The following is a 72,089-nucleotide window of genomic DNA, read 5'->3' on the forward strand; positions in this document are numbered from 1 at the left end:
GCAGCAGCAGCAGCAGCAGCAGCAGCAGCAGCAGCAGCAGCAGCAGCAGCAGCAGCAGCAGCAGCAGCAGCAGCAGCAGCAGCAGCAGCAGCAGCAGCAGCAGCAGCAGCAGCAGCAGCAGCAGCAGCAGCAGCAGCAGCAGCAGCAGCAGCAGCAGCAGCAGCAGCAGCAGCAGCAGCAGCAGCAGCAGCAGCAGCAGCAGCAGCAGCAGCAGCAGCAGCAGCAGCAGCAGCAGCAGCAGCAGCAGCAGCAGCAGCAGCAGCAGCAGCAGCAGCAGCAGCAGCAGCAGCAGCAGCAGCAGCAGCAGCAGCAGCAGCAGCAGCAGCAGCAGCAGCAGCAGCAGCAGCAGCAGCAGCAGCAGCAGCAGCAGCAGCAGCAGCAGCAGCAGCAGCAGCAGCAGCAGCAGCAGCAGCAGCAGCAGCAGCAGCAGCAGCAGCAGCAGCAGCAGCAGCAGCAGCAGCAGCAGCAGCAGCAGCAGCAGCAGCAGCAGCAGCAGCAGCAGCAGCAGCAGCAGCAGCAGCAGCAGCAGCAGCAGCAGCAGCAGCAGCAGCAGCAGCAGCAGCAGCAGCAGCAGCAGCAGCAGCAGCAGCAGCAGCAGCAGCAGCAGCAGCAGCAGCAGCAGCAGCAGCAGCAGCAGCAGCAGCAGCAGCAGCAGCAGCAGCAGCAGCAGCAGCAGCAGCAGCAGCAGCAGCAGCAGCAGCAGCAGCAGCAGCAGCAGCAGCAGCAGCAGCAGCAGCAGCAGCAGCAGCAGCAGCAGCAGCAGCAGCAGCAGCAGCAGCAGCAGCAGCAGCAGCAGCAGCAGCAGCAGCAGCAGCAGCAGCAGCAGCAGCAGCAGCAGCAGCAGCAGCAGCAGCAGCAGCAGCAGCAGCAGCAGCAGCAGCAGCAGCAGCAGCAGCAGCAGCAGCAGCAGCAGCAGCAGCAGCAGCAGCAGCAGCAGCAGCAGCAGCAGCAGCAGCAGCAGCAGCAGCAGCAGCAGCAGCAGCAGCAGCAGCAGCAGCAGCAGCAGCAGCAGCAGCAGCAGCAGCAGCAGCAGCAGCAGCAGCAGCAGCAGCAGCAGCAGCAGCAGCAGCAGCAGCAGCAGCAGCAGCAGCAGCAGCAGCAGCAGCAGCAGCAGCAGCAGCAGCAGCAGCAGCAGCAGCAGCAGCAGCAGCAGCAGCAGCAGCAGCAGCAGCAGCAGCAGCAGCAGCAGCAGCAGCAGCAGCAGCAGCAGCAGCAGCAGCAGCAGCAGCAGCAGCAGCAGCAGCAGCAGCAGCAGCAGCAGCAGCAGCAGCAGCAGCAGCAGCAGCAGCAGCAGCAGCAGCAGCAGCAGCAGCAGCAGCAGCAGCAGCAGCAGCAGCAGCAGCAGCAGCAGCAGCAGCAGCAGCAGCAGCAGCAGCAGCAGCAGCAGCAGCAGCAGCAGCAGCAGCAGCAGCAGCAGCAGCAGCAGCAGCAGCAGCAGCAGCAGCAGCAGCAGCAGCAGCAGCAGCAGCAGCAGCAGCAGCAGCAGCAGCAGCAGCAGCAGCAGCAGCAGCAGCAGCAGCAGCAGCAGCAGCAGCAGCAGCAGCAGCAGCAGCAGCAGCAGCAGCAGCAGCAGCAGCAGCAGCAGCAGCAGCAGCAGCAGCAGCAGCAGCAGCAGCAGCAGCAGCAGCAGCAGCAGCAGCAGCAGCAGCAGCAGCAGCAGCAGCAGCAGCAGCAGCAGCAGCAGCAGCAGCAGCAGCAGCAGCAGCAGCAGCAGCAGCAGCAGCAGCAGCAGCAGCAGCAGCAGCAGCAGCAGCAGCAGCAGCAGCAGCAGCAGCAGCAGCAGCAGCAGCAGCAGCAGCAGCAGCAGCAGCAGCAGCAGCAGCAGCAGCAGCAGCAGCAGCAGCAGCAGCAGCAGCAGCAGCAGCAGCAGCAGCAGCAGCAGCAGCAGCAGCAGCAGCAGCAGCAGCAGCAGCAGCAGCAGCAGCAGCAGCAGCAGCAGCCGCCGCCGCCGCCGCCGCCGCCGCCGCCGCCGCCGCCGCCGCCGCCGCCGCCGCCGCCGCCGCCTGATTATACCCACTGCAGGGCGAATGCCTCTCCCATATTTCACCACTTAACCCGGTTCTGTGCTAGCTGCATCCACTTGACCCCTGTGAACTTCTTAATCTCATCCGCCCACCTAACTTTCAGTCGCCCCCTACTGCGCTTTCCTTCCCTTGGAATCCAGTTTGTTACCCTCAGCGACCATCGGTTATCCTCTCTTCGCACTGCATGTCCTGCTCATGTCCATTTCTTCTTAATATCAACTAGAATGTCGGTAACTTGAGTTATTTCTCTGACCCACTCTGCACGCTTTCTATCTCTTAATGTTACCCCTACCATTTTTCGCTCCATAGCCCTCAGGGTTGTCGTCAACTTAAGTAGAACTCTCTTGGTTAGCCTCCACGTTTCAGCCCCATAGGTCAGTACAGGCAAGATGCAGGATGCATTAATATATATGCTAATAAGTCAAAGCAACCAACAATAGTCAAACGCGGTGTATGGTGCTGGAGAGATGTGCAAAACAATTATAAGGCTTGGAATCAATAAGCAAGCGGCGTTATCCGTGGGCAATGCCAAAAAATACAGTAGCCGTTTGTTCTGTTACAACTTATGCCCACATATTGTGTGTATTTCATATAGGATTTACGTCCTAAATTTGTTTATGAATGGTGAATGATGTGATTAAGATAAAATCATGATTGATGTTCGTGCTTCTTAACGAATACATTCACCTGGTTCTAAGCATGTTTCGATTTCTTTTTCATAATTTACAATCTTTCATAAAAAAAACCTGTAAAACTGTTTTTTTTTTTTTAAACCACTCAACTGACATACATCTTTATGCAGTATACATATACCTTTCGTTTCCCACATCAGGAACACATCGCCTACCTTCTTTTCCTGAAGACCCATATTATGCATGTCCCTTCAAAGCAACGGCAATGGTACTTCGCCACATATAGAGTGATTATGAGGCAGAGTATATCAACAAAGTGCAGGTCATGAAGTCCTTTTTGAGGCAGAGTTTTTTTTTGGAAGCATCCTACAGTGTGGAGACGCTAAGCAGCCTTTTGGCGGCTCTAGTTTGACTATGAGTAAGCTGTTCACTATATTCTTGTTGGTTGAAAGTGGAGATGGGGCGTCTTCAGATGCTTCGTTGGCTGAGACATGTACTGCGCTGAGTGGCCGCACTACTCGTCAAGCAGCTGACACAACAATCCATGAGGCGCTGCAGAAAGAGAACTTTTGTGAGTAATGTAAACGACGACGTTGAAGTTCCAGTAGAGTAGGCAATGTTCTGTAATTAGTGAAAATATTTCCACTCATTTTATAGGGGGAGAAATAAAAGGCCGTTCTATGAAGCCGATCAATACCAGGGCAATGAAGTGTTTATTTTCTTTTCGAGATGGCGCAGCAAAAAAAAAATGGTTTAAGGCATGAGGCTTGAAGTGTCTTTTGGAAACCAAAATGTCACAAAAATGCCCAGTACAGTCGTTCAAACTATGAGTACACGCTTGTATCGAAGACTAGGCAGGACCTTTCAAGCGAATTTCGTTGCGCTCCGCTCAGCGTCGGCTCAGATGGGTTAGGTGCGATTGAAGTGGCATATAAAGCAAAGGAAACAGTTTCGTCCGCATTTCGGTCCGCCTCCTCTCGTCTGGTTTGCATTTGCTTAAACTCCGTACAACACTCGGCTAGAAGATTGTTTGGTGAGTTAGGACCGTAGCTATGGCTCCAACAATTCTTACCGTTCTCTCCGGGCTCGCAGCCCGACACCTATTGGAAAAAGAGGCAAGCGAAGCACTTGGATGACCTTGTATGAGTTGGGGAAAGCTCTTAAGTATTTCAAAATGCTGCAGTCGTTGCTATTCTGTTGCACACATGAGCCCCTTTTGAGGTCCATCGAGAAGAAGCAAGTTTGATGTATATAACCCCCGCCAATTATAGTGCAAAATATAGACATCCACTCAGATTTATGAGGTCGTCAGGTTGCTGTCAACATTAAGTCCACCCCTAATTATTTGCTGTGTGGGCTGTATCTTCTTGGGCCTTTTCCGACGTCGACTTCAGGAAACAAATGGATTGCTTTGGCGACTGATTATACCACTCGTAATGCTGTAACCAGAGCTATTCCTATCAGCTGCGCCTCCGACGTTGCCGACTTTCTTCTGCACGATGTCATCTTCAGTCATGGCGCTCCCCGAAAACTACTCACAGATCGTGGTAGCTGCTTATTTTCTCAAGCGGGTTATGACCTTCTCCGCTCGTGCACTACTCATCCCCAATTCACAACGGTCTACCATCCCAAACAAATGGTCTTACTGAGCGCCTTAATCGCACACTAACTGACATGCTGTCAATGTATGTGTCCGACCACCATCGTGACTGGAACGTATCTTTACCTTTCGTAACGTTCGACTATAACTATTCACGTCATGATACCACCAGATATTCTTCGTTTTATTTTTTTAGGCCGCTACCCTTTATCCCCTTCGAGGCCTTGCTGCCGCTTGACGGCTTTTCCTGCAGTCTCAACTGCTAGCTTTCTCGGGCCGACAAATATACGTTTCGTTTTAACGCATTCCATGTTTCGGGAGCATGTGTACAAAAAATCCGCAGCCAAAGTGCGAATTATCAGCCAACGACAAGCACATCTTAGAAACTCGGACACGTCGAATCCTGTACGAACCCTGTACATAGCGCGAACTTGGCGTAGCGTGGTTTAAATATTTTTTTTAGAACAGTTCAAATGCAGGGCTTATGGCACGAATACAGACAGACCGGTCTTCATCCATCTACTTTGCACTGTTCTAAGACGTGGACAACCATCTAGCCGACATCTCTAACCCTGCATTTTAGGCCTGAAGTGTTCTATTTCTGGGATATATATTGATAGTGGTGGTAAAGGTACCGGTGAGACATAAGCCTTGCATTACCTATGTCCGCCCATTCGCTGCCCGCGTCTGAACGAAAAGAAGATATGTAGCCCACAGCGCAGTCAAAGAGAGCCAGTGGGCTCTGAAGTTTGTCAATCCAACTTTTTTTTTTTTTTTTACTTTTTGTTTTTCGTCGTGAACTGCATACTATGAGCAATGAGCATTGTTCATTTTTAAAACGCAATTATAGCATTGGGATATTGAGCATAATTTGAATATCTCTGAGTCTATATATTATCATCAGTAAGGTGACAAGTTGCGAAGGTCTCTAAACTACCTCAATAAAACTGTGTCAATGCGAAAACAGTGGTATTGCCAACTTGCATCTGACCAGTTGCATTCCTTCCATTTCCAAACAACGATACATATCTTCCACGCGTTTGCTATGACTCCGGTGCCAAAAGAAGCAATAATATGTGAAATGAATGCACTTGCTTCAATTTCCGCATGGTAAACGTAGGCAGCCTGAATTATGTGCCCTTACGATGCATGCTGTAACGTTCGGCGGGAATGCGAACTCTGCCAACGCAGTCGTTGTCCTATTACCTATCATACACGTTGTCAAAATAGTGAGATTACTGTAATTATTGCAGAAATAGCCCGCTGCGTGGCCAACTAGCCATGCAGTTATACGTGTAGAGTCAGATAGATTACTTCGCCGAGCGTAATTACCGGTAATAAACGAGCCGCTCCTAACCACCGCTGCTTTATCTCCAAAATGATTGCCCTTAATTGAAGGCATTGAAGAAACGGATAGCGGGCAGCTGTTGCAGCTTCTAATCTCGATTCCATAACACAGACAACCTAAGCGTCAAATATGAGCCAGTGACCTTAGTTGCCTGCAATAGAGTGTTATTTGTAGTTTAGACAAAGTACGAGGAAGTAATGGGAGCCCCCTTTGGCCATTTCATTCGGCCGCCAACTGTTTATATTCCTTAATTCATTGCTCGTTATTTTGTGTTCTGTACGTGACTTGCCTCGTGAGCCATTTTTCATACAGTTGACAATGATGAAAAAGATACATTTCGGACACCAAAGTGTAATTTAATAGCTGACAGTGAATTATTTTTTTATGATTTACGCGATAATGATTGCTCTGCGGAGAGACTTACTGTACATTGAAATGCGGGCCTGCCTTTCAATTCAATTCAATTCAATTCAATTTTATTATATCCGTTTAGTATATTCCAGCTTATACATACAGAAGGAGGTCCCAGAGTCAGTGACTGTATCGGGACCTCCGATAAATGACAGATAACAATTAGTATACAAGACAGCAATATAGCAATAATTCACGGTAAAATAAGTTGAACGTAGACAATAAATGAGTTCATAATAAAAATAACATTATTTTGCAACAAAAAGCACACTGAGCAAGCAAGTTAAACACCAAATCAAACAGTAATAAAATATATGCATAAAAAGGCATGGCAGTACAGACTTTAAACATGTTAAACCACACAAAAATGCATACCACGTAAAGCTGATAACATAGTCATTATTCAGTATCAGTTTTCTGTTGTTAAAAAGAATTGTTTAACTTTGGATGCAAATCTGTTTTTTCTAAGAGATTTGACGATGGATGGTAACGCGTTCCAGACCATGATAGCAGAGAAATGAAAAGTTTGTTTCCCATAATTTGTTCGTACTCTAGGTAGTAATAAATTTTTATTTCTTGCTAATCGCGTTTTGTTATCATTTATTAGTGAAATCTGTGGGATAAGTGATACTAGAAGTTCGTCGTTTAGTAACTTGTAGAAGAATGTGCATAGGTTGTATTTAACGAGTTCAGCGACTGCCAGGATTCCATGATTACGAAGTAAACGCTTAGCGCTAGAATCATTGAACGTGTAAGTAATTATTCTAAGTGCCCGATTTTGAATAGTTTGTAGAGAAAATAAATGCGTGTTATAAGTGTTTCCCCAGGCTACAATGGCGTAGGTGATGTGGGAATGTATGAATGCATAATACAAAGACATCAGTGTAGAATGTGAAAAGAAAGCTCGTGCTCTGATTAGTATGCGTATGCCATATGCTAGTTTAGTTTTGACGTGGGCAATATGCAGATGAAATTTTAAATGTGAATCTAACTTCACGCCCAAGTAGATGCAGTAATCGCTTGCTGTAATTATATGGTGGCCAATTCGAATACACGGCGATGGTGCAATAGTTATCTGGCTTGAGGTGCATAAAAGGAAAGAAGTTTTTGAAGGATTAATCTGAAGCATATTAAGGTCACACCAGTTTGCAATATGAGCAAGGTCCTTGTTAAGGTTACTAACTACAGTCGATACGAATTTGTCTGAGGTGAAGATTGTAGTATCATCGGCCTTTATTTAATAAACAGCAAAAGTAATACTCTATGAAACCACGACAATGCAGCTGAATGTTCATGTGCGGCACACCACAATGCACGCCCGCTAAGCTGCAGTCGTGAAGCGTGTAGGCGTTACCTACTCTGCAACGCAAAAAGATAGCAATGATAAGAAAATAGGGAGAGCAAATTTCTTAAAGATTTGCTTTCCCGGCAGCATGAAGGCATATTTGCAGGTACTTTCCGGTGGCGTTATGTGATGCCCTCATGTCTAAGAGTATGCGCGTTTGTGGAGAGTAATGCCTGTTGCAGTTAACGCTCGTGCCAGTCGTAAACATTTTGTTTTTCAGCTGGTGCTACGCTGCCATTCTCTCGAGAATGTTCAAACCAGTTGCTTTCCCTCATTAAGATTTATACGTTAAGTCTTGCAGGAGAAAAAATGCCATTGTGCGACGCTTTCAGCATTGATATGAAACAAATAACTTATTTGTCTTAATGGGATTTATAACACTTTAGTATGCTTCTAATATAATTCCTTCTTGATGGCTATTTTTCAAATGTTGGACAAATAAGCTTCGAAAATTCATTTTAGAATGCTTTGCTTATCTTACTTAGGTTCCTATAAAGTTTAAAACTGTGGAATTCAACTCTTATTTCGATGTATTCTTCTATTACATTTCTGCTTTGCCTAGCAGTAATGGCGAGGTTAGCGATCCTAATAGAAAGCAAATAGACGTTTGCACGACGATTAAATTACGAAAAATAATATCTCCCAAGTTGTTTACTCACAGCACCTACTGTACACGTTGATGTTTAGGTTGGCCTAATTTCGTGCTTTTTAATGCGATAGTATAGAGCGTTAAATACCATGTTCAACGAAAATACGGCGTCCGACTTTGGCATTCTGAGCAAAAACATCGCGAGCATGGCGCTGGCAGCTGGTAGTTGACATGGACGAGCAGTAACTGGAGGTACCGATTGCTTGACATTACGTTCGGCAGGAGCTGCCAACTCGGGCCTCTATTTTCATATGGGATGGTGATATCCCAATCAGCGTGCCAAGACCGTTGCATTCACGTCACCCTTTGGCCACACAGGCACTTCATGCGAATTGGTAAAAGTCCATTAGTTTATCTTCAGCAACTGACCTTAAACAGCGCATACTGCCGCTTTGGCCATTGCAGCATCAGGAAAAGCGCAGACTTGGACTTCTAAATACCAATGTTGGCGTTAATCAGCAAGCAACATTATATGTGCCTATCATCCTTTGAGCAAGAGTTCACAGTAGGTTAAAGTTGCTGAATATGCGTTTTTTTATATACACTAACCTGCTTGGCTTTCCATTCTCTTCTATTTTGCTTTCTTTAATAATAAACAGCTCACCGTCAGAATCAGGGGATGGCTGAAGGGATAGCAGAACGTTGGAATAGTGCGTAATAATAATAATTGGTTCACAGGAAGGGAAAGGCGCAGTATCTGTCACAATTGCTCTGTGTAAACCTGAACAGCACCAGTGAGTAAGGGGAGGGATGGAGGTGGGAGCGAGGTCTAAATTTGTTCTCACCTAGAATAACTTCACGTCGTCGACTCCCTAATATACTCCGGACACCAGCTAGCGCCACGGCCAGCGCTCGTCAGGCTACGTAAAGTTCAGTGACGCAAGCGCCGAAGATTACCCACCAGCGTGAAAAGAAATTGAAATTCAAGTAGCTTATTTCCCTGTTCCGAACGCTATTGCCTCCGAACTTCGACACAGAGCGCAGGCCCGAAAAAGCGGTGCTGCTTTGGATCCAAGTGTGCATGGCCTCCGTCACTTCATCCCAGGGTCCTCTTTAACAGTGCCCTCTGGTCTTTTCAATCATCGATTCGAAATTTCGCCTCGAAAACAGTCTGTTCACAGCGTGAAACCGCCTCCCCTCAAAACATTCAGCCTCCGGCAGTTGTAGAAAGCGGCAAGGTCTAACGGATTGTCACATGCCGTCAAGCAGGCCCCAATGCTAGAATACAGTGTACGATGTCGGACAAGCTTGGAACGTCCAATTTTATTTATTTTTTTTTTGCTCCTTTTTCTGGGTGAAGCGGCGCTTCATTGCTCTGACTTTCGGGAAAAAGTGAAGTGACCGAAGGCTTCTTTTTCTACGTCACAGAAGATGTGGTCTAAAACAATCACTCTATCGAATTTTCTATTTCTCTCTGTATACCCTCTTTAATCGATTCGCTATAAAACAAATATTATTTTTTCTTAGATACATAAAAGCTATCGTTTCCGTACCATACGTATCAAACTAAGCTCCATCGCAGGCCCGTTTATAAAGCAATAGGTCGCTCACACCTGCTGGCTTTAAGCAACTTGACTTTTTTGGACAGGCTTCCCGTTGCTCGTTTTCTCGGGCGTCATCATAGTACAATTTGAATATTTAATTTGAATATTAATTTCAAATATACGTTCGGTAACACGTATACATTTGTATAAATCGGGGTCATAAAGCTTTGCTTAATGCATGCAAAACTGCATTATGGAGAAAGTGCTGTTAAACGTACGGCTGCAAAACTTCCTGCTTACGCTTGCAGGAACGCAAGATTTAAATAACCTGTTTTGATTAGCGGGAAAATTAATTTCGTTGCTGTGTTAAAACATTTGCGGCACTGCTCAGCGCGTGTCTTTTTTCACCGGCCTGTCAGAATGTTACTAAAAGCCTCATTCGTCGTTTCTTTTTTTCCTATTGCGAATTTTGAACATAAAATTGCGTCGTGGCAAAAAGCAAGTGGCATCCAAACGGGAGACAGGACCGCTCATCGCTACAATATGGGCATTGTGGTTCAGAATGTCTGCTGCACATTTGTGGAACACAAAGGGCGCGCAGACATTATGTGCCCTCAAAATGTTTTTTTATGAATAACCTTGAACCTTTAACGTATAGAGCCGCTGAATGACGTCACAGTAAACTATAAATTCTAGGATATTTGATGGTTCAAAGAGTGGAAATTAAGGCACCTGTATGGAGACCCAGACTACTGGCTTTCATAGTGCATCCAGTTCACTGACAGAGTATTGATTTCTGTGGAGACATTCGTTAGCTTCCTTTATCCCCCTTCACCCGCGCCTTGCAAAAAGAAAAAAAAAAGCAGAACGTTGTCTAATTAACTTCAGTGCCTTTTCTCTACTATGCCCTATCTATGAGATTGTGTGAAGAATCTGCAATGAAGACAACTCTTAAGGCAGCCCTTCTTTAGAATCCTTTTTGGCTCAAGAAAATTAACGCGTATTTTCAGTCTTATCAGATTCTCTGCCATTTCCCTACCCATTGTCTGAGGACTCCTCTAATTAAAGGCAATGTTAGAGTACGTCGAAAGCTTTAGGTTATACTCGGCTTGGATCTATTCGTGGTGACTCCTCTTCAAAAATAACGACTTTCTATAAGGCCTAATATAATTAACTTCTAATAATAAAGTCACTGTTAACAAGTTCCTTTAAAAGAGTGCATTCAGGCGGGATGTTCGCGTATGATACAAGGCGGCTTGCGTCTCCACTTCGCTCTTGCTAAATCCCGCAAAGGAAAACCGAAGGAGACAGGGCCCTAATGTTACGTCAAGTGTAATAACGATGGCACGAAGCGAGCTTCACGGTGTCGACTTACATGAGCTCAGGCCTCGGTGACTCCAAACGTGCGTACTTGGCTGCTTTAGCCCTTTGAGATACGCATGTGTCGACCTCTTTATAATTCAGGATAACTCTGAAGTTTGGACAGCTTTGAGGACCTGAACTCGACTGCTGTGGCTTCTCGTATTCACGAAAAAGGTAAGGCTAAGAAATTTTTAATGCCGCTGAACTGCGCATACCAGCATATCCTCATCTTTTCTTTCTAGTGATATATTTATACTTAGAAGAAACATTTCTCGGTTCTTTTTCCGTCATAACATATACGATTGTTAGGATTAAGGAGCAAAATTTATGGAACTCACGTTGCACTAAAAAAAAACGATATATTCAAATGGCATCTACAAAGTTGCAGTGCTGTGAATATTTGATGGTTTAGGATACCTTATGTAACTATCGGGTCTGAAGTAGTTATATATAGAATAGTTATAATGATAATGTAATTGCTCTATTTCTCACTGAAGAACTTTAGGTAACTTTTGAAACCCCAGCTCGTACAGAATTTTGTAAGAGTTTGCTCGTTGTAGGCATTATTCACCATCAGATTGTAAAATAGGCTCTCTATTGATAGCTTTATTTCATGGTCGAGAAAAAATGCATTTTGCTTTATTCGTGTTTCTATAATTGATTATTGGTAAACCATAATGATAATTTACATAGCCAGCTGTTTGTTTGCCTTTCAATCTGATATTCCGTGGACAACGCCGGACATCAAGTTTCGTGCTAATGTGGCACACAAGTCTTTCGCCCCTGCATACAGTGACGACCAATAAGATTCATGCGACATATACTTCAGAGCGTTGCTTTTATTCTCTAACATAATTATGATTATATTATAGCTTCTGGAAAGAAGCTATAGAGACATTATTGTTCGCTTCTTTATTAATTACTCTATTGCGGCAACTTCGTTTCATATAATTGCACATGTGACTTATCACTGCCCATCCACGTCACCTTTCATTTACCACCTGCAACAAAGATTCGCGTGGTTTTTCGAGGCTGCTTGGATTAAAACAAATGTCACAAGGGGTTTCGTTGTGTTCAAGTCCCATCACACTCTTCTGAAGAGCTCGCCGAGTTCGCAGCTCCTTTTTAATCGATCATGCGATGTGGCGCCATGACGTCACCCTGATCGCCAACCAATAAGCTCCTGGGCATGCCACGTGCCAAATCACACCTGCCAGAGACATGCTGTTGCTTTTCGTGCCGTGAACACGAGCTGCCGGCGGAGTTTGTGCTGTTGGGACCATTAATGCTTTTGCCCTTAAAATGTCCTCACAGGATCCGATTTAGGCAGAATAAGGAATTCATTGACTAGGATTGTACAGTTTTCTCTAACTTCTGGATGCACCTTTCTCTAGAAACCTTTTACTTGGGCGCATAACCTCCTCGCACTGTTTTCAAACGGCACACTGCAAAAAATGCAGTTCAGTTTAGCTGTCCACGTGTCCTTCCTTTTGCTCGACCAACATCACGAAGGAATTTGTGCGTGTGCGTGTGTGTGCGTGTGCGTGTGCGTGTGCGTGTGCGTGTGCGTGTGCGTGTGTGTGTGTGTGTGTGTGTGTGTGTGTGTGTGTGTGTGTGTGTGTGTGTGTGTGTGTGTGTGTGTGTGTGTGTGCGCACGCGCGTTAGCACCTCGCATTAATGGGCATAATTGGCAACAGCTTTCTGCCCCAGCCACTACAAATAAGAATAAGCGATTTTCTTCACAACTGGCCTTCAGACAAAGATTGAGTCAGCGCTAATAACGCACTGCACCGCACGAACGTCCGCAGGACGGTCACAGACATTGCGGTTAGAAGAGCCCAGATAGAACACGCGGAAGATATCCTAAAGGGCTCGTTTTATCTTCTTGTCACTGAAGAATAAATAACGGACTCGTCCCTCCGATTATTAGTTTTCTTTTCTACTCCTTAATGACCTCATTTCACTTTCTCTGTGATGAAATAGACCAATGCTCACGTTTTTAAACCCCGTGGCTTAGAAAGTGCTTTGTTTTCTCATACGGTCCTGGTTTCCTAGAACGGCGCTGCGTCGCTATGTCACTGACTGCGGAGTTCACACTTCGCAGAAACAGCTCCATTTGTTGCAAACAACTATACTTTCTATGCAATACTTGGTAAGCGTTCAATTATTAGCGCACAAAATTAAACAGCAAGAACTGAAACCTGGAACTGCATGAATGCCCAGATCATTAGAGACCGCTCCAAATTTACAACACAGAAGACAGTCATGGCGCCGTATTAGTGACCTAGTTTCGCTTCCGCAAACAAGCTAGACATAGAGACACTAAAAAACGTTCAGAATTAGCGGATGGTAAATATTTAGCAATAATCATAAATAGAAAAGACCGCGTTAATGAAGATGGACGCGATACACGTCTGGCACTAATTTTTATGGATTTGTCAGCCGGGCTCTTTCGGCTAGCCTAGGTGAAAATTGCGCTGAGACAAACGGTCGGCCCTCGCACCGCCCTCAGCGGTATCATTCTTAGTTGTTTAACCTCAAAACAATGTAGCAGAAATGTTTCTAAAGGCGGAGAAAATTCAATAAAAGATAGTCGAAATCTGAGAATATACCTAAAAAAATAATAAGTACCGAAATCAAAAGCCGGTGACAGCGAAACAATGTACACAGAATGCGGTGAAAGAAAAAAAAAAAGAAACGTCTGGAAAGATACGACGTTGCATCTCACGGCTTTTGTTGTTTTCGTTTACTGTGACACATATATTTTTACGTAAACAATTTGAAATTGTACAGCGCCTTTGTCGCACCATTCCTTTTGCGAGTACCATCTATAAACATCAGCGAAGGATGAAATGAAAGGTATGGTAAGAAACAGGGTTGACAGAGTATGAATTGATGATTGTATTCTCATGCGGCCGTCCTTTGTTTTGATGTTTTTCAAATAAATTCACTGCGAACCCCGCCGGGGTGGTGCAGTGGTTATGGCGCTCGGCTATTGTGCACAAAGATTCGGGTTCCAATCCCGGCCTCGCCGGCCGCTTTTTGGTCGCGCAGAAAAACTAGTCGCCCGTCCGCTGTGCTATGTCAGTGCACGTAATAGAACCCCAGGTGGTCGAAATTTCCTGAGTCCTCCACTACGCAGTCTCGCATAACCTGAGTCGCTTTGGGACAATAAACCGGAAAATCAAATCAAATTATTTTGAAAATGCTAATAGCGTGGAAAGGTGCTGCTATTGCATTAAGTTTGTTTTTACTGAAAACAAAAAAAAGCAAAGGAATACGGCTCTTGATGCTGGGGTGGGGGTGGCAAGAACGGACGAAACCAACGCTCTCATAATTTGTATCGTGTTACAATGCATGTGAATTAGACAGATACGTTATTTGAACGGTGTAATGAGTGGTAATGGCCTGATACGTATCCAGTGACTCATCCCGCTGGGCACTCGCGTCCGAGCTCCCCTCGCCAGCTCGGCTGACAAAACCTCGAGCATATTGGTGAGCGGCCTCCTTCTCCGGGACGCCCGAGTGAGCCAAGACCCATACCAAATCCACTAGGTTCCTATCTTTTGTCAACGCACTAAGAATTTTAAATGCAGTGGTGAAAATACGGCCTCTGCCGAAGTTGCGAAGGGCCGTTTTGAAATCATTAAGAATGGTGCTGGTTCCGTTTTGGACAATTCCTAGGGCTATTGCGGCCTCTTCTGCCTCTTCTACTTTGCCCGTGACCACCGTGGCTGCTACCCTGCGGGAGATGCTCACCGCGCTCACAGCGAAAGCGTCCTTTTCTGTAATGCTGTATTTTGCCACATACACATACACGGCACTATCATTTCCTTGATACTTTTTGTCTACCGTCTTCGCCCTGGCCCTCCTCCGACGTTCGTAGCGACCGCTTGCATGTTAATGGGGAGTGGTTTGACCCGAACGCGTTCACGCATCTCTATAGACAAGACACCTGGCTTGAAGGGTCATCGCCCCTTATACCTAAGCCTCTCAGGATACACAGCCCCACCTCAGGCTGCCTGAGCCGCTGTTCTTGCGATGTCAATTGTGGCTCAATGATCTCTTCGAGGGTGTTGTGGACCCCTAGTGACAGAAGCCGCGCGGTCAACGTGTATCTAAGGAGACCGAGAGCCGCTTTGTATGCCTGCCTCGTCAGGCAATTCAACTTTTCACTGTCGGCCTTTTTGGGTCCAAGTAGGGGGTGGCATGCACAAGCCGACTGAGTACAAAAGCCTGAACGAGCTGACATGCGTCGCGCTCTCCCATACCTTGTCACCTATTCGCCATGCGCTCAATTAGCCGTATCTTCTGCTGGATCGAGGTCGACAACCTTTCCAGTGCTACCTTGTTGCATCTGTTGGATTGTATAAACATTCCAAGCACCCGTATTGTTTCTACCTCCGGGATTTCGCTTCCGTGGATTTTTACCTGTTTTATTTTGCAACCCTTTCGTTATTACGGATGACCAAACTGTTCCGACTTCTGTAGGGAGCATTCCAGTCCTGCGCATTGGGCGTGGGCGTCCACGGCGTCCGCCGCCTCTTGTAGTACTTCTTCGTGCCAGTGCTGAGCAACGCGAAGTAAAATTTGTTCCGGTTGGTGTGCAAGGCGTGTAGACCGAGGTTTCAGGTAGCGGAAATGAAAGGTGGGACAAACTGGGCGATTCGCTCAACTCTATATTCATTTATTTCTTTCATCGAAATAACTTCGCGAAGTTAGATCACGAATTGGGCATGTCGACAACGATAGTAAAATAAGTGCAACCAGATTTTGTCTTTCAATTGCACGCCTGCGTGCCACTTGGAACATTTACTGAGAGCAAACTATTTTGAAACAGAAATAACAAAGGACGGCTGCTTAGCTGTGCAGAAAAACACATCTAACTAGGTGCTTTCTCATGCGAACATTTTCCTAAAAAGCCTATTTAGATATCCTGCTTCGAGGAATGCATGGTTACTTCGCGAGTAACAGTCGAAAACTCACGCTCCAATTACCTGCATCAAGCGTTGCATAAACCCCTTAGTGCCAGCGACAAGGTTTTACCCAAGAATTTTCCTCGGAAGATTACAGCGCAGTAGTAACGAATAAAGTTGTTAGCCAGCAGTTGTGCTCGCGTTCTTTCCGTCTCGTCCTTGTTACTGTTGCGCTGCAATATCCAGTATGCAAAACCAACTAGCCAATTGCTATGTTTTCAGCAAACTTCCTCGTCGGTAATGCCGAGCTTCTATGCATTAAAACTACAACCCCAATTGTGGAGCACAATATCTTGGCGCGTACACGCTGAAGTACAATGGCGATTACAGAGGAACTGATAAAGGAGCGTACAAAGCATAAAAGTTTCCTGTGCATTACATCAATCTCTATGTGATTTATTACATCTATCTTCTCTTGATTCGATTACATTCTGTAAAGACGCCGTGAAACCGCTTCTTTTTATCTTAACCTGCTCCCTCCAGGCTCCTTGCATGGCTACAATGATCACAAGCATTCTTCCGCTATTTTGTTAATGTTTCCCGCTCCTTTTAGGCCCATCCTCTTCCTATAACTATCTATCGTGAACGCGCAGGAGACGATGTGTGCGACTTTCGACCCACGCGAGGACATTCCACTACAGCTTGGAACTCACCGCTACGTTCAGCAAGTAATGTAGGCGGGCTAGCTTGAATCTTGCGATACCATGAAAGGTTATGTGATCTTCCTGCCCTCATTTGCGTCCTTATTTGCGCTCGTCCTGTCATGTCTATTGTCTTCCTTTCGTCCTTTTTAGGCATAGCCTTTCATGAAATTACATAAGAATAGCTACGTCCTTACGGACATGAAACACGGAGCGTACGTAGGCGGGCAGGCAGCAGCCATAAGAAGGGGTCGAAAGGAAACGGTGAAAAATATAGATCCACATTGTCCTTCTTGTACCAGCCTCCCTCACCGCTACTATACTTGCTACCTTCCCACTGGTTTTTTCTTTCCTGCTTTTTTTCTTCTCTTCAAGTCCTGTGGTGACCTTTAAAAGTTCCACGGGGACGCTTCCTTGACGAGGGTACGGCGACTGACATTTATTCTCAATTCTTCAAGCCAATTACCTTTTCGTTTTTTATTTTCTGCATTTCTTAATGTGAGTACTTTTCATTAAATTTTTATCTATCTTAATCTACCTTTCCTCTTGCTTTTTGCCGCATCTCTTTTTGAAAAAGGCCCCATACGCTGAGTGCGCATTTTATCACCGCGCTCTATACGAAGTTCTCTCGCGGTCACTCGAGCGCGAAGGCATCCTTCGCTGAATTTTGAAAGGCTGAATTTTGTTCTTTAAGCACGGCGGGTGCACCTGGGGCGCCAGACAAAGGCGAATTAATAATTCCAGACTTCAGGTGCTGCATACATGTACTTCCATATTGCGCGTACGTGTTTTCCATGCGGTCCAAATTAATGCGAGGGCCAAGAACCGTTTTTCTTTGCAACAATGTCGACAGCCGTTCTGTTGTTGCTTCTTTTAAGCTTAAACGCGCAGCTTAATTATGCCGATCAATTCGTTAAGTATTCTAATACTCCGCGTGATGCTTTTGTTCTTTGATCGCGATTCATCAGGTATTTCTGGTTTATATTTTAGAAAATATAATACCGATTGTCTGCCAACACACACAAACCATGCGAAAGGCATAAAACACAAAGTAATTAATTCCGAGCCAATATGTGACAACGTACTCTCAAGCACGTTGCTTTTGTTGTTTAGAAGGATTGAAGTTGGGGTAAGTATGGTTACCGTGTACAGCCTACAAGAGTTGCAACTGCTAGAACGAAACCGTGCATGAGTGTTAAGGTTAATTATGAGGGCCTGTTCCCAGCCAAACAGGGCGCGTGCTCATAAAATTAAATTTTGGTATTTCGGCCGCGGTATAATAAATATATAACCAGACAAACGCATTCTTAACGCGAGAAAAGCTAATATGAATATCGACTCGTGTACAACAAATAGGACAACCAGAATAGCAGCGAACTACAATCAGCGCCGCTGACATATCAACACCACTGCTGCTCGCGATACAAAGAGAAAGCCATTATACAATTCGAAATCGAAAGCATTTAACACTGAAAGTCTCTTACATTAGAATGACATCTTGTATCCTGATACCAAGTACTAGTTTGCTAAGACATAAGGAGTTTGCCTTAGTGGTGGCGTATGACAATCTGCCACATTCAGTTATGCAATACCGACTCTTTCACCCTCCCGAAAAACAGACACTTGAACGAGACAAAGTAAACATCGATCATTGGCAACCACTGCGCCACTGCGTCACCCTTGCGGGGTTGTTAGTCAGTGTAGCTATAGATTAAGTTCGTGGTACGTCCGCCAAGTGCGGTCCCCACATTTGCCAGAAAAGCACTATCACGAGATTAGCACTGAAGCTTTAGCCACAGACATTATTTGTCATTTAATCTTCTCGGCGCTTTCTCACAAGATTCGCGAGCTCATCACCATCCACTCCTCGTGGCAGCTCAATCCTACAATTAACGCGTCGGAAATCGGAGCAAAGAAGATGACCTCGGATGGATTCTGCTTGCCTTCGTTCGTTTGTTGCCGGGAGCAGAAGCCCCGATGAGTGTTGGTGTGTGTCTCGATGTCATTACAGAAAAGACGGGATTCACCGCCACTGTATGATAGGCCCACCAGTACACAAACAGGCCGCATAAAAGGAGACGTGAGAAAATTAGCGTCCTTAATATAGCTACAGAGAGAAAAAGAAAAGCTAGCTGCCGGGCCGTGCAATGCGATGAATCTTCTCGGAGAGCACAGAACAAGTGACAATAGAGAAGGAAGGTAGTGAGCGGGTAAAGAAGAGCGATGAGAAAGGAAATCCAATCAGGGCGCTATCTCGCGATGTGTGCCCGATAACGACAAAGGAGGTAACGATCAGTACTTTGAACACGGCGAAGATATCTTCGTTGTGGAACGCTCTTACCGACAGCTTCTCACGCACGCACAGAGGAAGAAATTGCGCATGTAAACACAGCTAGATATGTACGAGCATTAGTGGGCGCGGAAGGTTGTGATGACGAGGAAATGGGTTCGAGAGGAAAGAGGACGATGACAAACTAAGTTGTTTTACTGAGTCAGGCAGAGCGCGTGCCTTTCTGGAAACAGAAGCGGCTGAGGAAGCGCTGATCAAGAGTGTTTGAAAAAGGAAAAAAAATTATATCGGACCAAACATTTTGCTACCAGTTTTGTCAGGTGAACGAGGACTTCAGATGGCAACCCGTAGATGCCCAAGATTGCACCACAAATGCAAGGCGCGGGGAAAAAATGAATATAGTTATAGGGAAACAAATTGGGCGAATTTTAAAAGTGGATAATATTGTGAAGGTACGCACGGATCTCCGCGGTCTGTTCTTAAAACGCGTGCTTGCGGCCTAACTATTACAACTAATATGAGCTTTCCTTGCTTTGAAGGCGGGTAAACAGAGGCAAGTACAAAGTGGGTGCAATTCCGGCTTGTTCCGGAAAGCGTCAAGTCTCCATCAGGCCCATCTGATGACAATGTACTACCTGCACATATTCAAGTGTGTTCCTCCAAACGAATGCTTCGTTAGTATAAATTTTCATCATTTAATAGATACACGTTACTATTTATGCGCTATGTACTCTGTATAAGCATGAAATACCAACATTACTACACTTATTCTCTACCGTAGCAAATAGAAGTTAGAAGATAGAAACCACAAACGCAGTGAAGCAGGCGAAGAGACATGACGAGTGGCTAAAAACGAAGGGAAATGAAATACGTTTCTGCGTTCATACAGATCAACGTTTGTGATGTTCCGAGAAACTCGCGCGCTTCATCATATTGAAACCTTGCTTCATAAAAGACATGAAAGCCAATTACCGTGTTCACTGTAGCACTCGCAGCTGGGAGAGAATAATCTGCCATCCATCGAGTTCATTGTCTATAGGTCTTTCCGTCTTCAGTTTCTAAATATTTTCAGGAAATGGCAGATCCGATTTACAAGCTCTAATTGTATCGTTCTTGGATTGTTCCTCGTCGGCGCGGATTTTCTAATTAGCGAGCTTCGTGGCGAAAATTCCAAGTAAAGTAAATAAACTACTTGAAAGAAAAAAAGGCGAGAGACTAAAAATTTGGAGGACGCTTAAGCTTCGCCTTCAAGAGTGGAACGCGATAGCGTTATTGCACCTCGTCGAGAAAACTTATTAAACGCAAGGGTATTGGGGCATCCTCGCACCGGTACCCGCGCGGCCCGAAGGGGAGAAGCGAGTGAGCGAAGATAGTGATCTAAAGAAAGGAAAGACGCTTGATTCTACAACCCGTGAGGGTGCACGGCGAAACGTCAGGGGCGAGTGGCACGCCATGTGTCGGGGCAGCGCCGCACATTGCGAGGAGGGGTTCTTCTGTGTTTGCCGCAAGATGGCTCTGCATGTGCGCAGAGCGCAGAAGAAACGTAGCGGAAACGTACTTCGCTACTCGTGTAACTGCGACTTCTGTAAGTAACATGCTCATAATTACCGATATACACCGCAGTATAACGTTCTACGACACGTTTCTAAGGCAACACCGCATTCACTAAAAGCGCTTTTGTACCGCTTTCAAGCATCGAACTCATGGCTGAGTGGTAAATAAAGAAGAAAAAAACTCATGGCTGAGTGGTAGCGTCTCCGTCTCACTCCGGAGACCCTGGTTCGATTCCCACCCAGCCCATCTTGGAAGCTGCTTTTTATTTATGAAGTGCATGTTTGTTTATGAAGTGCATGCCGGGATTTATCGCTCACGGCCAACGCCGTCGACGACACCGGCTTTTCTGCGACACGAGCTCCTTAACGCTACCGCGTTAATATACTTACAATGTTCCGAGAGCGCTAGCTATGGAACTACACTGCATAAATGCGAAAGCTTGAGCATTGATGCTGCGCAGGGAAATCACGTTTGCTCTTTTTTGTCATTATCAACTAAATGCACCGCATTTATCATCGCTACTGCCGTCATATCACTAACCGCAGCTTCATTATCGTCGCTACTATCCTCATCACGGTAGAGAAGCAGAAGTATACGTGCTTCTCATTATACAGGGCGTGGCGCATTTTTTTAAAGCCCTCGGCTGGGTATCCGAGGGCTGGAGGTTCGATTCCAGGTGCAGACAGGATATTTATTTTTGTGATGACGTCATCAGGATGACTGACAGCTATAGTAGAACAGGTTGCGCCGACGGACGGACAAAAATGAGCCACGAGGCTTTCGTTCGCCTTGTAATATAAGTAATTGTATATGTTCGGGCAACGGTTGGCAGTGTTTTAATGCGGCACATGACATAGTTTGGTACAAGCAAAATTAAAAAAACCAGGTTATACGAAGGACCTGAAAGAAGCATAGTGTCGCTTATTCAAATTATTTGTTAATATTGAAATAGCTGGTCAGAGCTTTTCCCGTAAGCTTGTATTTTTAACGCGACTGTAGTGAAGGTCTTGTTGTAGATAAAAATCTGGCACCGGCGTCGTGAGTGAAAGATCCCGAGCATGTGTGTACTAGGTGCTGGTGCTGCCATGTAGCAAGGCCGGACACTGTTTATGTGACGTTACTGCTTCTGTGACAAGGTTTGTGTGACGTCAAGAGACCAACGAAAAAAAAAAAAACGCATTCCCTGCAAACCAAGATACTTTGTTGGGCGAGTTGGTACTTATTCATTATTGATATAAACAGCGCGAACACGAAAACAAGGTTTACATTATGGATGTTTTTACTGAGTGTGGATCCGACCTGGAATTTACTGTTGAGAAACCAGTGGACGATCAGTTACAGTATTTAGATATTTTGATTCAATTCGATGATGATCATGTTTGTTGGGAATACAACCCGAGATCGATGAAGCCGTTGCTAGGCTCCAATTCAGGACATTCCAAGTTAGAGAAGAATGGGATGATAAACACTTGTTTGTTAAGTGCGTTGACGAAATCTTGTTACCACGGCATGGGCACGAGTTTTGAAAGACAAGTGAAGAGAATTGCAAAGGCCGGTTATCGCGAGTCAGTTATTATTGAGGCCAGTTGCCGGGTACTGAAGAACCTTAAAAGAACGCACAGACTGAAATCCCTGCCTAGCATGGGTGAGAGGAAGAGGAAGGTTGCCGTGGTACCGTATGTGCACAGGATTTCGCATGGCCTCAAAAATGTAGGCAAGAGGTATAATGTGGACGTCGCACTGACCGCCCCGCTCAAGATGAAGAGGATCTGCCCGGCTGTTCAAAGGGAAAGAGAAGAGAAGAAGCAAGAATGTGAGGTGAAACATAGAAACCCCTATGTTGGATGCAAGACAGGTGTTGTGTATAGGCTTCCACTCTCTTGTGGAGCCAGTTATATAGGACAAACCGGACGGTGTATAAATAAGAGACTACAGGAACACTGTAACAACTTGGAAATTGGAAAGCACAAAACGTTTCTAGTATCCCATTGCCAGTCATGTGAAATAATGAAGAAGGAGAAGAAGAAATGCACTCCTAAGTTTGACAGTGTTAAGATTTTATATCGCCACAAAGAGAAGATAACGAGAGAGATAGTGGAAGCGTATTTTATTTCAACGGACAATAAGTGTGTCAGCAAGACGTCTCTTGCTCTTTCAAGGAAAGAGGTGTCTTTTTTAAGTGATTTTTTTAAGTAATTTTTATGCAGCAGGTGAACCCAGGGGTTTTTCACGTGACAGTTTCGTTTTCTTCATGTTTGTTTTTCTGGGCCTTGCAGTAAACGGCTTAGGCTTAGTTGTGAGTCAGCGCATGTACTGTGGCTTTCGTGTTTCTTGTCCCTTGTTTTCGTGTTCGCGCTGTTTATATCAATAATGAATATTCCCTGCAAAGCTTTCCTATCGTCCGGCCAAGCACCGAGTAATAAATCCTCCTTGGGTGCCTTGCTGACCAAACTCTTCAAGGATGTAGATAGAATTATCCTTTCGCGCGCATACACTGGGGAGATAAATAATGTAAGCTACACGGACTTCGAAGGCCACAAGCTGAACATTCCATGGAGTCCACCTGTCCATTTAAATGCGAGTATTTGAGCGTGAAAGCCACGTTTAGAAGCAGTCTATGAAACATGCATGACAGCGCGGAATTGCAAGCGGAATAGAAAATGACAGCGTTCGATCTTTTGAGACACATGTTTTAGGTGTGTAGCTGGGCCCAGTAAGTCACCGCAGCATTCATCGTACAGTTCGTAAGGACACACGTGGTATTTTCTGCTCAACATGTCTGTTCTGTGTTCGACATTACGAAAGTTCAAGCCATGAATATGTGTTCAACGATTCCTCAATAACAGAATCCTTTTCTTGGAGTTACAAGCGATCTTTGAGAACTAAGCAATTACTACCAAGTGTGCTTCATTTAAATTCGTCGTAGTAACGCAGTCTTATGAACATAAATGCAAGACGACACCCCAGTCCTATTCAAAATACGAATACCCAGCGTAATCATCAACAACTCACACACGTGAGCAGGGATCTCAATGTTATTCATGTGAAACGCCTTGGGAGACTACATTTATGCCCTGCCCTTTTGCTGCACACTGTATGTAGATGTATTCAATGAAGACATCACGAGGAAGTATAGTAGACTAGATTGCAAACTAAGGGAAGCATAGTAGACGCCTGGAGAAACTTGAGTGTGCAGAAGAGCTTAGGAAGTTTCCGGAGACTATGCGAACGAAGCTGGAATATGAACGAATCACTGGAAAGAATATGTGTGTAGTGAACTAGAATACTAGTATTCTAGTTCACTATAGATATGTGGGAAGCATTTTAACTGCGGCGGGTGCTGTGAGGCTGACGATATGATTATTGGAACGGGTGATCACGGTCAATGTTGGCAATCTGTAAAACCTGTAAAACCGGCAATCAAATTGACGTCTTCCAACGGCGTCTCTGCGGCAATCGAGCAACGCCTACACGTTTGTTTGCCCTCAGGGGTGTGTCGCGCGACGTCGTCCTTCATGGAGGCTGCGTTTACGACCCGACCAGGGCAATGCGCATGCCACAAAAATGAGCCCCACCCGAAAAGTAAAACAAAAAAAGGAAAGACGCTATAACAAATACATTTGAAGGGAAGGATTCATGTCCGCGAACAAACAAAAGACCTGGTCAGAGCAGCACGGCTGTCCTCAGCGAAAATTAAAAAAGTTACTCACGATCACATTGCGTACTGCTACAAATATGCATTAGTGTTATCGCATAAAATGATTGTCTTCCATTGCGCTCCTGAATTGAATTGAAGCTCGTATTTTCGCATCACTCCTTTTTGGGTTTCCCGTGAGTGAATGCTGCGAGGGTATGCAATACATTGAGAATGGAAGAAAGCTCTCTTGTTGGTTAAGGTGAGTGGCAACAGAGGTTTCAATGGTCCATGGCTTTATAGAGAACGTCAAGCTATGTGCGATTGTAAGTGTGGCAGCTATTATTTCTGATCAGCTGGTGTTCTTTAACATGTACGGACAACTCATAGTTCAAAGGCGCCTTGCATTTCACCTTTTTCGATAAGCAGCCGTTCTTCGCAGGATCAAACCCGGCTCATCCGGCTTCATAGTCGAGCGCCATATCTACTGAGCTCCCGCGGCAGGGAGAAAACAGTTGGTGTGATGAATATACCCTGTCAGTAACTTACTTATATTAGTCTTTTTAACAAGGTGCCTTGACCTCTACTCTATCAAAGAAGCTCATGCTGGAGGGCGCTACGTATTAGTGTCCAAAATCTAAGTCGCTATCTAGAACAAAATATCAGGCAACCACTAGCAGAGACCAGAGCGCTGGAAATGATGCGCACAGTTTTTATCCACTCACCACATAATTTGATCACACACTGAAACGAAGACTTTAATTATTGGAGAGCTTTCAAACAGCTTGTTCCACGAATGGCGTCCAAGCTAGTTAATACGACTATTCAGTTTGTCGCATTAGCAGGTATGATGTTGGTGCCAAGGTAACTATTGGTGATTTATTGGAAGAATTGCCACTGTACGATGGGCTGCATTGAGCTAGCCAGAGTAGGCTAACGCGAGGCACCATCGCAAGGTTGGAACTCAATACTCAGGTTGGCTGCTTCTTGGTGTAGTTGCAATCAGTTGCGCCTGTTTTTCGGGATGACCCGTGCTACTTTTGAGTAATTGCGACAAACATGACTGCGCTGAGAAATGCAAGAGAAGGTCACACTGTACTTTGAATAATCATCTCACTTATATACGTTTCCAACCATTACCAGACCAGGATATTACAAAGTGTCGGGGCCCCACGACCTATGTTATACATCGCTCGTGTATGTAGTTGCCGTTGTTGTATGGTTGTCCTCACCTCAGAATAAGTGACCTCATTGGGCAGGCGTACCGATGGCATATCTATTATTCGGCAGCTGAGATATCGAAACGTTTTTTTTGGAATATGTAGATCAGAAAATTGCGAGAGCCAGGGAACTTGGCCTGATACGTTAAGCAGATGGTACACTGTAAACAAAATCGCACATTTAATGATGCATTTCAGTGCCTATGACTCCCGCCCTCCAGAAAGGGTGCATGAGTACCTCGATGCACCCATTCTGGAGGATGCGAGTCATAGACGCAGAAAAGTGGGCGATTTTGTTCACAGTGCATTCAGCCGCGTCTTCAAAGCTTTCCAAGCTTACAATTACTCATCGAAAGCGGAATGTTACGTCTTAAAAATATAACCGGTATGTTCCATAACTCGTGGCGTGCAGCAGGTGGATTGGTGCAGCAATACAAAACAAAATCCAAGATTTTCTTCTCCTGTATGGCGCTTGTAGCAAAAGGAGCAAACCTAGCTGGCACAGAATCTTTGTTGTGACTTTATGCAATGCGCGCTATTTCAGCAATTGTTCCTAATTTTTTATAAATATACATCATTTCATATAGTTGTTGCTGTTAAAATCTCTGACTAGATTCGCAGTATAAAATATATAAACAACAATGATGGTTTAGCCATAGTCAATTCCTACTTTTACGTGCGTAAATAGATGTGCTTTCGCACTAAACAGGCTTAGTAAGATCCAATATATTAAGCTAAGCTTACTGAATCCTTATCAGCGCTAGGAAAGTAGTTATGGCCAATGTATAATAAGGAAGAAGTACATGGTGGTCTGTATTTGTCTATTCGAGCCGTTAAAAAGTCTCCTGTGGAAGCCGCTGAAACACACACTGCATCGTAGCTTGTGAGTGCGTTTTGGATAAGTAATTTTCCGTCGGAGCCTGCCTGACTTTTCTGTCATCGGCGAAAAACAGCATTCGGCTGCGCCAGAACGTTTTCGTAAAGGCGAGAGGAGCAGCTGACCGGGCAGCCTGCGCTATCTTGTAAACTGCGAAACCCACCCCCACTCTGAATAGAGTATTTGTTGCCTCATATTTCGCTAGGAGTGCGCCAAAACGAAACAAATATTTCTCATAGAGAAAAGGTGTGGTTAATGACACGTTATACTTTTTTCCACACAGTGCTTTCGTTGACGTTTTTACAGATACTACAACACAAAAAAAAGAAAAGCAAATATCTAGAAAGGCAGGGGGGAAACTGCGCCTTTTGGCGGCTCAGTAGTCGGCATAATGATCCCCCTATACTGCAAGAACGATACCAGCCTATCCTACTCCAAGTGTAGAGTTGATGAGGCCAAGATTAGTACCGCCCCCCCCCCCCCCCCTCCCATTACGGAGCACATAAACATTTCCAAGAACGCGAGTCGCTGCCCACTCTGTACTACGGTGATCAAAGCGAAGATGTGGCGGATGGCGAAGATGATGGCAATGGTCCCCCGCAGGCCTCCGTGCAGCAATGATGCCCTGCAGTCTCGTGGGCTGCGGCTGGACGAGTTCGCGCAATACCGCAATAGCGCAGAACCGAAAGAAAATACTCGGGACGATAAGATGGAAACGAAACCGGAGCCAGCTGCGTCGAATTCGGCATCTTTACTAACATGTAATTTTCCGTCTATGTTTGTCTTTCTCTAGGACCGACAAAGTAAAATATGTACAAGTCAGTAAACAAAAAAAAAAAGAATAGAAAGTTCGCTCAGATAGATAGGCATGTTTCTTGGGTCTTTCTGGAGCCCTACACTTCTCTTCGCTTTCCTTGGGACTTCCTAAAAAGTCGCTGCCTGGGATGAGTTTTTCGCTGGAGAAAGACTGCGCGCCATATTCCTTGCCGTGATCTAGCTTTTCAGAATGCGGTTGAAAAGCTGTCGTCGTGTGGCCTCATCTTCGTCACTTAATCTGACTCCCCAGAGAGCATCTTCAAATGGGATCCGCAACAGTGGCATAAAAAAAAAATGTTTTGAAAAAACAAACTTGAATAATTCTGCACTTTTTTTTTATTTTAATTGCAACTTCTAACCTAGCAAAACATTTTGAGTATTTTCGGAGCAGAAATACGGTCCAAAAAGAAAAAAAAAAAAACAAGAGAAGTCTAGCCTTTCATCATGATTTCCGGTAGGCATGCACATACGATGAAGGCTCTTATTTAAGTTACCCTACTTGCAGTATGATAAAAAATACCACAGAAAAGGTCAAGACATGCCACTGAATTAAATTTGCTTTTTGAAGAAGATTGTACTGTTTTATCCTTTCAGTTTATTATTAATACATGAGAAGCGATAGGAAGGCACGTTAGTTGTGATTCTGTCGCACATATGCTTAATATGGACATGCTTCTAATAGCTATACGCAGAAGATTCACTGCCAAAGCTAGACCGTGTCAACTACTTCATTTATTATCGGGACCTCGACTTGTCTTTATATAAAAATTTTTTCTTCGAGTTGATCGACTAAGCTAAGCGATATACCCACCTTTAAACTAAACGAATGCCAAGAGGGTATTATTAGGGTGCGTTGAGTCCTACAAACAAGGACTCAACTCACTGGTCATGAGCAATTAGCACCGAGGTCAATACAATGGCTAGTATAAACTTTGCGAACACAGCACACATAGTTCTTATTATCTGGACATGTCAAAACATAAACTAACACATCAGGAAGAAAGAAACAGAGGCCTCCTAGACTACTAATGCACTCCTCAAACCCAGCTACGCGATTTCCTTCCGCTCATCCAACCGGAGGAAGAAGCCGCCCGGACCCAAGAGCTCTAGACCTTCGTCTAAACGGATTGGTAACTCTATCCGTCTCAGTTGGACAGTCAAGTTATTTTAATCAATTTGGTTGACGGTCCTCTTTCTCTACCACTAAAGTAACTTCTAACCTTTCACGTGGGCATCAACCAAGCAATGGCAGTCTCCAGTTCGGGAGCCAAAGTAGGAGCACAGATAAGAATGTAACAAGGAAAGAAAGAAAAAAACAACTATGCGCCTCTGTGCGTCATTCTTCTTTGCATCTTCAGAACTTTTCAATCTCCTATGTTTACTGTTATCGCACACGTCACGCAAGATGCTATATACTACAGAAAAAAGCTGAATTCAGTCTACAGTCGCAGCTGATGATCACATAAGAACGTAAACAAATACGCAAGTTGTTTCTTCTAAGATTGCAAGAAAAATCCGAAAATCAGCTTTGTTATTTAGAAGAGCGTTAAAAGACTCGTAAGTTAGATGAGGCATAGCATTGCCAGTCATCGTGCATTAGAATGCAACTAAGACATGCTAGCAAACAGGATGGTTAATTATTACTACACAGGTGTAGTTCCAAACAAAATACAATTAGGGTCTGGACAAATACGTGGTTCTGAGAAAACTTTTAATCTTGAAAACTATAGAACACTGCAACGCACTGATATGCAAATGTTGATGGGAACGGTCTAACGTTTTGACGCGTAGCAAGAATGTTGTTCTTAATGTTTCCCTGCGGTCGCAGTCAGCACTTGAAATTGCAAAAAAAAAAAATAAAAAAAAAATAAATTGTCAGGCGAGCATGGAATATTAACTTCACTCTCTTAACATTTACATTCATTTAAAACACAGCAGTATGGCACATGTCTTGCTGCGTTGAAGGCCCCGCTTGAAGAGCCGAGCACCCATGTCGTGGCAAAGTTCGAATTTACATTGTGATCATAAAAGGGGCGTTCCTTCTCGAGGCGTATGAAAAGCGTAACATTTGCGCATTAGCCGGTAATTTCTATTACGGTTTGTAGAATAAGCATGCTTCTTCTTCTAAGCCCTACTAATCTTTGGATTGATAGGTTCCATGAATACCCCAGTGAAAACGCAAAGGCAGACTCAGAGCTTGAGGAACGTTCGTCTTTGGGTGTTATTAAAATGCCACTATTAGAGTTCTGAACAAAAACAGCTAGAGGCTGCCTACCCACGTGTCACATATAGTTTAGCTTTCTGGCACGCCTCGGGTGAACGTACAATAACGTACAAGGTCTACTACTGAAAAACAAAATATTGGAGTTTCCTCCATTTTTATGAGCACAGTGCTAGACAGCGGTCAAGTCAGCATACACTTCCTTTTTTACGGTATCCTTTTTCACGGCATGATCAATTAATGCCGCCCCCTTGCAAAGACCACAGCAGCAAGTTTGCAATTTCGTAGTGGGGCCAATAATATAATCCTTCAATTTAATTATGTTATTTGCACAAAATGAAAAAAAAAAAAAAACATTTCAAGTGCGTTGGTTGGATGGCTATGGAGTTTTATAAGAAGTGGCGAGCATAAAGCTTGTGGAGCTGAGACAGCTTCATGTGCATTATGTAACTTATCGTTCACTTTTCAACCCCTGTTACTAATGTAGTATCAGGAAAAGTGCGGACTCACAAAAAAAAAAAAAAGACCAAAATATGCCTTAAGGCAAACGTGTATTTCTCTTCCCCCCTCCCCCTCATCTCATCATTCCGCGCTCGGTCTTGTAGGCTTAGCTCTCACTTCCGAAGGCTCAAAATGAATTACCGAGGACCAAGGATGAGCCAATGCAAATCGTGCCATCTCCGGCAAGCAGCCTCATTTTGCCATGTAAATTAGGCAATCCCCCAGGCAATTAGTGGGAGCTGCACCACTAATCACGTCCGCAATAGCTGCGCCGCGCAAAAGGAATCGATGTGGCTTTTACCTGAGTCGCCGATAGAAATTTATTTCGTGCTCTAGAATGTGTCCGCGCTAGGCTGAGCGTGGAAGGAAGCGATGAGAAAAGGTGATATGATTGTCGACGGAACTGGAACTATTCGTGGATTAAATGAAGTGACGCTTGCGGTTATAAGGCACTTGGATCGGAGAGTTGCGGCTGCTTATTACGCTGAAGCACACGTAGTTGCCATGGTTTCTGCGGAGAACGTAATTATATGCACAAAGAACTGTGCTTCACACTTTTAGCCCACAGGTATTGCGCTAGTTTAACAGAGAGAAAGTTTTGTCGTGGAACGTATTTCGGCATGGCTGGCGGAGGATTATATTCAAGCACGTAAACAGAATTACTCGCAACGTGCCGGGATCCCGTGCGGCGTGCACTAGGTGCTGAGTACTCAGCAACTAGCTGTGAGATTAAATAAAAGTTTGCCTGCTGTTCTAAACTTACCCTGACGGCTCCTAGCGTAACCCGTTATTTTTTCTTCGATTAGCAGTATGGACGGTATGCGTTTTACGACAGCATATTCGCTAATAAGCGGCGGCTAACATAGCGACTGCATCAGGAAGTCTGTTTATTTAAAAGCATGTTAGAGAAAGTGAAGACCATGAGGAGGAAAAAATCAGCTGCATTCGAGCAGCTCGAGCTCGAATTACATAGTGTTTTTATTGCGCAAAGTTTATTGCCTATCTGTAACTGAAGGCACTGTCTTTAAAGAAGCCCACTCATGTGCCGCGCAGAGAAATTTATATTCGTTTTTACTCCTTTTCCCTTTTGAAATAATTTTACGCGCGAGAAGGCACTGAAGAGAACGAAATGGAGGCAAACGTTTGACAAAGATATTTGCGTCAGCCATCTACTTTGTACGCATATATGCATTTGCACCGTAAAGCTTAGAGCGACAAGGAGACATCCAACAGGAATAATGCGATAATAACACTTTTATTTTCCGTACACTATGAAACACGTATTCTTTTAGAAAAATATTAAAGAGAAAAATTAAAAGTCTCCTCCTGGTTTGCCGTCCATAAAAGGTCTCATGCGCATGATGGAAACTTTAGTACTCTCTTGTAGCGGCTTCGTAAGCCACTCGAGAAATAATTTTTGTTTACTTCATCAAGAAAGCAAGCTCCAAATTAGACAGTATAGGCAACAGCTATAAATATCTCTAAGCGGTAGAACATGTTTGGTGGCGTTCAGACGAAACGAAATACTTTATTCAAGAGCATGCTCTCTCATGCATCTGAAAGAAAAAAAAAGCGCCTCTAACGCGACAGTGTCACGCCTGTCACGCCTAAAAATTCTAGCATCGGCTTCAGCATTGTGAACGAAAAAAATGGCGTTCAACTATAGTGAATCTAGTTTGCAGAACGGAAGTCTGAATAAACATGGTCAGGCATGGTTTGCCTTGGTGTAACTCGCCTATGGCTATCTGCAAACCTGAAATTAACGCAGCGGAAGCACTGCTTCCAGCGCGCGAGCTTTTCATGGCTGTCTGCAAACCTGACACCGCAGCCAAGTCTATATGACACGAAGATATCGGGGCGTTTAGAAAGGGGAGGTCCCAGGAGGCCAGCCAGATGGGCAGCGGTGGCAGTGAAAGGAAAGGGTAGCAGCGGACTGGATGGCTGTGTGACAGTGTATCGGGCATGCACCTCTACGCCTTTTCTATGCTGTAAATCAATTTCAAACACCGCTGATGCCTGCTGTACTAATTAATGCCTTCTAGACATCTGGGTCTGCTCCTATTTCCTTTGTGGTGCAGAGTTCGAGGAAGCGGCAAATGTAAGGCGCCGCACGGACGCCTGGATCGGACGCTCGGCTGCGTCAGCTTCGCATATGCATGAATCGCCTGGAGTTCGCTGGCGTTGTATAATTCGTCTACAGAAAAGGAAAGGCGCAGTATCTGTCACTCGCGGAATCTTACTTCCGGGCAGCCGTAGGGCAGCCTGATTGCGATGGGATGGACGAGAGGCTGCAGACTTATAAGGAAATTTTAGAACACTACAGACTTAGCAGAAAGACCCTGCCACTACCGGACCGAACGCTAACTAAGAAGGAGGCCGTCGCTTGGCGGCGCCTGCAAGCTGGGAATTTCCCAAGTCCCGTCTGGCTTTTCCACACGCAAGTGTAGAAAAAGGCGGACGATAAATGCGAAACCTGCGGAGAAAGGGGTACTCTGGATCACATAATCTGGCAATGCCTTGATTCCCCTGGCGCCAAGGAAAACATAAATAGTAGAGAAGCCTGGGAACTGCTACTGCGGAGCGAGTCCCCCGCCAACCAGCAGCAAGCTATCTGCCTGGCGACTGAAGCCGCGAAGAAACACTGTCGCTGCGCCTGTCTTTAGTCGTGGAGGCCCCGGCCTCCGTCCAATAGGCCTGCGTGCCGGGGGCGGGGAGTAGGGGGCCTCCTACATCGGTGGAAAAATCAAGCTCATAACAACAAACAACAACCCGCTATCACCCTGCCGGTAGACAAGGGGGATTATGCAGAACGTTCTACGATCTGGGGCGGGGCGCAGTATTAAAGTGCTGGGCTGGAAATGCAAGGAATGAAGGCTCGATTCCCGGTGGAGACAAGGTTTATTAATTTATTTTTAACTGTCGCTCTCGAAAGCGTGAAACCTCTACCTTCTGTCAACCTGACAAACCTGACAACCTGACAAGGTTGTCAAACTGACAACCTTCTGTCGACAATGATGAGGCATTAAAGGCTTTCGTCTTAATAACGTTCGACAAATGCGTGAGAATAAGAAGTAGAGAGCGGCCCTGGTTTCTTGCGCCACGCCTGGAGTCAAATCTAGGCGTCAGATGACCTTTATCAATCGCAGCTGTAGAACTAACTCTTTAACACTGCATTCGCTCGGCAGACCGCGGCTGTCAGGTTACATATCCGGGCACTGACAGGTCAGTAGTTTGCCGCCGACGAGAACACCCAAGTCACAACACCTCGAGACATGACCAAATCGACAGGAGTTGTGCTTTCGTCTTGTCTTTCCGGATGGAAGAGTGAGACTGACATCTGACCAGCTGAGACCCATGAATCTTGCATCAGGTACGCTAATCCAAGGCCACAGGGGCACGTCAATCAGCACGGCTTCTTTAAATCGGGGATTTCTATATACATATGGAGTTCTTGCACATTACCGGGTAGCTTCGCCTATATGCTAATTAATATGTACGAGATAATCGGGGCGCAATTTCAGTTTCTGATGGCACGTTCAAGTGAGTACTGAAGTCCACATGCGTGGACGAAGATCCGAGAAAGGAGACGGCACGTCATGTTCTTTAGTTCGAGGCCTGTAAAACACTTAATTTTGCACTAAAGGAAATGTAGATAGAGTTCCTGAGAAGAATGTTTGATTTAACTACGCCACTAGCGTTTAGCACATTCTGCAACTGCAGGTCCTGGCTGGACAGCACTTGCTCTCACCACGCAGGCATCAGATTGTAGGTATTTCACAGCCCTGAATTATATTCACAGGCCCCATAGTGAGGTAACTTAGCTGTGTTCTTACGCTTCGATGTACATTAATCTTGTATTTAGGCACGCGTTGGTTTCGATGCGTCACCTTCAAAACATCTGAGCCGTGTTCTGTTTTAAAGTACTTCATTTATATTGCGCTGTTGACGTTGACTGGCATGTGTAAAATGACATCATGCATGACGGCACTACAACGAGACCAAAGGCACGTTGGTTCATTCAGATTCACGAACAGGTTAAAAATATTCAAATAGATGTCACAGTTTTCAGGGCAACAGGCATTACCGAATGAAACAATAGAGCTATAAAGGAAATTAGGTCAATTTGAATGGCTTGAGAGGCAAGCTCACCAACTTCGGTGAGTTTGATTCTCAACCACTTAAATGGCCCAGTTTTCTTTAAAGCTCCATTGTTTCATTCGGTTATTCGGTGAGTTTGATTCTGCATTCCCAAAATTATAGGTCAGACACTTCATTAGCTCAGGATAAATAAAACTGAACCTAACGATTGTGCGATGCGAATGTGAAGGACCAAATGATACAAACGGGTACAGCGCTTAACCTAACAAAGATGGAAAATACACCGTCGTAAAGCTGAACTTTGTCTTTTTATACCTGAAAAATATCATAGTGAGAAGAAAGAGAAAAAAAAAGGAAAATACTTCTTGAAAACACTGCCTTTTATCGATCCGTTGTAGGATTCCAGCACCACCCAGTAACCTGTCTCCGCTAGCACGTCCGTGTAGTGGCCGCGTTTGTTTTGTTGGTTTACAATTATTTTAGAATGTATAGTTGGCTCGACGCACATAAACAAAAAAATGTGTAAATTTGCCTGCACCAGTACTATACCGTCTTCGTTGTTTCCATCAGCCAAAACTACCTTGTTATATAGTAAGGAAATACAAATGCTTGTGCCGAAAGGCCTCTAAGGGGCGAAAATTCCCCTTTGCACGCGCAGCGTCGTCGTCTTTTAATTGCGACGTGGGTGCGTACTTACGAGTGGCGTAATGAAAAGATTACACAAAGATTTCTTTCGGAACTATCTTAGAGTGCTGCTCGTGCTTATGTATGGGATAAGAACTTTCAGCACCACGCATGCATTAATGCTGTCGCCTAATCTAGGAGTGGTACAGGGTACGTATTCCAAGTTTGTGTCATTTTCAAACGTGTCATTTTCGTCCTCATTTCGAGTCGCCTGATTTGTCGAAACGCCGGAACCAGATGTCAGTCCGGTTACCCCCCTTTTCGGTTCCGGCGTTTCCACCAATCAGATGAGGGCGGAAAAGGCGAAAGCGTCACATCTGAAAACGACACACACTTGAAATACTGGCCCCAGTTTAGAACGCACCTATTTTTAGCACAACATTATTATGACGTAGAAAAAAAAAACTCGCCTTGTAAGAAAGTTTTTTGCCTACACAAACTAAAGAACCAGTACTAGTAATGGATGTCACTGTGGGATGGTCACAGTGGTTTACACTTTTTAACCGAAATTCTCGTGGTTACTAATATAAAATGATATGGGCATCCCTCAAAAGTTCATTGCAGTTGTTTTCTCTTTGCCCTCTTTTATGTTCTTTTTTTATTTGACAGAGCTTCAAATAAATGTCTCCCTCGCATTTATATCCTCTGTTTCGCCGCCCAGCGCAAAGCTCTCGGCTGATAGAAAGAAGAGGTATAAGAACGGCTCATTGAGGGAGTTGCTTACGTGGCTGGCGGGGAAATGAAATTCCGCTCAATTTCGTCCGTAGATTGCTGTGCCGGTCATCAACGGTGAGTGGGCGTAGAGACTACCCGGCAGGACACACTACGTGAAAACAAACAAACATGACGAGCCAACTGAAAAAGCTTGCAACGCTTAAACGTAATATCCCTCCTGGACCCTATTATTCCCCGAGTGGTCAAAGTGGCCCTGAGTGACCTTGTGTTGGGGCGAAATGCAATAACAGAGCGCTTCCTGCATTCCCACTTTGAGCTATCGAGAGTAGGGATTGCGACTAGAGAACCTTGCCTGACGCTGTCTTTACTCGAGGAGTTCGTTAAGATGCAATCAGCGTGAGCACGTTAGTAAAGGCAGCGCGACAGAGGGGAGCGGCAGTTTTGGCGGTGGAGATCAAAGAAATTTGCGCGAAATCTTTTTGGCTCCAAAGGGCTGTCCGCGTGGTTTTTTACAAGCAACTCGCCCCTCTCGGCGCACCGCAAACCGTATACCCAAAGTTGCCAGCGAAGCATTTTAGCTTCCGGAAAGGTGCAAGCTCTATTGGCGGCGGCCGCCAACGGCGTGTGCGCGGAAAAATTAGATGAGTGAATGCGGATGAAAGGGGGTTCATGCGGCGACAAAAATATGGGAAAGAGCAATTGTAGTGAGTATTTGATAAGGTTATTTTTCAGCAGCTACCGTGTCGTAGGGTTAGCTTGTTCGGCCTGTAGTGAGGCTGGTACGGAATCCCCAAAGCTTCTGAATTTCTGGACATTGCTGATAACAGTTCTACTCATTTAAGAGTTCGCAGGCGCCAGGGGCAACACAACGGATTCGTGCGACGGAAAGCGACGCTAATTCCAGTATCCTGAGAAAGTTGGAAAATGACGTTGCGTACTACCTGTGATTCTTCGAAGCTGAATACAAAGCATAGATTGCTGTAGGAGTTGGCGGTGCGCTCAGTACAACCTGACTGCATTCGTTTACAAACTACTTACTAATCAACATTGCTAAAGTTAATTATGACAGCCTGATACCCCTGTTACACGGGCACTTCAACGGTCGTTAAGGAAACGTCAGTTGGCCTTAACGGCCTTTAGGCGGAGTTACACACCAACGGAGCTCGCCGGTGTTCATTCCGCCGCCGTTTCCGTCCGTTTCGTTGTGAAATAGGGAAGATGGCAGGCCCCAGCAGCAACGTGTTTACGCTTCAGGCCAGCGCTCCAGCTCAAAAACGCTTTTTATTTTTTAAACAACTCTTTAAAACGGTTTTAAAAAAACACACTGTACAGCATGTAGCGAAGAAAATAATTAGAGGAACAAATTTTTTTTCAAGTTGGCGAGGTAAAAAGATCAGGAGTCACGTGATTAATCTTGGAAACGGAAGGGAACCGACCGAACATGGAAAGTGCTGTGTGAGCGCAGCCACCAACGTTCCGTTCCCACGACCGTTGCGGCGTTCAATTGACGCTCAACTGAACTGCCGTTGAAAACACCCGTGTAACAGGGATATCACTAAAAACAAATCTGTGCTTTGGTACGTTTTCTATTAACCTGGCATTTTTGCTCCATAAATGCCAAAGTAATTATCGAAAAAGTGCGTTTTAAAATGTAGTAATGGTACTTACTAATTATGTACTGATTAGGATTAAAATAATCGCTACAAAATTTCAATGTTGACAATAATAAGACCTTGTTTTGTTATAACTGTAATATCTCACATTCGCTTTTCTTTGATTCATTTTTACGTCTTGCTGTGCGCTGCGAATAAGTGATATTGTGTTTTTTTCTCCATTACATTCACTCAGTTTCATTTTTAACAAGGCATATATTAGTTGTACTATTGAGAGACAAAAGCTTTTCATCTAACTCTTATTTTTTTTGCCAGTAACTATGTGCTTCTCCCCTCAATTAGGTGCAGACAAAAGAAGAAAATGCAAAAATCTATTTTCAACATCAAAACAAGCTTAAGTCGTCATCATGGCCTTTCTCCAGGTAGATTTCATACGATACCAACATCCCTCCAATGTGTATAAATTCGACACAGCAGCAGAAACAGATTTAAGGACTCGGGTTCCATAGCATTTTCTCTTGCGTCTATAAGTGAATTTGAAACAAGGCCTACGAATACTTAATGATGCCTTACTCATTATAGCCAGCTCGCTTAAGAAGCCTCGGTAGTTAAATTACCCCGAACACCTGCACTACAGTGTCCCTCGAAGCCTGCGTTTCGCTTAGGGACTTTCAGCCCCTTACATTATATCCAACGCTTCAGTACGAACAAGACATGACATTGATTGAATTACAGCAATTAAAAACTGCAATTTAATTACTTTTCCCGGTAATTTGCAATGTAATGAATTGCTTTTTTGGTTTGGTAATTTAGTAATGTAATGAATTACTTTTTGACAGTAAATTTGCAGCAAAAGTAATTAATTCCTTACAAAATTGTTTTTACTAGAGTGCACCACTACTTCTTCAATAGAAAACAAAGTAGAGTGCTGCGAAAGCAGGAACGACGTGCGACAAGCCGAAGCCAGCGTAACGGATCGGCAAAAGGAGACAGAATTGAGAACAGCAGTGCTTCTGAGGCCTCCTGTGTAATAGGGTCACTTAGTGCGGCTGTCCCATTGCAACCACTCTCTAAGCAGCAGGATACAAGGCGTCAAGGAAAGGCCGAAGAGACAGATGGTGCAAGACGGCCGGAGTTGAAAACTAGTTGGGAGCGCGGCGCAGCGGCACTCCCTGTGTTGCGTTGGCTAGGGCGCAGTGGTGCCTGGTTGTACTCGTCACCGCCGGACGAGGGTGTATTTGGGTGGACGGAGACAGGCGGAAGGGTCCATGGCGTGGGCAATACTAAACGCAATGTGCCGACGCCGATTCTTGGGACTGCGGAAGCAATAAATAACCTAGATTCATCGGTCCCTTCAAATGGCGGATACAGCTCCGGGCCAGCAAGACGCTGGGTTCGCCGCTCATTTCACTACCGTTCGACCATACTTCTGCTCTTGCTGTTTTTTGCGGCTGTCTTATTTTTTGTAATGGCAAGTGTTGTAGGAAAGAGAGAGGGAATAGCTCAATGAGGCGGAATTTGGCGGCAAGACTAAAGAATCTGTGTGCTTTGCGTCTGTAAAAAAAAAAGTTGTTTTTTGTTTACTAGCTTTACTTAGTTTTTGAATGGATGAAATCTAGAAAGTAATTTAAAGTAATTGAATTATTCAGTAGAAGTAATTGCAATGTAATTTCACTACTTTTGGGGAGCAGTAATGAGTAATTGAATTTAATTACCTTTCTGCGATTTTCAGGAAAGTAATTAGTACTGTAATTTAATTTCTTTTCAAATATTATTTTGTCATGTTTGCTACGGACTACAGCACATAAATATCATTATCATATCGCTAGCCCCTGTGTAAGCTTTTCTATGAAAAAGACCTTGCAAGTCTGTGGTGCTGCAAACGTATACAGCGAAGACCGGAGGGATGCTTAACTGCCACTGCACAGAGTTTCTGAAAAGGACTCGGAAAGTATTTTGGTATAAGGATGCTTTGAATTCTCGTAGTCACCGCGGATCAGGGAGACCGCAGCTTTTCACGAAACCGCTCATTTCGTCCACCGTGAGCAGACTCGTATGGTAGCCGCATAAGGGCTGTACACCGACCCCCTCGCAAGCACATAGGTAGAAAGGCGAACAACAAAGCATGCGCGCCACAGCACCCGAGCTCTTTTCAAATGTATAAATTTTCCGCTTCAGTACGCCTTCAAGAGTTGAGCTTTGCAGAGGTTGGACGGGTAAACAACTCTGTTTACCTTCAGGAAATATATAGCGCGAACAGAGACAACGGATGAGGAGGTACACAACACAAGCGCTCTAGAGGAATCCTGTCCCCACTCTATGGAAGAATGTGTTTACCACGCGCCGCCATTTTGGTGAAAAAAGTTAACAAGCTTGTTCATACAGTTACTGTGACACACTCTGCATAATAACAGCATCTGAAAAATAAACAAGAAATAGAGAACAGAAAGGAAAAAAAAAAAGCGCACGGAAGCGACAGCCGAGTACAAAGAACATTAAAAAACTAACCTCTGCTCCGGAAAGCGGCCTCCTACTATACACCAAAGAGAGCCTAAGGATTTGTTATTTTTCTCTTTGTCGTATGACAAAGTGGATCAGGAAGGAAGAAATACAATTATTGGTTCATACCTCTTTTTTTTTTTTTTTTGCGCGAAGGTACTTTCTGAATGCTTATTCCAAAACCGCAGCAATAAGAAAAAAGTAACTGTCAAGGGACAGAAAATGCACCCATTGATTAGCGGATGCTGTGGTGTACAACGAAGCCCCGTCTCCAATAACGGCCGCCTGGACGTGAAGAGTTATGAAATTGAAAAATAAAAAAAAAAGATAATAACATGGATGCCTTATTATTTCCTCTCGCGTTACATTTTCTTCCTTTTCGTTCCTTCCTTTTTCTTCTCTCACGTTGTTTCCTCTACTGGACAAGCCAAGCATCGCGTGGAACAAGGGTGCTTACCACATAAAAACAGGTTTCACATCAGGGCGGCAGAAAAGCCCGAGACTGCATTATCGCAAATTATTAAGCGATTGGAGGCCGTAAAATTACAAGAGCGTTAATCTGGCTTTCGACCCTCGACCCCAGTTTCTTTAAACCTCTTTTTGCTTATATCTGTGCTTGCACCGTTATGTAGTGCGACACTGACCTTACCTCGCCACTGACTTGACGGGAAAAAAAGTTGTGAAAAAAATAATGGCGCAAGCTAATGGAGCTATTGCCTGCCCTGCACTTTTGCACATCCAGTGGACTCTATTCTGTGGCCTGTAATCCCAGAAATTGTGCTCTCGAGCGTAGACCCGCAGTTCGGGTGCGTATCTCGTGCTGTAAAAAAACAAGAAATATAAAAGGCGGTAAATTAAACATGCGCATGCAAAGAACGATAAAAGGTGTAGTTTGTGAAGAGAACAAGCAACCGCATGAATAAGTCAACACGCGGAAACAAATGGGGATCTTAGAGAGTCGCGAATGAGGCAACAAAGAACCGACGAACATGGGGAAGGCATGCAGTTTCTGCGGAGAGAGACGATTGGATCCCAGTGTGAGTACGGCTGGCTTTAATTGCGTGCCATAGATTTCACCGCATGCGGCGGGTGGTACGAGGCGGTGAGGGAGAGAAGAAGTTGAGCAGACAGAAAGACGGCCCAAAGGCTGAGACATTGACCACATGGCGCTACAATGGCAGATAAATAGATATGACTGAAAAAGAAAACGTTGAAATATGTCTGGATATTCAGAAGATAGTCATCAAAGATTATTATCTTTTGAACATCAAAGCTGAGACTCACCCAATAAATATATAGAGGGAAAAATCCTTGCTTTTGTCACTTTTTGGGTCTCAGTTTTGTAAACAGCAACTCCAATCCGGAACATTAGAGGCGTTCTTCGGGGTAAGCCACGTAACATTTCTTTTTAGAGTTTAGCGTGTTCGCGAGGTTTCAATCGAATACGTGGAGAGAGGGAAAAAAACGGAAAACTAAGAGCATGAACCAAATAACCTAATTTTGAGAAAATGGAAAAGACAGCTGTCAGACCGGAGAATTTGTTTCACGCTACCAAAATGTCTTCAGTATTGAATCCCCAACTAAAAAAAGGCAGAACAGAAAGGAAGCCTATGAAGAAACGATAAGGTTCGATACTATCGACGCAAGCTACGAGCTCGATTGGCAATGCAAAAAAAAAAAAAAAAAAATGGCGTAAGCCGAGGGCACGTCACTGTCTGTACTTCACACTGAAGCGCCAGCCGGCAGTCAGGTCGATGCGTTAAAATTTCGTGCTGAGGTGTCATCTATCATGAAGCTCTTGGACTTCTGTGCGAGCTCGGCAGAACTGGTTGTCCTGTCGATAACTTTACTCAAGCAGGTCTGCACTCTTTGCCTCTAGCATGGATTGCTAAAACTTAAATATGGATATTTCGCAAAAAAGTTGGTAAATGAATGAATTAATGAGTGAGTGAAATCTATGTATAAATGGTAATGTAATATACCGCTGTCTTGTACAAAAAGACTCCTCCACCACAAGTGTGTACTGCACTTGTTGAAGCTGTACTCAGGCAAGACATAAGGTATATTCAAGTTCTGTTCATCTGCGATTAAGTCTTCTTCCATTAAACTCTGAGACGTGCAGATTTGCTTCTTCTCCTCCCTACACAATTATCAATTGGCAGCCTACATCGATCTTCGATTAGGAGAGAGAACAACTCCGATGGAATCAGCCGGGCCGCAGGTCGAAGGAGGTAAACTGACCAGCGCTTGACGGCATAGCACCATGACTCTGAGTCCATAACACTGTTTGACGTGCATACTATGAAGGGTTGTATGTATGGCGCATTTCCGTCTGTACAGGACACGTTTCGCTCAGTCTGATGGCAAGCGGCGTTAGCAGTCACGGCCTTGGTCTAAGGCGGAGGATTGCGGGGTATGTGATAGGCAATATCTAGCCGTTCGCGGAATGGTGACTGGGGATATGCAGCAAATGCCTACGTTTCACTCGTTCTGTTAAGCATATCTGACGTACAGCGGACGATTAGCGGTTGAGTGAGCTCTGATAGGATCGGATTCTCGTCACAGCTAATAGATATTACCAGAAATGACTGAGCCAAACTACTCACTTCACTGTCAGTTTGGATGTGTCTTTTTGGTTCCCTGCGCGCTTCTTTTTCTACGTGCTTAGCGTGCTTTGACGTAATGAAAGGAAGATAGAAAGAAAGCAAGGAAGGGACAAATAAAAGAAAGAAGGTGAAGGAGGGAAGGAAAGGAAAAGGAAAGATGAATAATAAAAGGATGAAGGAGGAGAAAAGAAGCAGACAGAAAAAAGGAAGCATGGAAAGAAGGAAAGAAATATGAATAATACGCGAAAATAGCAAGTAGTCCACACACTAGTGTGTCCTATACATAAATCGCCGGCGTCAACGTAGTAGCGAGACCGGACTAGATTTTACAACAAACGAATTAACAATTACTTCATAATGGTTTTTAATAGCGATAAAGATATTGTTGTTCACATACCTGTTATTAAGGTAAAAATATTGATATTCGCGTATCTGTGATTATACCATTTTGACACGCACACACGGAAACAAAACTTTATTACAAGCGATTCCCTTATGCTGTGGCCCAATAAATTTTGCAATTCATAATAACCAAAGCTATTAGTTCTAAAATGATGACTAACTTTGCAGTAAATTAGCTTAATACAGACAAAAAAAAATGAAAATATGACTTTTAGTAATTAGTGTCATCAATCATTGACTTGTTCTGGGAGGAGGAGGAATAGCTTTATTTGGAGTTCGACAGGGTTTAACGCAACCAGGCCTAGTTCTCCCACCTGGGAACGTCGAGCTCTTGTCTTTTCACCGCCACGAAGGCTGCTGGACGGCCCTAAGTTGGTCGTTGAGGCTGGAGTTGCGCGAGCGGCGGACCACCTCGACGAGAGGGTATCGGGATTAACACCTGTCAATTATGCTTTGCACTCCCAGAGTGTGTGCTTAGGTGTTGCTATGTTTGTCGTATAGACCTTGCATGTGTTAGTGACATATATTTCGGGGTAAATCCAGCTTTACTGCAGCGGGTTCGGGTGTGTATTTGTTTGTAATTCCATGAGCTCTGCATACTTTGCTGCTAGGCGGAGGGAAGGTCCAGCGCGCCAGGTGGAAGACTTTGGTTAATTCATTAAAGCTCATCAGCCTCTCCTTTCCCCCTTCTTCGCCATGACTCTCTCCGGCACGGTATGCGAGACCTCGTGCGACGAAGTGAGCGACTTTGTTGAGGTTGGTGAGATGTGGAGAGACGTTCCCCATATGTGCCGGGAACCAAACTAGCTCGATCTTGTTGTTCGGTAAGAGTTTCAAGTCCTTGTTTATTCGGCAGGCTTTCATGCATATTCTCCCCTTGGCGTAATTCTTTATGGTCGTACGTGAGTCACTGCCAACGACCCCGCAATAGGGATGACATATTGCAAGGGCGATGGCTAATTCTTCGGCCACTTCAGCGTGTTGGGACTTTATGCTGGCGGAGTGGACCAGCGTTCCAGCAGTGTCGATGACGGGGACAGCGTATCGTAGATTGTCGTGATACTCCGCTGCGTCAACGAAGCGCGCTTCCTTCGCTTTTGCATAGTTCCGCAGCAGGGCCGCTACTCTGGCCTGTCTTCTGCCTTGATTATACGTGGAGTGTATGTTTCTCAAGACTTGTCCGACTCGGATGCCATGCCTGACGTTCACCAGGATTATTTCTTTCTCCCACGTTGACAGTGGTAGCCAGTGCCAAGCCGCTCGAGTATGTGTCATCCAGCTACGGTGGTCGTCTCTCTTTCTAGCTGCGGAAGCGAAATTCTGACCTCCAATTCCACCTGGGAGAAATACGGTGGCTTGCATGCAAATTGGCGGATCAGCTTTATCTGCAGCAAAACTCTTTAACGGTGGTGTCGACCATGCCTCGATGCGACGCCGTCACGAAGATTCGGTCGTATTCGACGACCGTCTATCTTCCCGCAGCGAAAGTTGTTCTAAAAACGTGGAGATAGCGAAGGGCGTGCCTACGTAGCTGCGCCCCATATTGATCCTGTAAATCCTTCTCGGTGAGGACGAGAGCGCTGGGAAGCAAGGACTCGATGCACCACAACGGTGGCTGCATTGTTGAACGGCAGTTTACGATGAGTAAAAAGAAGCGGAAATACGCTCTTTGGTTCAAGGTAACGAGTTTGTTACACTTAGAAAGTAGTTCACCTTACAAGATAGTTGAGAGCTGGTGAAGAATAAAGTGATGCACGGATGAGGGACACGCACCCCAGCAGGTTCATCAGGCCTGATTCAGGCTAGTGTACTGAAGTAAGGCTAGCAGTAAGCTGCGTCTCTCACAGCCTGAGTCGCTTTAGGACGTTAAACCCCGCAAACCAAACGAACCAATAAGCTACCGACTGGTATGGCGACAGACATAAAAACGCGTACGACTCCAGTATAAATATTCCGCAAATTATTTACGTTTTCTACGAGACAAGTACTGCAAGGCAAGGCCTCCTCACCTAGTGCATTGTTCAAGAGCAAGCTGTCATCCTTCGCTTCACACAACAACGCCTTCGTGACGAAGAACTTCACACCCAGAAGGACCTGGAAAGTCTGCGGGCTTTCCACGATAATCCGAGAACAGAACATATCCGGTTTGGAGGCACGTTTCACCAAACACAGGAGAAATATTATTGGCAGTGGTTAGCCTCCGACTTTGTACGTGAAGTGAAAACGTGCTGTGGGTATCAGTGGCGCAAGACACTGTCGATCAAGCCACCTATGCTGCTGAACTCCGCTCCGCCCTTGACGAAGCTCCTTCAACAAATTGGTATGAATCTCTCCAGCCCCTTCTAAATTTCATCAAGAGGCAACCGACTCTAAGACCCGTTATTCAGAAGCAAAACCCCTGCCTAATATTACCGCAGCAGAAGCCAGCGAGATTTTCGTCGAACGCATCCTCATGTGATACGGCGACTCCGAAGGGCGCATCACGGACAGAAAAACACCATTTATATTGAACCTGACGCAATACATTGTTACCACGAACCAAATGCAAGACGCGCTACGGCATTGTTACCCACGTCAGAACATAGCCTACATTTCTACAAAATTTTTAACAGAAACATGCGCCTACACCCAGCACTTTTGTGAGTCATCGCCTCTGAGGTAATATATATCGACAGCTCCTTCAGCATGTCGCATTCATTAATTTTCCAGCGGAACAAAATTATCTTGCATAATTCTTCAATATAGCCCCTTCATTTGTCTTTCAAAGGAGCCTGAATACATACTACAGAAATGAAATGAATAACATAAGGACCACAGTTTGTTGCCTACGGCATTGTCAACACCACGTGAGAATTTGCTTTATCTATGCAATATACAATTGTTCCCGAAAGTTTTTTGACTCACCGCCTCTGAGGGAATATCCTCGACATCTCTTTCTATATATCGCCTTCATTGCTTACTCCGCGAAACAAAATTAGCTGTCATAGTTCTTCCGTCGATCCTCTTAAGCAGGTGTTGAAAGGAAACTGAATTCACATGTCAGAAAAAGAAAATGGATAACACAAGGACCGCAGATCACGCAAATGAATTGTAACAGAAATATTCTATGTGCGCACTTAGGTCGGATGTTTCAGCGAGCACATTGGAAAATTCCTGAAGATGAAATATTTCCCAAAACAAGCTCCCAGCCACTACGAACGTAATTTATATTTAAGATTATTCTAATTTATATCTGATGAACCAAAACTCTCTAATCACTTTTTAATTAACCTTGTTCGATAGTTATTACCAATCAGGAAGTCGAAACCGCATAGATAGAGAAGACATGAGCTTTTGAAACATAGGAAAACTCATTTTTCATGATGTACAAGGCGAGTCAATCTAGCGCTTTTCATCAGAAAACCGAAAGTGAGTTCTTTAAATGTCTGGCAAGGAAGAGAGAAATTCAGCATGCACTTTGCTGCTGATCGACCTAGTTACTACCGTAACTGTTACGTCTATATTTACACACGCACTCATTGACGTACAGTTGTAAAATGTGAGGCAAAAGATCACACCGCGTAAACTTAGCCCCCTTGTTCGCTATAGGTACAGCCGTCCATAACAGTGCCTGGAATGTAGCGTATCTAGCGCTCAGAACAAAAACCACTGCTTCAAATTGCGATTAAAATGATTGAAATAACAGGATTCCCGGGAGCAGTGCCCTATCCCCTTTCAGTGCATGCATCGGTCCACTCGCAGTCTTTTGATTCCCCCTCCCCAAGTAATAACAGCCTTTATGGTTCAAAGGTAGCCAATGCCGCAGCGGTATGCTGACGGAATGCTACTATTCGACCCCGATACCGACACTCATAGAGTCTGTTGTATAGAGGGAACTTACTAGAGTCTCATTCAACCGACGTAGGCTAGGAAAGAGTCAAAGGAAGGAAGAAAAATGGAATCAAGAAGAGCACAGGGTGGATGGGTGCACGCGAACAACTCAAGTCCGCCAGCCAGAGACAATGGCCCGCAAGGCAAACGCAAAATGGCACAGTGCCACCTGCCCTACTCCTTCTCTGTCCTTTTCTTTTTACTCTCACCAAACAATTTAACGAGTTTGGGTTTTTTTTTTCTTTTTTTCACGAAACCCTCTTGTTTCGTACATATGTTCGCTGCAGCCTTGCGGATTCATGTTTCGATGGAACGAAAAGTGGCAGCTTACGTCAAAAGAGAAACCGTCGGGCCTCCAAGAAACGGTCGAGGCTTCTTTATTTCGTATGCAGCTCATTCGTTGCCCGCACATTCCGGTCGTGACTCTCTCGTTCCCTCTCTCTCGTTCCCGTCCCCCATGCCCCAACACCCCTGGGTGCAGCGCGTCGTTTATATAGTATTCATGGAAAACCAGAAACCCAGCTCTGTCTCCACCTTTCCACTCCATTTTTCCTCTTCCAGCGTAAATTCAGCGTTCGCCTCTCTCCTATGCATGTGTGCCTACCGTTCTTTAAATATGGCAAAACGAAATCCTACGAGAGCCCAGAGTTTTTTGTAAACACCGCATAAACTTAAATTACGAATATCGAGAAATAGAAGACAAAAACAAAATTAAAGTTGTGTCAGTAATAGGGTACCGACAGAAAAAAATCCAGCAAACTTAGTTTCGTTCCGGACGGAGTTTCTCACTTCAAGCGAACAGAATGGAATCGACAAAGCCGTTCCATTCGCGCAGAAAGAACTTCAAGCTACCTTCTCTTTTTCTTACGTACTACCTTCTTCCACAACTCTTAAAGTAAGAAAAACGTTCATTTTAACAATCTGGGTTATAATAGCTCTTCTAATTGGAATCCGTTATGCAATTTTCATCTCTACTGATCTACTCGCTATGATGGCTTTGCAGCGCTAAAAAAAAAAAGAGACCCTTCATACAAAATATTTCAGATCTACTGTTCTCTGAACTCAAATTGTGAAATTGTGTGATTTACATTCCCAGGATTATTATTGTCATTTTTACCGAGCTGTAGGACACGTACGAAATAGATTTTATTAGTCTTTACTGCTCCTTGCTGGCAGTAATATGTACACATTTATAAAGGGCGGCTATTTTAATACCGGTATGTTTGCCGGCGGTGTAGCTAGGAGAGATATGGAGCAAATATTTCTGCCGTTTGGATGCAAGAATGTTATCAGTTCATCGACCTGAAGTACTAACGCCCCATGCATCGTGCAAGATGCGCTGCCTGGCGGCCGCCACACGCAGCGCACGCGGGGCTCCCCGGCAGCCTTTCTCCTTGGGTTTCTATACAGTCGAAGGTTTTGGCGCACGACAATTGCAATCGTTCGGTTCATGCTCTTCAACTAGGGCCTGGGTCATGTCTAGAGACAACAGTTGTGTGGTGGAGTGCTCAAACAGCAATAAAAGCTTCCCGGGAACGCGTTTCTTCAAATTTCCTGGCCGGCCTTACGAACAGGAGAGATTGCTGCTGCGCGGAGAAAAAAGTGATACTGATCACGTCTCGTTGCATTTGTAATTATTTACTACATCGCTGTTATGGTGCCGCTATAAAATGTTCATTGTCCACTATGTGTACCCGGTCAAGCAGCATGAGTTTGTTTTAAATGTTTTCTTTTCTTTATTTGTGTGCGAAAGACAGTTGGACGCATCTTGTCACAACAGACGTCGCATCATGTGCAGAGCAATTTTTGTCAAAGTGGGTGCAGCACGGACCGGATCATGTTTCACGCGTGATTTGGATCGTTTCTGTACTCTTTATGCACGTACCTGCGTGCTTAACTGTGCCGCGGGCTGAAGGGTTGCTACTGTGCCCACGCTATTTGCTCGAGATTTGGCCCAGCTGCCACAATTTCTCGCCCAGCTGCGGAATGCCATTCTATGCGTGTATTTGCGGAATGGCGTGCTGCAGCACCTGTACAGAAAATAGGTCATGATTGTGACATTTACTAGACGTCCACTTGCTTTATCTTCCCATTTGTAATTGGAAATATATATTCGCCTGAACCCTTTCTTAACACATCTTGTCAATTTTTGTTGACACATTTTTTCTTTCTTGTGAATTTAGTAAGAGTAGAAGCCTCTGGGAGCCTATCAAAAACAGCGGAATCGGCAGCCAGCGTTTTGTGAATGGCGAAAAACCAAATGACCCGAGGTGCCCATCGTACCCGCCTACAGTATTTCCAACTGTTTACAGATGTTCGAAGCCAGGGACATCTGAGAGATATCAAGTATAATTCTATTAATTTTTAGTGGCAACATGAATCTAAACATGGATCGCGGCACGTTTCACGCATAGCATTCGATGGTTTTTCTTTTTTACTCTTTGTGCACATCGATTTTTACACTGACGATGCGCGAGCTGTAAAGCATCGCCAATGTGTGCATGCTACACATTTGTTTACTTTATTTATTTAGAAAAAGGATTTTATTAAAATAGAGTATGCACTGGATTTTTTTATTCAGAATTTTCCGCAATTGGTTCTTAAATTTTCGGTTCCAGACTATCGATAATTCGGTTATTGCATTTGCTGAATGGGCATGCTGCACCTCCCTTATTTGGGCCATAATGCGGTTTCTAACAAGCATGAAGTTGAACGTTGCCAGACGCATAATACCTTTGCGATGGTTGGGTGCTAACTCTATCTGCCGACTGGGACATTTACTTAGGTTCAGCCTAATTAGCCTTCCCTTTTGTATCTAAATCAGAAGCTTTTGGCTGGAAAGGTAGTTGACAGTTGTGATATTTCATTCGCGGGTACTCATTTGGTAACTAACAGCTTTTGCAGCTTGCTGGGCGCACGTTCGCTTTGCTGTCAAATTTAGTAAAGATGGGAGTTCGTGAAAGCCAACAAAAACATCAGTCTGCGAGCAGCATTTCGTTAATGATGACGAGTAAAATGACCTGTAGAAGTAAGAAGTGTAAATTTATTTTTGGAGGTTTTCCAGCTTTTCATTTCAGCCTGCGTAATGCAAGTTAGGTAATTGCGAGGCACAAAATATTCGAACGAAGCTTTTCAGCAGTTTCAAATCAGGCAAAAATGGTGTGATGACAGCCTTTTAACAAAAATAACAAAAGCAAAAACATACGTCTGAAATGCAAACCTTAGCACGAAAGTTGAAGCCGAATTCGGGGAGGCGGGGAGTAGGTGCCAATCACATCCCTTGAATAATAATCAATCAATCAATCAATCAATCTTTATTTAATGTGCGCAGGAACAACCACGTGGCCTTTGTGCTGCAGCACAAATAAAAAAAAGAAACAAAAATGAAAAAGCACGAACGTGTTTACACACACAGAGAGAACACAAAAAAAAAGAAATAAATAATACATGAAATGAAACTTAGACGAAAAGTATCACGGAAAGTAAGCAATCAATGAGTAGCATCACTTATATACACAGTGAGAGAATTTTTTAGCACACCAGGCGAGAGAAAAAAAAAAAGAATGGTAGATAGAAGAGAAAAAAAAACAGCAACAAATAACTGACATTGATTATAGTAATATAGAAATATACATAAAATAAACAACCATTCCAGACGCAACAAGTGCATGGTACTTAAAAGACAGGCTAGAAATACAGAAAAATACAATAAAGAAGTAGAATTGAACAAGGGACAGTAAGATTCGAATATAAAGTTTAAAGTTGAAATTTAAGTAAGAAATGGATAAAAAGTAGTTCAAGATACAGACAGCATTGAACAGGAGAAAAAGCAAAAAGCAAAAAGTGAAGTAAATACAATATTAAGGGTAGAATGTGGGAGTTATATGTGATAAAGTACTATTTAGAATACAACGCTACGAACATTTAATGTAAATGAACAGAGCGAGTTTTGGAAGATGTCAAGGTGAGGACAAAAAGAGTTAAATAACCACTGCATCCTGTCCAGAGGGGAGTGGGAATGAAGAGGAGAAACCTGAAATGGTCTGAATTCCCTCATGCTCTTTCGCGGAACTCGCAGTAGTATGTACTCTAAGAGCTGAGGGCACATAATGTGGCCATGAAGGAGTTTGTACAGAAATATGATATCAAGTCTGATACGACGGCAGTGAAGAGAAGGAAGATTCAGTTGGGCCGAAGACGCCCGACTACTGTGCCGGAGTACCCGGGATCGAACCCGACCTCGGCGGCTGGATATGTACCACTGCAACGAATGATGAGAGCCAAGTCATAGAAGAGGACGGGTAGGCTTTCGCCATTCTCCTAGGCATGAGCGTCCCTTGAAGGGTTGAAGCAGGCGGACACGCGTCACTTCGGCTCCGCAAATTTTGGCCGATTTCACCGGACCAACGCTTTTTCGCCACCGGATTTCATTCGGAACTGGGAGACATCAAGTGCTGGATCCCCTATATGCCATATTTCAAGCGGTAGGACCATTTTTTTCGGATCTTTACCGGACTTGAAAGTTCCAAAGTGGGCGCCAGCCCGCTAACCCTGACGGGACGCCCAGTATGACATCGGGAGAGCACGGGACGCTAGGCTTATTGACGACGGCGGCGCCTAGCACCGACGCTTCTTCAAAGAGAGACCATATGGCAGGGCCAAGCCAAGCCCCAAGTGCGTCGCCACAACCACCAAATGCCCTCCTTGACGAATTGCAAGGGATGGATGAAGACGACTTTGGAGACGCCGAGTCAGGAAGCGAAGACGGAATCCCGTCAGATTCCTCATCTGAGCGCGTCGGGTACAACAATGATGCCAGTTGGGAGCTTGTTCAATCCAAGCGCCAGAAAAAAAAACTTCAGAGACAAGGACAACGGAAAGGCACAGGAACCGGCCCGGACGCCCAACCTCATGATGAAAAATCACTGGGTAATGCGACCGGCTGCCACAAGACCGGACAGGTGGAGCAGAGGAGGCCTAGGCGAAGACTGCCGCACTCCCCAAAAATGACATCAAAATAATTTTTCGACCTAAGAAAGGACCCATGGTGAAATCACTCACCACACACCATGTAGCGCGCGCCGTTATCATGGCGTACGGCCAACAATGCAAGGACGAGGACATACTTGTAAGGCTGCGTACAGGATCAAATATCATTATCGTTATCACCCCACATGAAGAAACGGCTCACCTGGTGCGGCGCATTACCCGCCTTAAATTCGCCGGAAAGTCGTACGAGGTCAGCGCTTACGTGGCAGCTCCGGAGGACGTCTTTCGCGGCGTAATACACGGTGTTGACCCAGGTACGTCTCCCGAAGAGCTGAAAGCACACCTACGAGTCAGAACTCAAGGAGTAACCATTCTCCAGGCAAGGATGCTTGGAAAATCCAAGACCGCAGTGATCACGTTCGACGGTCCGATCTTGCCGAAATTCGTAATATCCTACGGAGGTGAACTACCGTGCTAACAGTACCGCCCCACGAGGCAAGTGTGCTACGTCTGTTTCCAGCAAGGACACCGCTCCGACGTGTGCCCTACACCGGACATTATTGTGTGCGGACTGTGCGGAGATAAAAATCCGACGAAAGACCATGTGTGCGAGCTCAAGTGCCTAATATGCGGTGAGGCGCATCGCACCGGATCCAAAGAGTGCCCCGAGAGACTGAAAAAAGCAAGACCAAAGCCCAGCGGGGAAAGAGGGCGCAGTGGCCAACGCGGGCGACCACGCAAGCGATGGTTCAGCTCAGAAGGAGAGACCTCGAGGAGCCGATCAAGGTCCAATTCCTTCCCACCTCTGTCGCCGGCCGGTTCACAGGAGGGGAACAAACAAGAAAAGCAGAAAAAGAAGCTTTCCCAGAAAGGCGACAGCAAGGTAAGCTGGGCATCTACCATTGATCCGCACTCGGTAGAAAATAGTAACACAAACAATACAAACAACAAAAATATTCCTGTCAAAGAAGCTAAAGACGCGAGCAGTGATGCACTCACACGCGAGCTTGAACTCGCTAGACTCAAACAAAATGAGCTCGAACGCAAGGTCGAGGAACTAACAAAAACACTAAAGGCACAACAGCGGGAGCTTGAAATCACTAGAGCCTTTCCAAAACAGCCACAAGCATCCAACAATGGAAAACTTGAAACACGAATGCAACAGATGTTGCAGCAGATGATGCAGGATATGATGCGGCAAATCCAATCTCAAATGCAACAGATGCAAGCACAATTTCAGGGGCAGATCTCAGAAATCAAAAGTGCTTTTCGAAAACAAAGACATAACGAAAACATTAGGGAAAGAGCGTACAACCGTCCAGCGTTAACGGCGTTCGCTGTCGAACAAGGCAACAGCACGAACACGTAAACATGACCAAGACGTGTCAGCAAGACCAAGAAAACTTAGAAATTTGGCAATGGAACTGCAGAGGCTACCGCAAAAAACAGGCCCTACTAAAACAATACATAAACACACAGCTTACACCCCCCGATGTGATTGCGCTCCAAGAGACTGGAACCAGGCCCTCTTTACAGGGGTACGATGTTTACGAGAGCCAAAACGGAAGTAAAGCAGCCGTTGTAGTCATCAAAGCCATCACCGCAATCAGGCACGATACCATCGCCGACACGGACATCGAGCACGCGCTTGTCGAAATCATTCCGAAAAAGCGAAAGGGAAGGAGCACATTCGTACTGAACGTGTACAGCCCGCCAAGACAAAGAAAAGCCAAATTCTTCGAACTCTTCCACGGAGCGCACAAGCTGGCCAAAGAAAATGCACTCATTATCGTGGGAGATTTCAACGCCATGGACACGAGTTGGGGATACCGGAAACAAGATATCAAGGGAAGAACATTAGCGGACGTAGCCGAATATTTTGGCTGCAAGCTAATCACAGATCCCGCGACCCCCACGAGAATCGGTAAAGTGTGAGCACGGACACTTGCCCGGACCTCACGTTCGTAAGGAAGAGCAAGGAGTCACAGTGGGAAAACATGATGGAAAACCTAGGTAGCGATCACTTTATCCTCCGGACGCGAATAGCATCGGAAAGGGTAAGATGCCGGATCGGACAAGCAAAACTCACGGACTGGAACGCGTTCCGCGGGGCTTCCAAAAAATCTGAAGGCGACATTCAACGACTAGAAGACTGGAGCGGCATGTTGACAGAAACGCGAGACAAATGCACAAAAAGTGTAAGACGAACAACGACAACGCCCGAAGTAGACGGGCACCTTCTGCGACTATGGGAAGCCAGACGCAGTCTCACCAAAAGATGGCGGAAGCAAAAACACAACAGGAAACTAAAACTAAAGATAGCAGAGGTTACGGCAAAAGCTGAAGAATACGCAGCGCAACTCGCGAGACAAAATTGGGAACAATTCAGCGACTCGCTTAAGGGAACCTTAGGTACGGCCAGAACCTGGAATCTCCTAAGAGCACTAATCGATCCGACCAAAACAAAATCAGAAAACAATAAAAGCATCCACAGATTCATCCACTCCTTCGAGGGTTCGGACACCGACCTTTTAGAGAAGGCACGAAAAAAATGTTTCGGTGATCGCCACCCCTCACGATACCAAGGAACCTATCGCGGAGCCGAAAACGAGAGACTCGACCGCCCAATAACTGTGGAAGAAGTTTATGCGGCCATAAGGAATACGACCAAAACACGGCAGCAGGAGCCGACAGAATCGACAATGCCCTGATCCGAAACCTGAGTGACGACCTCATACAAGAGCTCGTAAGCTTCGTAAACAAACACTGGGAAGCGGAGACGGTTCCCGAAGACTGCAAACACGCCGAAGTAATTATGATACCTAAACCTGGCACACAGCTCCAAATTGAAAATCTCAGGCCCATCTCGCTCACGTCGTGCCTCGGCAAGCTTTACGAGCGGGTGGTGATGCTCAGACTGCAAAATATCATGGAAGATAATGAACATGTACCCCATACCATGTTCGGCTTCAGAGCAAAACTCTCGACGCAGGACGTGCTGCTTCAAATACAAGATGTGCTCCGCAATGTACCCCGAACAGGTGAAAATGTCATAATGGCCCTTGACATCAAGGGAGCATTTGATAACGTCAGTCACGAAGCGATCCTTAGAGGCCTAGACGACCTGGACTGCGGACGCAGAATCCACGGGTACGTCAAAGCCTTCCTGTCAGATAGAACTGCCACCATCGGCATGGGAGACCTTCGATCGAACAAAATTCACGTGCCAAACAAAGGAACACCACAAGGATCAGTCATCTCACCTATCCTCTTCAATATAGCTATGATAGGTCTAGCACGAAAACTAGAGAAGATCGAAGGCATCAGGCACGCCATGTATGCAGACGACATAACAGTCTGGACGAACACCGGTTCCCTCGGGGAGAAGGAAGAAAAATTACAGGAAGCGGCCTCCTGTGTACAGAAATATCTCGGAGAAAGAGGACTCGCAAGCTCGACCGAGAAATCGGAACTGCTTCGAGTGTGGAGAGGCAAACAAAACCGGACCGTCCCAACCAGTGAGAACCTGAAACTCAACATCTACCTGGAAGGAATGCCCATCCCTGAAAAGACAACAATAAGAATATTAGGTATGTGGGTCCAGTCGAACCAACGCAGTTGTCACACCTTTACCATGCTCAAAACAACAACGCTACAAGTGACACGCATGATCACCCGCATCACCAACAGGCGGCATGGCACGCGCGAAGAGGACACACTAAAACTAGTTAGAAACCTGGTAGTGAGCCGAATTATGTACAGCCTGCCCTACCAGTGCCTCAACAAGAGTGAAATACAACAAGCGAATGCAGTGCTACGCAAAGCGTATAAGACGGCGCTCCGATTACCGCGCAACACGTCTACAGAAAAGCTCATGGCGCTTGGATTGCAAAACACATTCGAAGAACTACGCGAGGCGCAGCTTGAGTCGCAAAAACTCAGGCTGCTGCAGACAACGACTGGAAGAGCGCTCTTACAGAGACTCGGATACTGTGAGCAGATGCGAGAAATAGCGAGGACGGTAACGATCTCCGACGAACTTCGCAAGTCCCTCAAGGTAGCTCCAATCCCGAGAAACATGGACCCTAACCTGCACCAAGGTAGAAGAGAAGCAAGGGCCGATTTTATTCACAAAAACATACGCTCCTCAAGACACGACTGTGTATGCAAACGCGTCCTCGAGAGGAGGACACAACAAAATTTCAGTGGCCACGGTGGTCAATTCGTCTCTACGCGAAGTGACCAGCGCCTCTATCCGACACTGCACAGTAGCAGAGGCCGAGGAAGTAGCCATTTCTCTAGCGGTGGCGGATTGCTATAGAGCTGGGCGGTCGCTAACGATACTCACAGACTCTCAAACAGCCTGTCGAAATTTCATGAATGGTAGGATTGGTCGTCACGCGCTCCGTATACTCCTCAAAGCGAGCGACAGAATTAAAAACCCCGAAGAAAGCAAGACCAGACACAAAATTATATGGGTACCGGGGCACATGGGGGTGGCAGGGAACCAAGAGGCTGACAGGATAGCTCGAGCATACACTACTTTCCGAGCATCCGACGGGTCCGCGGAACTTTTGCCAGCACCCAAGACATACTCGGCCATACTAAAAAAGTATAGAGGAAGAAGAATTCGATATCCCCCACCGCACAGTTCTCTCACCAGAGAGGAAACTGTCATATGGAGACAATTACAGACAGGTTCATACCCAAACCTGCACATACTAAACAAAATGCACCCTACCATATACGCTGACAGATGTCCCTGGTGCGATGAAACACCAACACTATATCACATCACGTGGGCATGTCAAAACATAGATGTGGTCCCCAAAATTCGAAACCCGAGTGCGGAGCAATGGGAGACTCTGCTGTCCAGCGACCGCTGCGAAGACCAGCAAGGTCTGGTACAGCGAGCCCAACGGGCGGCAGCAGCCAGCGGAGCCCTAGACTGAGGGCAACCGACCATTGTGAAAAAGCGGACGAACTCGACGGAGAAGAGAGACTCTTGTGGATACAGCAAGCAGACATCTCTGAAGACGTCCAAAAACCGCCAAATAATATAGGGCTAAATAAAGTTTTTCCTCCTCCTCCTGAGAGGGGGAAGTTGCGCAAGGAAAGCGATAATGAAATATCCGCAAAAATTTTTTTTGTACTCTGTCAACCTTTTGTACTCTGTCAATAATAATAATAATAATAATAATAATAATAATAATAATAATAATAATAATAATAATAATAATAATAATAATAATAATAATAATAATAATTGGTTCATAGGAAAGGAAAGGCGCGGTAACTGTCTCACTTGTTTTCTGTGGACACCTGAACCGCGCCGTAAGGGAAGGGAGGAAGGTGAGAGTTAAAGTGGAAAGAGAGAAAGAGGAGTCGTAGTGGAGGGCTACGGAGTAATTTCGACCCCCTGGGGATCTTTAACGTGCGCTGACATCGCACAGCACACGGACGCCTCTTCGTTTCGCCCCTATCGAAACGCAGCCGCCGAGGTCGGGTTCGAACCCGGGTATTCCGGACAGTAGTCGGGCGTCTTACCACTGTACCACGCCGGCGGGGTCACATCCCTTGCTTCTTTCCTTTTTCGTTGTCGCTCGCACTAATGTACCCATGTTGATCGATGACGTATCTTTCATGATTACAGTCACGTGCACAACAGCATAGGTACAGACAATGTAGAGGACCTATGAGTGCAGAGAGTCGTAGTAATGAAATGAAATTAAGGCACAAAAGCAGGGGCATCCGTTGCATTTTACTGCCACATGGGTAACAACACTGTGGAAGTAGTATGGAGGAGAATAAGACAGCAGTGAGTCCAGAGAGCGACTACCTTAAAACTGCATTGTTCTCTGTTCCTGTGTGCACAATGAGCCGTGTTCTCTAGTGATAATAAAATGTTTCTATGGGAAGCGTTATACTGTCGGGTTCGATGTGCAGAACCTGCTGCGTCAAATAACGAGATGAAAGAAATAATCAGCAATTTAAAAAAAACCTACTTAACTTTGTCATCTTTCGTGTACAATTAACATGCAGCAGTTATCGAGAATATGTATGTTAGCTTAACTAGAAACGTTAACTGTAAACTTCTGCGAGAAAATAAGCCTCTGCTCGTGGAGACTAATCTAAAGGTCTTATATAATTCGCTTTACTTTTTTTTTCCATGAGAAGAACTCCAATCAGCCATATATCTCGACTGTACGCTGCAGTTGATGGCGTTGTCCGTTTCAGTAATGGCCCCGATAGCACCTTTGACGTTCTGTTCCGGTCAGCTTTTTTTTGTGTGTGTGACGTTCCTCTGCCACGATGTGCAGCAAATGATAGGGGTGTTGTAGGCGACGCATGTCATTCTCGTGATCCGTAACAGCCATCCTTTTATATAAAGGCTGACTTCACAAGGATACACTAAAAAAATGTTCCTGACGGTAAGCTACGTTAATGTGGAGGAAATCCGGAAGCAATGTCCTTTTAACATTTGTCTGTGTATCAATGACGACAACATTAAGAATCTTCAATGTTTCTTGTGACATAATAACATCTGGTTCTTTTCTCTCTTTTTTTGTTTTTTTTTCTTTCTGTTTGTATTTTATTTTCTTGACAAGTCTTATTACTGGTCACGTTTTATACATAGTCACTTCGTTAAAAACTCTTATTATTATCGCTTAAATCGTTCGTCACTTTCTACATATCAATCTTAAGTGATAGGTGGAAATTCTATCAAAACTTTATCCTAATAATTATTTAAGCATTTCATATCAATCATCGACTCTCATTCTATTATCATTTTTACACGCAGCATCGCACCAGCATACACCCGGGTATTGTTGGTGGAAATATTTATTGCCAATATTACACAGCATGGGGTCAGAGCCCCCTACATGGCACTTGAAGGCCCTCCCAAAGTAGGGAGGGCCCTTTAAAAAAATTACCGACGATTACGTTACTTCCTAATGCGAAATTTGAGCGCAGCAAATAAGCTGCTTCACCTTTTCGATAGATTGAGGCAAAGAAATCGAGCAACACATGTATGCGCTATCACAGAATTTTTTTTTATTTTTCACACGTATTCCTTTAACAAAGACTCCGCTAACAGTTCTTGACAGTTATGAAGGAAGCTTTGTGGTCGGAGAAATAGACTGATATATGTTCGAATTGGTACACCAATGCTTGCTTCTCAAAGACGAGATTTATACAAGTGCCTCGCGAGGTTGTCACAGCCGTGGGACGCGTTACGAGCGAGAGGAACGGGATGTTCTCCCGCATAAGTGTGAAGAAATTCCTGTTTGTCTTTATGTCAACATTCGTCTCGCTCATGGCTCAGAAAGAACTGGCAGATAATTTCGCAGTGGCGAACGGCAGCAGCAATTTCGGCTCGGGCGGTGCACATATACAGATCCGCCGCCACCGATCTGGCTCTCTGATTGCCACCGCACAGGGGTTGCATTGGAGGAGGAGCGAAGAAAGGAATTAAGTTCGAGCCGGCGCTTTGACAACCGGAGACTCGCAGGAAGAGGGGGGAGGGGGGCGGCGTGTACACCCAGCGGCAAAAGATGGGGGCAGAAGCGCGCGCAGCAAGCGGACAACGCGATAAAGGGAGGAGGGAAGAGATAGCAGCGACTGACTGATGCTGCTGACGCCGATAGGGAGTCAACCCCAGCTGCGGAGTTGGTTTCAGGGACAACGCCGCCGATGCCGACGCAAACAATATGATACCCTCGCTTCCGCAGCGCCAAGAACCAGGTCTAGCCGTGGGAAGGTGGTCACGTATTCGTCGATGTGCCGGGGCCTACGTGAAATAACCGGCGCGTCGGCAACTGAAGAGCACCCTATCCGCCCCACAGGAACAGGGGGGGGGGCTCCCGTCCTCTTTCTGCATGGCGGCGACGGTGTTCTATGCAGTCACGTTATCTTGACTCTCTAGCGGCGTCAGCGGCATCCAGCGGTATCAGTCGGTCGCTGCTAGCACTGGGGGGGATGAAAGGGGGGCGGAGCTGGTTACGAGGCCGACGACGACGCCGACGCCGACGCAAAACCCAGGAACGGACGCCAAAGAGCTGCGCTCTAAAAGTAAACGAGAACCCTCCTAGAGAGAACGCTAGTTACGATCTTGCACTGAGCTCGCTTGTCTTCATCCAGCATTGCTGCAAATAATACCGCCTTCCCAAGTCGCAGACACCTGCAGTGCGCTTGCCGTTCCATGCGCTGTGTAGTAAACGATTTTACACTCGGCACAGGGCTGACAACCGTCTCGCCAGCTTTCTGCATGGCTGTCCTGCCTGCCTATAGCTCGTGTTTTAAAGCTATAGCGTTAAACATCCCGTTATGTAGAAACTCGTCGCTGTCAGAATTAAAAATCAGGACCATGAACCTGGCAAGTGGTTGACGGCAGATTTTTAGCCACAAGAACCTAACATCTGCGTGTTTACAGGAGCTGATCCATTAAGATGGGAGAGTAAGGTCGAAATCTAACAAACACCCTTATCCCGAATCAGACACGCTTGCCACGTAGGCTCGATCGTGGGGCTCGGTTAATGCAGATTCTTATGGAAACATTTTCTCGCCTGTGCGAGGCTTCGCTTCAGAGTAAAAACATTCATTGTAATAAAAGGAACAAAGAAATGCGCTAGGATAAGTATAACTCGAATCGCAGCTATCTCCCATCAGGTTTTATACCCTCCCCATCATTTATTTCCTTTAACTAAAGCGCGTTTGTCAGAAAATAGTATATTGGTCTGTCCGGGCTTCACCGAGGTATGGAGCCTTGGGACGTAATGGTACCGCTTTAGAGCTAGGAAGGAGGTTCTGGGAAATGTCTGTAGTCCAGCTTACCGACCACGACCTCAGGAAGAATTCTACGCAACAAAAACTCTATATATGCAAAACTTGCAGCATGGTGTACAGGCCACGACATGAAACGCTCCTGCATAGCGTTTCTAGCGCCCCAGAAACTACTCAAATGTCCTGCTGCCTCATCATCATATGAGCTATCTTATGAAGCCAAGGGTGTTTGCTCAAAACCCGTTTCTGAATAGCAAGGCGTATACCAGCTGCTCTGTACACCGTTCGTCTTGTGTAATCCTGCTGCCTATTTCGGGTTCTTAGGTGCAAAACGCAGCTGATGCCAGCCCCAAATGCTCTCCGGGGCAACGCCGGGAAAAAAGGTAAAATCATGGAATTGAGGCGCTGACCATGAAAATAGTTGGGGGCTTCCAGAAAGCTTTAAAGACTCCTTCCGTCGCGTGTTCTTCAGTCCTGTGATAAAGCTGTGAAAGCTTGGTGGCATTATTTAAAAAGGTATGTTCTGCGTAAAACGCTTTCTGGAAGCCGCTGTTATGATTCTGTCGCCTTATATAAAGCAGCATTAGCTCCGATCTCTCAAAAATATAATCCCCTGGTGTTTACAAGAGGATTTCTTCGCTTCCTTATGTAAGGAGAAAACAGGGTAAGTTATTGCGCTCCTTTCCGGGGTATAAGAAACAAAATGTCAGGCTTTCAGAAAATAGCTTCTTTTTTTTTTTTTTTTGCTATCTGCGCAAAAAACGTTTGTGCGGTTGCTGTGGGAGCTCCATATGGGTAACAATTGAAGAAGAAGTAAGGGACACAGTCTTGAATTCAGTCATTACAGAAAACAGAAAGCGCATGGCGTTTAGCATCTGTTTTCATGCCACATAGCCTAGCTTCGCCAGAACGCTGATGAATAGCTTCTCGCATTACGTTTTTCACGCGTGTCGAGAACCGAAAGTGGTGGGCGCTACGACAGCTGGGCGTCACGTTTTTTTATGAATGGCTAAACATCTGGGAAAGTACTACACTGTGTATGGTCTATTCGCATTTGTGGTTATGATAATGAAAACGTTTATTTGCTTTTAGGGCCACCATCTGCTTTAGTATACGAAGCAGTCGCATCTATTGCGATGGTATGATATGCTACGAGATCGTACTGTGTGCCATATGTTACCACAGTGAGAGATCAGTGCCTCAACACACATCAGTGTATTGACTAAGATATGCCTTCAAACCCCAAACGCATACACAGCACTTTGCTATGTATACGTACGTGTTTATGCTTACGTCCCTTCATTTGCTACGGTAACAGACCACATCTTAAGGCATGCCTCTTGTTGTCTCTAAAATCTAAACTTCTGTCCCTGTGGATGCGAAGAACATATAAACGTCACAATAATATTAAACTGTTCGTTCCCGGCAATAAATCACACTCCAAAATGCTTTGTTATTGTGGATGCTGCAGTGGTTCGAATCTCCGACCTTTCAGTCTGCCTCTCTCCATGATCATCGGATAGCTCTTCTTCGCCAAGCCTTCAGTGTGACTCTGTCAATGCTCGTCAGATGCTCTTTGATGGAAAAGCCTCGGAAAGGCCTCGAAAAAGCTTCTACTCGGATTATTGACGTCTTAGGACGCCTTCTATTAGCCAGAAAATGGCAAGCTCTCAATATAACGTGCAAGAGGAGGTATTATAGATTTGCTAAAAGCTGCATCAATACGGTAAGCGTCTTGAGAAATGTGTACAGGCATGCGCAGAATTCTGTACTTCTCACTAAACTTTTCCATTTCTTTCGGCCCTCTTTGCGTTACCCAACCACATAACAGTATAAATTATAAGAGACTGCGCGATATACGTGTAACTCTTCATGATACTTCTTCAGGCAATAAAGTGCACCATAACACTCCGTTCACGTAGGCGGACTCGCACTCTCTCGAGACTGGAATGGTGTTGCCTAACTCGAGCTGTCCACCGCCGCGGACAGGTTTTATTTAAGCGGGCACTTCGTTGGGTGGAAAGGAATGCGAAGAAGAGCCCTAGGCACGAACTCCTTCTTATTTTATATATTGCTTTTGGCCGACAGAATGCAATCTTGGACCAGAAAGATGTCAAAATAAAATAGTTACGAAAGGCTAGTGCCTCTTTGGGCACCATTTCATCTGAAAAGACAAGCATGTACGTGCGGCCTTATCGAGGTCCGCAGACGCAGGCACATTGTGACGCAACCATCGTTTGTCGGTCACTGTAAAAGGCCTATAACTGCAACATTATTCTCCATAGAGATGTCTCTAAGTTCGGTAGCAATGGGCGGCAGCGCAGCAAAGCCATAGAGAGCTTGTTCGTATTAATGTCCTCCATATACTAGTTTATATATATGTCGACAATGTCCAAATATTTATCGCAATGAACATAAAATTTTAGGAATATTTTTTTTTTTTTTATGAGTACAAGCTTGGAATCTGCGCGAGTGTGGATATAACGAGATATTATTGATTCCCGAAATTTTTTGAAGCTGCGTAAACATTTCTTTTTAGCCAAATTTTAATTCATACAAAAAATCCGCCCTCCCCCGCCTTTCTCATAGCCTATGAAAAAGAATTCTGATATCAGAACGTAACATATGTCAATCTCGACTTTCGAAGGTATGGAGAGCAGTCATTTCTTCCGGCTTGGTGACATCAGCAGGAAATGAGCCAGGCGCTACCTTTTCAATGATTCAAAAGGCGTTTTGGGTAATCACTACAGCATGTATAAGCGTGAAATAAACAAGGATGTGGAGGTATTGAGAAATCTTTCATTCATGCAAAGTAGAGCATTGTCTACTTTTAACGTACACACACACACACACACACGCAAGCACACTCACACACACACAAACAAACACGCACACGCGCGCGTGCGTGCACACACGCACACACACACACACACACACACACACACACACACACACACACACACACACACACACACACACACACACACACACACACACACACACACACACACACACACACACACACACACACACACACACACACACACACACACACACACACACACACACACACACACACAAATGTGATGGAAAGAAGAGCTTTTCTTCAAAGGTATGCTCCAGACATTAAAAAGTACTTGTGCACGCGTTGCGCGCGCGTATTAAGTATTCGTGCTTGCGCGTGTGCTCTTGGGAGATTTTCAGGTCCCCATTACTCAGGCTGCTCGTTTTCAATGAATACCTTTTGTTGAAGATACTTAGACGGCGACATCCTTGCCGCGTCGATGTGGAAAGCTTTTTAGACATATTTATCGTTGATCCAAACAGCGCGAACATTTCGTTTAAGTGCTAAAAGTCAAACACCCTGGTGGAAAGTAACGAAGTGTTTTATGTAACTTTTCTATTTATGCCTCGAACATGTTTTCACACGTCAATTCCCGTGTGAATCATTAAATCGGCTTTGTAATCAAAGAAGGAACTATTCCCAATAACAATACCAATAATTTTATTTTCTTTCAATCAGGGGCGTCAAACAGAAGATGTAGTCATGGCAGTGCCATTTTGGGGCTTGTAATGTATCGCTGGGTCCCAACAGCGTCTGCTACTGCCATATTTGTGTTATAGAGTTTCACAACTTTTATACACCGGTAAAAACAAGAGCTAATTGAGATTATCTCAGCAATCTTTAGTTTCCTCATGACATTGCCTTCCTGGGTGAGTCATGGTTCGAATGCAAAACCTGAGCGAAGACGCAGACAAGCAAAAGTGAGTTTGGGCCATAAACTGATTATAAAGAAATCTTCAGCAGTTTCCAAATTTTTACCTGTTCTTTAAGCGACCAACAGTTCGCGGTAGACAAAGCAGCGTATGAAAATACATTCACTTAAGGCAAGGATTGACCGGTATTAAGGGCCACGCCAGTAGTAATGAAGTGTAGTACCCTTAGGGCACATTAAGGCGATGATAATTTGCGAAGGTTCCTCCCACTTAATCCTAGTTATCCGTGGCCAGATTGAACCAACCAGCGCCGGTGAAGTTGTTTAATATTGCATTTAGTTATGTGGTCAGTGCCTTTTGAACGAACCCCAGGTGGTTAAAATTCCCGGATGCCCTCCACTACGGCGTCTCTTAGCTCAGGGTCAAATGCACAAGTTATTCTACGCAAGACAAATATGGGAATTGCAGCACGAAGAGTAGAGCCCACGTTCTAATTGCAGTTTGCGAACATCCCGTAATAGAAAATCATATTAAAACTCTGGCTGACAGGCACTAACCCATAGACCAGAAAAGAAGAAACTAAAGAAACGTGTTCAGGTTAAATTGGGGACAGCACCGCGAACTGTGGAAAGTGACAGGTGCTTTGGAAGCAGACACAAAGAAATCACCTTAGGCAAGGAGCGCACATTATTTAGTGATATTGTAGTCGACACAACAACCAAAATGGGCTTGGGCAGGGCAGCGTTATGCCAAGGCAAGGCATCCAATGGTCTTCCAGATTGTGGTGCGGATTTCAACGTAGGGAGAGTGTAGGAAAGAAGGAAGAGAGCTACGCTACCGGATGAACGTTCGAAGATTGCTGGTAGGTGATCGCAACTGCTCACGGCAATTGCAGGCATGTGGGAGGGGCCACTGTCCTGCACTGTGCTTTGTTAGGTTCATGATGATCACAAGGACAATGATTATGATCACAGGGCAAAAAAAAAACTAAATGAATGAAATCGCGCAAGTCAAATGTCTAAAATTTACCACGGGGGCATATAAGAAGGCACACCTCATCATCATCATCATTATCAGCCTGATTATACCCACTACAGGGCGAAGGCCTCTCGCATATTTCTCCAATTAACCCGGTTCTGTGCTAGCTGCATCCACTTGACCCCTGCGAACTTCTTAAACTCATCAGCCCACCTAACTTTCTGCCGCCCCCTGCTACGCTTTCCTTCCCTTGGCACACCTACGGCGCTGTTATTGGACCAATTCTGAGAGCGGCGGGTATGATATTGGCTGCATCCTTTGCCGTGCTCATGGGATAGAACGTTAGAGGAATTACGGCATGCGTCGATGTCTGTGTTTATATATGCCTCAAAAGTGTTGCATGCCCGGGCACGCCTTCATTATTCAAAGCACGCGGCCTATGTGAGCGCGTGCCGCTCACGCTTCTTTGCACTCTCCTCCAGCTTTCCATGTCAAGAGAGCGAGAACTTGCTCGGTCCTACGTGTGTGTTTGCCTACCATCACCCTTGGGGAGAAAACGGGCGAGCTGGACAACCGCGGTGCTGCTAATCGAAATCGACCTCAGATATCGGCCCCTCCCTCAGATTCAATGCGGCGTTTCACTTTTCCCAGGCTCCCACCAACTTCGTTTTTTTGCGTATGAAATCGGCACCGGACTTTGGAAGCTTCGCTGAATAAGTGGGCTTCAACAAGGAAATTACGGACATGCCTATTCTCTTTGAACGGAGATCGTTTGATGCGGTTATAGGACAATAATTATTTTTGCACCTTTTTTTATCCAACTGATTTTGTCATGTCGGTCAGACTGGATCATTCGTGCATAATGCATGTGGTTACATTGGGACCATCACCATCTAAAGTAACAACAGGAGCAAAAATGGTCTCCTTGATGATATATTTAAATGTCTATCCCAGCTTGCTCTACGGATCCAAAACGAGAATTGCCCACCTACAAAACTACATAGTCATGAATGTTCCTCTTTCAACTCAGTTATTCACCCCAACAAAATGCGTCTTTTTTTTTAGGTAGACAATAAAGTTTTGCTTTAAGCGTGTTTGGGGGTTTAACGTCCTGAGTGAACGCACCGGATATGGGAGAGGCCATATACTGATTAAGTACGACCACCTGGAGTGATTTAACGTACCATTTCAGCGGACAGCCCACAGGGTTTTTTTTATTTGCCTCTATCGAAATGCGTCAACCGCAAACTGCACAGTGCTCGTAGCCTTGCCATCACCGAAAGCAAAAATTACCGAGATGCCGCGACGGGTACAATAAAGAACATTTACAACGTAAATTCTGCCAAAGATATTTCTTGTGTCTCTCTTTTTAGAGGATAACCAGTGTTCCACCAGATGACAACGAACGCTGCTGACTGTTATAAGTTTACTGAAGTCCCGCGTTTTACGTATTTACGTAATCGTATAGACAATGCACTTACTCCTTATTCGCCGGAGTGACATCCGTGTGCTGTGCTCAATGTCAGTGCACATTAATGAACCCTAGGTGGTCTAAATTTCCAGAATGCACCACCACGGCGTCTCTGATAGCTTAAGTCGCTTTGGGACGTTAAACCCTAGACACCAAATCAAACCAATCATTATTCGAGTGCTGAAGACCGCGGCTTCGAGAAGCAATGCTCCGACTGTTTTCCCTTTAAGTCACGTAAGTGGCCAAAATGGTCTTTTTCACGGGACCACGAAGACATTTCACCTATTTTTGTGATAGAAGCAAGAAGGCTTATGGAGCGCAGGGCCCTGGAAAAGAAGCACGAAAGGCAAGCTGACTTCTACAGGCCGCAATATCTTGAGTCGCATAGACGACTGCAGGCGCGTCTTTGGCAGGTTAGTGCGTCTTTGCAAGCATCGAATCCAGCTGCGCTTTTCCGGCGCATAGGGAAGAATATGTTAACAAGCTTAAGGTAGGAAGGAAAAGCGTCATACTTCCGATTCCATGTTTTAACCTCCCCGCTTTAGAGCTTTAAATTCCCACTTGGCCATTTCGAGGTCAAGTCCCTATCGTACTCAACCATGCAGAAGAGCGATATAGCACGGAGTACGGTTGAAGAAGACGGTGGATCCAATTTTCGGTGTCATTGTGGCGTGCGCAGCCGGTCGTCGACTGATCAAGACACAGACGGCTTTTTTTTTTTTATTTTAGCAAAAAAGCAGCAGAGACAGCATGCTCACGCTGCCTGCAGCTGCTGCACATAAACGTGAACAAAAAAAAAAATCGCTGGTGGTTTAGCTTTCATTAAACCCAAAAAAACCTACAGCGGTAAGCCGACTGTCAGAATATACTAATCTGATTCAGTAATTGTTCTTAATCCACTTAGCGATTCGCCTGATTTGTACCGATGAATTATCAATACGGATTGCGAAGGAGTACGGTGGATTAAAGTGGATTAGTGCCCGGATGATACGGCCTGTCTATAGAACAACGATGGGCAAACTGCACGAATATGCTGCACGAATACGGAAGCTCCGATGATGCAGAAAGGCGAAACGAGACGCGGAAGTGGCTCAAAAAGATAGCAAAAAGACCCTATTTGCTTCTGGCGCTTAACTGCCTGTCAGTAAAGAACGCTCGCGCTTACTTTCACCAGCGATGCGAGCGGACAAAACAAAATACAGGACTGAGCTTTAGCCCATGAAAAGCTATTTACTATAACTATAAAACGCGCACCAGCAATAGGTATCCCTTCAATCCTCTTTATAACGCAAACAATTTTAAGCTATATTTTTAAGAACCGAACATACAGGCGATCGAAAATGACGGTCCTCATCTCCCCCTAAACTTAAACCACGCCGGCATGCAAGAAAAAAAAAAAGAGAACAAGTAGCGACAGCATATTCCCCCGTGCCCTTTCCCGCTCGCCTAACTTGGGAGCGCCCAGCAGCCCCACTGACGTCAGTGGTTTGGCTCGAACACAGCGATGTGTCGCTCAAATAGGCTGCGAGGGGTATCCAGGACCAATTTTTAAAAGTTATTTGCAAGTTATCGGCTAGACGTAAATCTTTCAGATCGGACTCGAATACTTACAATGACCGCCAAATAGCATATCAGGCGCCCTTAACGAGCGAAATAGGCAAAAACCCTTTTACAGGACGGTTTTCGCTTGCTGCACCGTCATTGTCACTTCTATTATTATCATCAACATCATTATCGCTACTATACCATCATTATCATTCTCACTAATGCATCGTCTTCAGCGCTAGTGTTATCCTCACGATAGACAAGGAGAGTTACGACCGGTTTCTCAACAATTTCTCTTTTTGATGGATTTTCGATGCAAAGAGAGAAAAAAAAGTAAGCCCCGCATGGTCGTGTGGTTGCGCGTTCGGCTGGGGATCAGTGGGATCGGGGTTCGATTCATGTGGAGAAAGATTTTTGTTCTTCAGATGTTTCTGAAGCCTAGAGCCTAAAAAGTCTTTAGCCTTAAAAAAGCTTTAATCATCGTGCGAACAGTTTCATTTTAAAGAGTTGTCATTGTTTTATACTTCTTTGCATCTATCGTTTGAGTTTTCTTATTGATATTTCTATTAAGCCTCACCTTACCCGTAAATACGTGTTTAGTGCTTTCAGGTACAGTGATATATACAGTGCCCGCCAACAGAAGGCAAATATGTCTACGTATAGGGGCTAGGTGCCTTTAAAAATAGTTCTGTGCATCGACGTAGCTGTCACGTTACCCATAATTTCTTGCACAGAAGCTTTTTAGACACGAAGATTACAGAATAAAAAAATTACGAGGGAGTTTAGCGACTGAAGTAGAGAAAGGCGCAAGCCCGAGTGCCGCATTCTGCTACGCAACTGGTACTAATTAGTAATTAATTAATCATACGGGCTTTAGTTTTTCAATTAATAATAAATTATTATTTATAATGAAATACTTCGCCAGTTATAAATTACGAACTTTTGATTTATTAATTAGTCGTTATTTTATTGGTCATTGATTGACATATGGTCATATAAGGCACACATTTACGCATATTTTGGTCGTGCTCTGTGATTGGTCGAGACCTCTATGACGTCATCTCTCCTCGGCCAATCAGAGCCGCTGCAAAAGCGGCAGACATTTTGTCCACGACAGCATGAGCCATTAAAGGCTTTCGCCTGAATAGTGATCTCCAATTGGTAATTTTTTGACGCTTCCACGACCTCTATTATTTCTACCCTGCTTCGGCAAACATTGGACGTTAGTTTGTCCCCGCCGGGGCGGTGCAGTGGTAAGAAGCCCGACTACTGTGCCGGAGTACCCGGGTTCGAACCCGACCTCGGCGGCTGCGTTTCGATGGAGGCGAAACGAAGAGGCGTCGTGTGCTGTGCGATGTCAGCGCATGTTAAAGATCCCCAGGTGGTCGAAATTACTCCGTAGCCCTCCACTACGGCTCCTCTTTCTCTCTTTCCACTTTCACTCCCATCTTCCTCCCTTCCCTTACGGCGCGGTTGCGGTGTCCACAGAAATCAAGTGAGACAGTTACCGCGCCTTTCCCTTCCTATAAATAAAAAAAAAACGTTAGTTTCTCTATTCTAATTAACTGCCTTTTTATATTCATTGTTTAATTGAAAAGCAGGTATATTTTTAATATCATCTACAGATAGAACAATAATCCGTGCTGCAAGTGCAAACCCTCGTGCGGCTTGGAGTCCACGAGAGGCAGTTTTATTGCGCGAATGCGTTCTACAAGGAACGGGGAGGAGGATTCGATGCCATACAGAAGCAGCAAACAATGGACGGCACAAGGCAAAGGCAGAACCCGCGTAAACGACAACAAGGCGCTCCCTTGAAAAGGGGCGCCTGAATGTGGAGCGGGCAGGATGGAGGAGAGCACCAAATGATAGCGAATGACATTCACGAGAGTATGCATCTCTGCTGTGCCCTGGAACGCGTAGGGTACTCCCCTGATGGGGCAGGAACAGGTCGGTCACCGCCGCTTGCGGCGGTGGCTAGCCTGCCACCAAATTTTTATCTGTTGTAGGCCGTCACTGCACCCGCCACCGCTTTGGTGGCGGACGACGGCTGTTGTTGCGGCGCGCGTCTTCCTCTCCCTCTTCCTTTTCTTTCTTCTCTATTTTCTCTTCTGTCTGCACGAGGCAGCGGAGCTGGCTCAGCTACAGAGCCAGTAGCAGGCCCGTGCATTTTCTTTTTCTTTTTCCTACAGCCACAACAACAACAACGCGTAGGGTTTTCAGAAATGCCTGCTCACTCATGCGTGCCTCCGCGCGGGCTCCCATTGTCTTCTCACGCGCAAAAGGGACAACCGTGAAATGTGCGCTCTTGCGAAAGCCCCGTTTTTCTCTCCACACGTTGCCGTTCAAGATCAAGGTTGCATCGCATTTTATTGTTGCCTCTTGCATTCAGTTCAGCGATTAACTCTTGTGCCGAAATGAATGCATGACCAAATCACCTCATCTGGCGCCGCTTTTTAGCACACTAGCTGGTCTCGCATTAAGTCCTAATGAAAAAAAAAAAAAGGACTGCAAGAGTTTGCTTTCAGTTGCGAATTAATTACATGGTTCACGAAGCTTACTCGTCATTGTGGAAGCGCCTTTTTTTTACAACGTGTTTCAATCGCTGATCCGTAGCAGGGCTTGTAATGCGCGAAGAAGCACCTAAAAATGTCTTATGGACCACCGATTTGAATACGCTATTAATGATTCACTGCATGAAGTACGAGCTACTGGCACAGAACCCCGAGTAAGCTAGCTCTAGAAAAATGGCACATATTTGTTCCATTTATTAGCCATCCTCATATAGTTAAACCAGAATGAGGCGGCGCCAGTATTTTAGCACGCCTGTTAGAAGAACGAAATTCAAATATAGTGTTAAACCATGTTACTTTATAGAAAACTTTGGATGACACTCAGGCTCCGTCTTTGTGGGTGTCACGCGAAAGCCTAAATGACTCTAGGGACTTCCGGCTGCATTGCATATTCGCGTTCGCGTACATGTCCTTTCCTGCTTTCCTGATCAGCTATCCTTTAATTTCCGACCATTAGCTCAGACGCAACGCAAGGTACAAACCACTATACAATTACCGTGAGGGATTTCAATAAAATACATGTTTAAATCAACATCAGATATACTCATTAGCATACATCTAGTCGTGAGCTACCATGCTCTATGACATAAGACCTCATTATTCATTAGTGCGTCACTTTAACAATCCGCTATGTCGTTTGGTATGAGGACGTCACACAACTCCTTCCACGCCCCCGTCTTTCGCGTTTCTATGTTCTCTATGTCGCCCATCTCGTCATGCATTCAGTGCCAGCGAATTACAACCTTCCAGAGGCATGGAGATTATTTTAATGCGAAAACATTTGTTGGCTATTCGATGCCGTAGCCAGAGCCTGTGGACAGAGCCTGTGGCCAGACTGTGTCGGCGAAATTGTCAGCGCGAATTGTACATCAACAATCGCATGGGTAATTTATACACCATCTGGTTAAGAACATATGTAAATACAAATGATTATAATATTCAGCGAAATGTTTAAATGATTCGTTAATTAAACATTGAAATAATTATCTTGCGCCCGAGAGCTGTTATCAGAGTGTCTCCGCAAGAATAACCATCTAATTTGACCACATTTGGTAGCCAATCCAATTCTAACATGGCCAACTCAATGGTGATGCTCAAATTTGTAAGGTACATCTCCAGAATCCCCCCCCCGCCCCCCCCCCCCCCCCCCCCCCCCCCCGCAGCCCAAAACTTTGACCTCGTCAGAATTGGACCAAAATTTATTTCTAGAACCTAAGTCGCGTATGGCCTATTCAGCGGTGACCTCCGAATAGAAAGGGGTGCCCAAAAAATTTGGTCCGCTGGAACACCAAAGTTAGAAGTCACCTGAATTTAACCAAAATCGATGTGTAAACTATTTGAGTATGGCCGATTCAATGGTGACTGCATATTTAGGTCGGCTATCCTCGAACTTTGGCGCCATGGATTTCCGAAGGTTTAACTGATGACAGTTCTGCCGAAATCATGTCTAACATATGATTCTAGAATGGCCAATGGTCACCGCCAAATTTACGTGAGTCACCCTCGAAATATGGCCTTCCTGGTCCCCCGGAATTCTAATTTGTCCGAAAATGACCAGAATTGGTGTCTAACCTCATTTGAGCATGACCACCCCAATGGTGACATTCAAATATGGTTGGGCCAACCCCTAGATTAGGTCCTTGACTCCCAAAATTTGACCTCGTACCAATCGGACCAGTAGAAGCGCGAGCTGTAAGCAACGCTACTAAGCAACAGAACGCAGAACTAATAGATTAACTGGACACAGAGTTCGCAACGCTTTCGCATTTCTGCATGTAAGCAGACTTAAATGCATCCCCGTATTTTTTCGCTCGTGGCGTCCATGAGATCAATTCGCAACGCAGTAATGTTCTTGTGTCAAGTTCATAATGTGTGCGCCCGACCAGTGTTTTAACAATATCGCGCGACCGTCGCCTGCCCAACGCTGCTGTGCCGGAAAACGTAGATGACAAGACAAGCAAGGGCAAGGACATGCCCACAACCTCTCCTGCTGCAGTGAGCAT

General features: G+C 45.2%; 1 long non-coding RNA gene across 1 annotated transcript; it reads left to right on the plus strand.

The window, feature by feature from the left end:
• The first annotated feature begins 32,838 nt into the window (after positions 1-32,838).
• LOC146207693 (uncharacterized) lies at positions 32,839-39,472 on the plus strand. The gene is made up of 3 exons (XR_014703338.1): positions 32,839-32,955; positions 36,998-37,077; positions 39,311-39,472. It is a non-coding gene; the product is annotated as an uncharacterized LOC146207693 (long non-coding RNA).
• The last annotated feature ends 32,617 nt before the right edge of the window (positions 39,473-72,089 follow it).

This window comes from Amblyomma maculatum, chromosome 1 (genome assembly GCF_055883805.1).
Source record: "Amblyomma maculatum isolate TAMU_Amacu chromosome 1, ASM5588380v1, whole genome shotgun sequence".
In the NCBI taxonomy this organism is placed as follows: Eukaryota; Metazoa; Arthropoda; class Arachnida; order Ixodida; family Ixodidae; genus Amblyomma; species Amblyomma maculatum.